The following is a 71,452-nucleotide window of genomic DNA, read 5'->3' as shown; positions in this document are numbered from 1 at the left end:
GATGGTTGCTCGGGATATCTTCAACCGGTTTGGATGGCCATCATGTAATAGGATAGGCAATTAGTTTCCCTACCTTCTTTAGCCAGCCGGTTGTGGCATTTTATTTCTGGCTGTTCTGTGTTTCTAGCCTTCTGCGCTCTGTGTGGGCTGCATTTTCTTTATTTGATTTCGAGACTTTGAAACCTTGTATGCATATTTTGCTGCTTTGATTAATAAGATGGTTGTATGCATCACTCTTGATGCAGAGGCCGGGGTACTCCCCCTTTTCGAAAAAAAAGGAAAAAAAAAGCACCCCAAAGTTGCCCAAGCACAAGAGCGAAAGAGAACGGCTATGGGTTTGGAGAACAAATGAGCGGGGAGGAGCTATGAGCTGGGCAGGTGGATTTGGAGAACAAATGACCATGGGTACACGGTGACCTTGGCTCCCATCTGGGCATAACTGTGAAAGGTAGCATGTTCATCAAGTGTGCTACAGGTAGCCATTGTAATTGATGAGTGATTCAATGCGCCTGGCTTTGTTGCATGTGACTGACTTGCAGGACATATGATTGCCATGTGCTATGGCATAGCTAATACAGAACTATACCACACTGATACGGTGCCAACAAATCAATATACAAGTTTGTTGTATAATAAGTGCACGAATCACGTGGGAGCGAACGGTGTTGTTTTCCACCTCGTGTGGCACTATGTTCACTCGTGATTTATCGCAACAATATATATGTGCATATATACATCGATCTATAGGTCTATAACCCAATGGCCCAACCTCACCAGCTTCCATTCAGATACAAGCCCTTTGATCTACAGTACTTAGCATTGTTGTCGATCCCACGACAAGTTAACCATGGCCCCTCAGCGCAATCCGATGACGCATACAGCGTTCGCACGAGGAACGAGCTGAACTGACGTAGTTCCTTGGCATTTGGGTTTATTTATATGTGCAAAACCAAGCAACCATTCTTCCCCGGTTCGGCTACGGAACATGCATGGTTGTTTTGGCTGCAGTTTAATTCTTGGTCAAATCAAAAAAGCATTCGTGCAGTCACGTGAAACAGATCATCTCGTTAGAGCACTCTTTCTTGATGCATATTTACCATGCCGACTTGATTTACAAAATTTACAAACTGTTCAGTTTTACAACTCTAGAGCAGTTTGGTTCACCAGATGACTAAAGTCCGTAGGGAGGGAGATTTAGGCCAGAAGATGCCATGCAAACTTTAGCTGGCTCTCTTTCATAAACTTGTCATGTTTTCTGCTCCCATGCTAATAATTAATTACCGGGTCGGGTTCTTCTCTTACTGGTATCAAATACAACATCTTGAACCAGGTCTTCTTTATGAAACCTGCTCGATTTAGATCTGAAAAATCGTACAGATTGTATGAAACCATGTGCGACATCCAATCTCTCAAGCCTCAAGGAGCTTAATATATGTTCCCTCCAGTCTCATCTCATATGATTTTTTTTTTTAGGGATATCCCATATGATAGATATGCCAACGGCAACAAACATGGAAGGATCAAGGAAAGGTAAATTATCATGTCAGCATGTATTTTTGTCATCCATTTAAGCCTTCAATTTCTCCTCTCTGAGAGCAGCTTTCCGAAATCCCACGGAGATCCTGAAGTTCGAGATGCTTTGTACGTCTCCTGAACTTTGATAATAGACCTCGATCATTTTCGCAAAAAAAAAGGCCAGAAGATGCTATGCAAAGTTTAGCTGGCTCTCTTTCAGAAACTTGTCATGTTTCTGCTCTCTTGCTAATAATTAATGGCCACATCCAATCGGAATCTCTCAAGCCTCAAGGAGCTGAACTCCATATATTTAGCATAATACATGTTCCCTCCAGTCTCATCTCTAGATTAACATGGAAGGATCAATGACAGGTAAAATATCATGTCAGCATGTATTTGTGTCCTCCATTTGAGTCTTCGATTTCTCCTGAAAGCAGCTTTCGGAACTCCCACAGAGATCCTGAATTTCACTAGCATGTGTGAGCACTAACTTATGAGTAGGAGCTGAGAACTGACTGCTAAATCAGATTGCTTTAGTTGTAAACTCTAACGTTTGGACGAGCTTCCTCATCCAAAGATCTCTCAGCTACATTAAGGATGTCCATTTATTTTTTGAAACATTAAGGATGTCCACTTTCGAATGTGTGTATGTACTATGTATCCGTGAGAATGAATAATAGTCAGCAAATTTGAAAGATTTGTGCATATTTCTAGTTAGTGGAAAGGAAGCTTCAAACATGAGCAAAATTCTTCCCACAAATCTTGTACAGATTTTTTTTTCTTTACTTACTTGTACAGACTTTTTCTCTTCATTTAATTAACACTACCTCTGTCCCAGAGTCAAAAAACGTCTTACATTATACTCCCTCCCTCATTTAAATAATGTACGACGTTTTTCACACTATATTAGTATCAAAAGTTCAAAACGCGTCTTAGATTATGAGACTGGGGAGTAGGACGGAGGGAGTAGAAAATTACAGTGGGGGCTTCCCCTACTGTTCGGGCTTCCCCTACTGACTACTGTTCATGTATCAAAAAAAAAAATCTTCTCACAATCCAAGATCTTTCACTTGTTGTCATTAGAAAAGATAATTAGAGCATATTACTCTTTATTAGGCAATCACAAGTAAAATAAAAAAATTATTTCCGCAAGAAAATGTAAAATAAAAATTGACAAGTAGCAAAGCAGAGTGGTGATGATGAATTGATGATTCAATCCTTCTTCTGCGGCTTCGGCACCGGCGCGTCCAGGGTGACGGCGGCCCAAAACTCGTCGTCCTGCTCGAGCGCCACCATGTTCTCCGGCAGAAGGGTGAGCTCCGCGTCGATGCTGCCACCACCCTCCCGGCCGGGGTACAACGACGTCTTGCCGTCAAACTTGTTGGCCCTGCCGCTGCGCGCCGCCACCGGCCTCCCCCACCCGAAGTCGCAGCCGTACATGTCGAACCGCGGCGAGCTCCCAATCATCGTCCCCGTCGAGTCGAAGAAGCGATGCGTGTAGACCATGGGCTTGGTCGTCCACTCCGCCACGCGCGCCCTGATGGCCGCGTCCGTGTGCGCCGCAACGGCCCGCCCAACGGCCGCCGCCGCCCAGCCGTGCCCGCGCGCCTGGAGGTCACCTGCGCGCGCCGGCTCGGTCCCGATCGCGTAGATTGTGTTGCCGAAGTACTCCTGCGGGAGCTGCGGCCGGAGCCGCGCGCGGTTATTGATGGCCGCGCGGCACATGGTCTCCTTGTCCGGCGCCAGCCGCCGCGCGCGGGTGATGCAGCGCCAGAGGAGCGAGGACAGCGCCTGGAACCGCGTCAGCGCGGCGGCGCCCGCCGCGTCCCCGGCGGCCAGGAGCTCGTCCCGCGCGCGCTCCTTGAGCGCCGCCAGCGAGTCCGCGGAGAAGTGCAGCATTCGCTCGCGCAGCCGCGGCGGCGAGGCGCGCTCAACGAGCTCCGACACGTCGGCGCACGGCAGCACGGCCGGCCCTGCCACGCCGCCGTCGGGCGACCAGCGCTCGAACGAGGGCTTGGGCGTCGAGGGCGCCGGGGCAAGGCCGAGCTTGGCGCGCGCGAGGGACGCCCAGTGGTTGACAAAGTACCAGAACGCCGCACCGTCGGAGAGCGCGTGGTTGTAGGCGAAGCCGATGAAGACGCCGTCCGCGAGGTCGGTGGTCTGGACGGCGAACAGCGGCTGCTCGCCGCCGTCGTAGTTGAGGGCGTCGGTGAGCGGGAAGAACTGCGCCAGCAGGTCGCGTGGCACGTCGGCGTCGGGCGGGGCCACGTCCGCCATGGTCACCCCGTCGGCCGCCGCGTGCAGGACCTCACGCCCTGGCCGTCGCAGTCGACGTGGACGGAGCAGCCCACGACGGCGCCGGTGAGCTCGTCCCTGTGCTGCTCCGTGGCGAAGCGGCCGGCTACGGGGTAGTAGTGGACAAGCGCGTCGCCGAGGGCCGTGGCGAGGTGGTCGACGACGTGCACCGCCGAGGAGGCGGGCTTGTGGAAGAGGAGGCCCTTCTGGATGTAGTTGGCGGAGAGCATGGCGGCGTCCCAGCAGGTGAGCGGGATGCGCTCCCGCGGGCGCGGCGGCGGGGCGACCGTGCGCGTCGAGAGCACGCGCACTACCGACGGCGACGGCATCGATCGAGATTGATTGATTGGGGATCCTACTAGCTGCAGGCAGGAGCAGGACAGCAAATTACTACTCCTAATTGGGGCAGAGATTTATATGGGTGGATAATGCTCGATCATGTGCAAGCGGCGGGGCATGGACTTCCATGCCACAACCACACCGACGGGGCTCTAAAGCTGCTCATAATGGGAGTAACATAGGTAGTAACTTAGATGCCACATAAGCAAAAATGATGAGGTGGCAAGTAGTTAATGAGGAGAGAGGCAAATAGAGTAACATAATATGTTACCATCACATAGCGCTTTCCAATGCAAAATGAGTCTACAAAATAATAAATGAAGACATCTATGTTACCACATATATGTTACTACCCACTATGAAGGTAGTAACATAGACTAGTAACATATGCATGTTACTAGTCTAAGTTACTTTCCACTATGACCAGCCTAAGTAGTACTTGCTCCTGAGCTGTGGCGTGCAATGCGCCAGGAATGGCGTACTTGCCACACCGTCGGAAGATATTCTTCGTCGACGGGGCTAGAATGGATCATGCATTCGTTGTGTAAGACAATAAGTTTTGGGGGAACCGGCACAACCCTCTAGGGGTGGCCTATCACACATATATATATATAATGAGGTGGTATACAACGTTACAGTATACACATGTAAATACAGAAACTATACAGTCTAACACCCTCCCTCAATCTTAGCCACTTCCTAAAGAATCTAGAAGGGTAAAATTGCGCCTGCAAGTCTCAAACTGCGGTAAAGGCAATGGCTTGGTGAAGATGTCAGCAAGTTGATCCTTGGAGGAAATAAACTTGATCTGTAGTTGCTTCTGAGAGACACGTTCACGCACAAAGTGATAGTCAACTTCAATGTGTTTCATTCGGGCATGGAATACCGGATTTGCAGAAAGGTATGTAGCACCGATGTTATCACACCAAAGAACAGGAGGCTGTGATTGGGATATACCCAACTCCCGAAGCAAGGACTGTACCCAGATAATCTCCGAAGTGGCATTGGCCACAGCCTTATACTCAGCCTCAGTACTGCTACGTGAGACAGTAGCCTGTTTCCGAGCACTCCAGGCAATCAGGTTAGAGCCAAAGAATACAGCATACCCCCCCGTGGATCGCCTGTCATCTGGATTGCCAGCCCAGTCTGCATCAGAATATGCTGAAAGACAACCAGAGTCAGCCGGCCGTATGTGCAATCCATGAGCCACCGTGAAACGAATATAGCGCAAAATGCGCTTAACAGCAGACCAATGAGTATCACGGGGTGACTGCAGATACTGGCAGACTCGGTTAACAGCAAAGATATTTGTCCGGTCGCGTGATCGTCAAGTACTGAAGCCCACCAACAATACTCCTGTACTCTGTCGCATCAGAAGAGGAGAGAAGCACACCATCATCAGCAGTGAGCTTATCAGTGGTAGACATGGGTGTAGTCGTCGGTTTGCACTTAAGCATCCCAGCTCGCTGCAACAAATCCAGAGAGTACTTCTTCTGCGTCATAACAAGGCCAGCAGCCCGAGAAGAAACCTCCACACCAAGAAAGTAATGAAGCTTCCCAAGGTCCTTGACCGCAAAATCAGCACCAAGCGAGCGAACAAGCGCAGTAGCAGCCGACTGAGAGGAGCTGACCAAAATGATATCATCTACATAGACCAACAAGTACATAGTAACCTTAGGCCTTTGAAGAAGAAACAGTGAGGAGTCAGCAGTCGATGATGCAAAACCATGAGCACGAAGAGCCATTGCAAGAAGAGCATGCCAAGCACAAGGAGCCTGCTTCAGACCATAAATTGCCTTGGACAGACGACAAAGATGATCAGGGCGATCCGGATCAGAGAAACCCGGAGGCTGGTGCATATAAACCTCCTCCTCCAACACACCATGAAGAAAAGCATTTTGAACATCAAGCTGACGAAGAAACCAACCTCGAGTAACGGCAAGAGAGAGAAGAAGTCTGATGGTAGTAGGCTTGACCACTGGACTGAAGGTGTCTTCATAGTCAAGACCAAAACGCTGTCGAAAACCACGAGCAACCAGACGAGCTTTGTAGCGCTCAATGGACCCATTAGAATGCCTCTTCACTTTGAAAACCCATTTTGAATCAATGACATTAACCCGTGATGGTGGAGGAACAAGAGTCCATGTCTGATTGCGAATAAGCGCTTGATACTCCTGCTCCATGGCCTCTCTCCAATGAGGAATGCGCATAGCAGCTTGATACGTGCGGGGCTTAGAGGATGGATCTGCAAGAGCAGCAGACATGCACGCCGCTAACCAAGCAACTGTTCCATCGTGACACTGCTTAGGCTGAAAAATGCCACTCCGGTTGCGCGTATGTGGACGTAGAGCAGCAGCAGGAGCCGGCGGAGGCGAGGGTGATGGAGACGTCACGGTCGACGGAGATGCAGGCGTCGCCTCGGGAGAGCCCGGGACGGACGGCTCCAGGCTGAATGGCGAAGCCGGGCCCGACGACAGTGGCCCAGAGGCCATGGGCGAACCGAGCGTGGGCAAGGCCAGCTCCGGTGACAACGACCCAGACGGCCTTGGCGAGGCGAGAGCAGGCGAGGCCGGCGAGGCGAGAGCAGGTGAGGCCGGCCCTGGTGACAATGGCCCAGACACCCTGGGCGAGGCGAGGGCAGGCGAGGCCAGGCCTGGTGACGGCTGCCCAGACGCCCTGGGCGATACGGGGACCGGCGAGGCCGGCCCAGTCACCGGGGTCGCAGGGCGCGACGGTGGCGAAGGCAGCCCAGAAGCTAGAGGCGACCGGACCGGGACATCGATCGGCCGTGCATGGGCACGGGAACCAAGGCCATGCAGGGGCGCCATGTGCTCCTCATGCACAACAGAAGGTGCCGACGAGGAAGGCGATGGCGACGAAGAGGACAATGGCGCCTCCAAGATCTCCAAACGAGCCCCACGACCAGTGCATGCACCATGGTTAGGCAACAACAGAGGAGAATATGCAACATCATCAAATTGGTTAGAAGCAATAGAGGATGAATGCATGGTAGGTGGCTCGGTAGTGGACACAAGGAGTTTGGCAAAGGGAAATACATGTTCATCAAACACAACATCCCGAGAGATGTAGACACGATTAGTGGGCACATGAAGACATTTGTATCCTTTATGAAGAGAGCTATAACCAAGAAAAACACACTTCTTGGAACGAAACTCGAGCTTGCGCTTGTTATATGGACGGAGATGGGGCCAGCAAGCACACCCAAACACCTTGAAAAAGGTGTAGTTCGGTTGTTCATTAAGGAGAACTTCAATGGGAGTCTTCATATTCAAAACACGAGTGGGAGTACGATTGATGAGAAAACATGCAGTGGTGAAAGCATCACTCCAAAACCGAAACGGAACAGATGCATGGGCCAAAAAAGTCAGACCAGCTTCAACAATGTGACGATGCTTACATTCTACTGAACCATTCTGCTGATGTGTATGTGGACATGCTAAACGGTGAGCAATCCCAAGCGACTGAAAGAAGGAGTTGAGGTTGCGATACTCGCCACCCCAGTCCGACTGAACATGAACAATTTTGTGCTTGAGAAGGCGTTCAACATGTTTTTGGAACTGAACAAAAATGTCAAACACATTAGATTTACGTTTGATAAGATAAAGCCAGGTAAAGCGGCTGTAAGCATCAACGAAACTGATATAATAATTATGACCACTAACAGAAGTCTGAGCAGGACCCCATACATCTGAAAACACAAGTTCTAAAGGATGTTTCACCTCACGACTGGACTCCGAAAAAGGAAGTTGATGACTCTTCCCCTGCTGACAAGCATCACACACTGCTACATCTTTATTGCTAGACACACTAGGAAGCTCATGACGACGCAAAACATGCCGGACAATAGGTGTGGCCGGGTGACCAAGACGAGCATGCCACTGTGACGGAGATACCCGAACTCCACTGAAGACGCGAGCGACGCCAGGATGCTCCAGACGATAGAGGCCCTGGCAGAGCCACCCACTAAGAAGAATGTCCCTCGTGCCCCGATCCTTAATAAAAAGATCAAAAGGATGAAATTCACAAAGCACATTATTATCACGTGTGAGTTTAGGAATTGAAAGAAGATTACGTGTCACAGATGGAACTCGAAGAACATTGCGAAGTTGAAGACTCCTATTGGCATGTCTAGTGAGAAGTGATGCTTGACCAATATGAGAGATGTGCATACCTGCTCCATTGGCGGTGTGGATCTTGTCGGAGCCATGATAGGGTTCACGAGTGTGAAGCTTCCCCATCTCGCTGGTCAAGTGCTCTGTCGCCCCAGAGTCCATGTACCAGTGGGGATCGATGGAGTAGGACTGAGTGTGTCCCTGTGGCTTCTGCGGCGGCGGACGATCAGCCATGGCGACCTGACGAGCAAAGTTGCGTGTATCCTTGCCGTCATTGCCGAGACCAAGAAAACTCCGCTGGAAGCGCTTGTGACACTTCGAGGCCCAGTGCCCATCGCGACCACAAAGCTGACACACACGCGGACCGCCAGCCCCCGGTAATGTCGCAGTAGGAGGGGGGCCGAGGCGGGCGGTGGTGGCTGCCCCGAAGGAGCCCTGGATGATGAAGAAGAGAGACCACCCTTGGTGGCGGCGTTGGCCGAGAGGGAGCCGTTGCCCCTGGATCGGCGCGTCTCGACTCGTTGCTCAGTAAGAAGGAGGTGTGAAAAGACCTCATGTGCCGGCATGGGTGTGGAGTTGCCCCTCTCATTGATGATCTCGACTAAGGCGTCATACTCCTCATCAAGACCATTGACAATAAACGAGTTGAACTCGGAGTCGCTGAGGGGCTATCCAATGGAGGCCAACGTGTCGGCGAGGCTCTTGACCTTGTTGTAGAACTCAGTGGCGGTGGAGTCAAGCTTCTCACACTCCCCAAGTTGGCGACGGAGCCCAGATACACGAGCATGCGACTGTGCCGCAAACGAGCGCTCAAGAATAGTCCACGCCTCATGGGACGTCTTGGCGAAGACAACAAGCCCAGCAACGGCCGGAGAGAGCGACCCCTGGATGGAGGAGAGGTTTGCCTGGTCCTGCCCGGTCCAAACACGGTGAGCCGGATTATAGACCGGACCGTGCACGCTGTCAACCAGCGCAGGAGGGCAAGGGAGAGAGCCGTCGACGTAGCCAAGCAGGTAGTGACTCCCAAGGAGCGGAAGAACCTGCGCGCGCCAGAAGATGTAGTTGTCCGACGACAACTTGATGGTGATGAGATGGCCGAAGTGAAACGTCGGCGGCGGCTGCGATCCCATGGATGAGACTGGCTGAGGTGCAACCACCGTGGAGACAGTCGGAGAGGCAACCGGCGCGGTGGCAGGGGGCGCGACGGCCACGGTTGATGCCGCGAAGCCCGCCATCACGGCGTCCTCCGCCACCAGCGGCGCGGTTGCCGAGGGCGCGGCGAGCACGGTTGACGGGGCGGCGGCGGTGTGGACCGCAAGCGCCTGGCCAGGCGAGGAGGCAGCCGGTGGTAGCGCGAACAGGGAGCCGACGCTCCTCGTCCCGATCGGCGCCTGAAGGGAGGCGGCGTCCAGCGGCCGCGATAGAAGCGCCGCGAGGGAGGCCGGAAGAAACCCGGCGGCGGTGGAACCGGACGCAGCGGCGGACGACATAGCGGCGATGGCAGCGGTCGGGCATCGGCGGCGGCGGTTGCCGCGGCGGCGGCGGCGGCGGCGGCGGCGGCGGTGGCAGTTTAGGGTTTTAGGCGGAAGCGGACGTAACCTAGCGTGATACCATGTAAGACAATAGGTTTTGGGGGGAACCGGCACAATCCTCTAGAGGTGGCCTATCACATATATATAATGAGGTGGTATACAACGTTACAGTATACACATGTAAATACAGAAACTATACAGTCTAACACGTTGCATCAGATGAGAGAGCAACATCCTGCTATGGCGTTTAGGGCATCTCCAACGCTGGCCTTCAAAACGGACACAGTATACGGACACCGAAATGAAAGTTGGCCGCCCAACCACATCCTCAATGTCCGCCCAGGAATGGCCAACTTCATTTTAAATGCATAACAATATAAGCAATGTAAAGTGTAGTGTCCACAGCGCACGGTCACAACAAAATGAGGCGGTTGTTCATAGTTTTTACATATGGATCCGATCACAGAAGTTCATTCGGGCAGTCCATGCAAAAATAAAAATAAAAATTGCCCTCCCAGATAGGATGTCCGAGCTTCCTCGCTCACTCTGCCGCCAGCTCCCTTCTTCTCCCACGCCACCACATCGGCCACCATACGCTTCAACATTCTAGCAACGATTGCGCACACGATTATCACAACATCATCGTCTAACTCGTCCATCCTCATGGTCAACATCTTGGTATCGCCTGAACGGGTCGCAAGCTCAACCTTTCTCTTTTCGAGCTTGGTCTTCTTCTCTTTGATGTTCATCTACTTCTCGACCGCCACCATTAAGATGTTAAACCTCTCCACCTTCTTTTCCACCGTCACGTCATGGCTCTTTGAAGGTGCAACTAATTACTGGTGTGGTTTTGATAATTCATTACAACAGATGCATCAATAAACTGGTGCCTACGGAAAGAATGAAAGTTCATTTAGGTATTGCAGTGAGATGTGAATGTGTACCCCTCAAAATGCAAATGACAAGCATTGGCAAAAGCTTCAAGACTCTGCATTTCTTATTAAGTGGTCCAAGATCACATTGAGTACATAAGAAAGTCAATACTATTAAAAGGCATGATGTTTCGATCATGGACAATTTGCTCAAGTGCTTAGAGATATTGCTCCAAAATCCTCGGCCACACTCTCACATTCATCTATGTCCAAAGCCCTAAAGCCTATCTTGGTCCCGCCAAAACACATCTGCCTGAACTCACCGAGATACACTTGACATAGCCACTACCTAAATCCTAGCAACTCGGTCTTACCGAGATGGCCCTTCTGTCCCACCGAAGTACACTTGCCAACATTTTGCTCCATGTCGGTTTCACTTTGGTATTTCTGAGTGGTTTCGATCGGTCTCACCAAGGTGTGGAAAGTGATTAGGTCATCACTCATCGGTCTCACCGAGCTGTTCCATCTAGTCTCACCGAAAAGTCTAAAGTTCAAACCTTTTGCAATAGTCGGTCTCACCAAGTGTTCTCACTCGGTCCCACAAAGTTGTGCATAAAGGTATGTAACGGTCAGTTTTTGGTGATGCCCAGATATACCCCACTCATTCCACCAACTCTTAGAGAGCAAACCAGGACAAAACTACCACTTGCCATATCATTTTTCTGAGAGAGAACCACGTACACTTGTGTTGAAATCAAGGAGATTCCACTCCAACCTTTGTTCCTTGATTTCTAGCCCCCTCAAGTTGCTTTCTACTCAAACTGGCGGCACTTGGCGTACATGTTGGCCAGCGCCGTGGCGGTGAGGGACTCCGTGGAGAGCCCCCGCGTGGCGAGCTGCACATGGACGGCGCAGCCGGTCGCAAAGGTCGGTACGCGCCGCACAGAGCTTGAGGAGAGAGGTGAAGGTGCGGATGAGGAGATGGCAGGCGCGGAGGAGGACATGGCGGGGAAGGTCGTGAGTATGCCCGGCAGGTCGAAGCGCGCGGCCACAGACCTCGGACGAGCGTGGTGGTCGGTGCCGGCATGCCCACCAGCGGGAGGAGACGACGATGAGACTGAGCACAACATGTCCTCTTTATTCTTTTTTTTCTCTCGGAGTTATCCCGTCACCACCTCATAGTCGCAGGGAAGCTAAGCATCCGCACAAATCTCCAAGTAATGGAGGGCAAAGATTCATCGAGCAAACCATGTCTATTTTCTGATATAAAATGTTCAGTGTCTCAAATGCTTTTTTTTTCTTTTTCTTCTTTCTTCAATTGCATTGTTGTTGTACCAGTGTTGGAGAATTTTCCGTGGATATATACACGAGTATATAAATTGTGATGGTGAAACTAAATGACTTGCGGAACAATAAAAAAATGAGATCCAGGACTAGCTCTTGGAGGCATATTTTTATAGAAGAAACCCTAACCACCACGGGCCACTCCATGACTCGAGCCTTGGTGGGCTAGATAGCTCCGTGCTATCCTAGCCAACAAGCTGACACCATGTTCTTGGTCGCGAAACAGTAAGAGAACCCTTTGACCAATGTTCATGTTATTTGTGCAAGTCATACAAAACGTTGTTGGTGAGAATATTCATCTCATGTTGATTTTATAAAATGTTTTTTTCATGATCCAATTCAATGAAGAGCAAGAGGACGCCTTTATTTTAAGCTTGGTCCAAACTTATGCTTGTCATTTCAGATTTGAGAGCCAACTCACTTAGTTCTCTGTGTACTTTTCGTGAGTATCTCCACCATGAGAGCTTGTTCTTTTGACAGCTGGGTGTGGGGGTACGTCTTATGGGCAAAGCTTGTGGTGGAAGGTGAAGGCGCAGAGGAAGGTCAAAACATGCGAGGTGGTCAGTGGCAACATGCCCGCTAGTAGGAGGAGACATCAATGAGGCCAAGCAAATCAACCCACCCACCCGCACATTTTTCCTTTGCAAGCGTGTGTCTTCACATTTTAAAACCTTTTTATTTTCCGACAAGTTGTCCGTGTGTGTTTTCTCATGTGGTCTATATGTGTCTATAACATCAATGAAATCAATGTGGCAAGGCAACCCTAAAAAGGCATCTCACAGTTCAATCCCAAGAGAAAATTGCAACGGTAAATAAACGTGCGAACTGCAAAAGGTCCATACTACACGTCTAGAAGTCATTGTACATCTTTTTGCCACAGAGATGTCATTGTTTCCGGCTGCCTGACTTGACAAGGTTCTATGCTGATTCTTGGAGAGTAGAAAATGATCTCGTGCTGGAGCAGCACATGTTGGAGTACGGCATGCTTGATGAGCTCTATGTGTTCCCTTCCTGGTGTCTCCTATTCTCAAGCTACCTATTCTCGTATCATTATTTATTTTCTTCTTTCTTGCATCATTTCTTCTGATGATTGGTGTAGGAGAAGGTTAGTTACGGCGGTGATACTCAACAATGCGAGGAGTTTGAAGAATACACAATCGACAGATGGTTGTGTATATGTATACGTGTACATTAATTGTTAGCCATGTAAAGCATTGTTGGTGAAATTTTTATGTACGTCTTCATCAAAAGTTTCCACTTCCAAGCTATTTTAAGCATTATCTAGACTTATACTGATAGTTTTAATTTGTGGAGCCAACTCATAAATGGAGTTGCTCTAGACACCACTGTCAGGGGCACTAGACACCTAAATGCTCAAAGGAGAGAAAATAGAGATGCCCCTTAGAAGCACTTGCAAAAGTTGGTAGCCCAGAAAGGTGGTTCGGTTCAATAATGCTATCCTAATATGAACTAACTGGGATTGATGAAGCAAAGAACAATATTTTGTGGAACATAAATCGAAGAAGACTAACTAAAAGATCACACTAGCATAGAAGGGGTACCTCTCAAAGACCAAGAGACGACATACTCTTCAAACCAACCACGGATTGCTCACCGAAGAGACTGCCGGCCGGTCCGGAATTCAGTTGGCTCTGTGACAAATATGATGATCTCCGAGACTCAATATTCACAACCAAACCACCACCAATCCAGAGAATGAGAATCAAATGAACGTGATATGTCATTTTATTTATATATGAATGTGATATATTCGTGCTTGTAAGATCCATCTGCGATAAACATAAAGCAGATGGTTGATACATATAACAAACTATGCTCCTTATTTCACGGATGAATATCCACTAAAAGCCGCATGTGATGGAGGTTATTACTAGAGGCTCTTGTAGTGATCCCTTTGACATATTGCTTTCTCGATCAGCTCTTCACCCAACTGTGAATGTCCCTAGGATCAGTGGCGGAGCTTGGTGTAGACCAACAAGGGCAATTGCCCCCCCCCCCCCCCCAGGCCTCGTTTGGCACAAAAAACCCGCAAAACTTCGAGGCCCCATTTGGTACGCGAGGTTTCCTCGGCGCATCCGCTCCGATCCCCTCGTTTCCACGCGATTCAGAACCCTCGCCTCCTACCTCGCGGAAGCACAAGCAGACGCACAAAGCGAGACCGCGCCGCACAGGCACAAAGGGAAACGGCGCCCCTCCTGCCGTCCCTCCTCCATGCTGGCCGGAGACTTCGCCCTCCCATACCACATCGCCCCTTACCGTCCCCTTTTCCCCGCTACACCCATCCACGCCGCCCCCTACCACCCCTCTCTCCCCGGTTTTTTCACATCTGGTTCCTCCAGATGGCGGCCGAAGGCGACATGCCCGGTCCGGAGAAGCTGGATGCCACCGGAGAACCCTTGTCTTCCTACTATCCAGACGACCCCAAAGCTAGACCTAGCTTGTTCCATCTTCTGTCTTTGTTTTGGTTCGATTCCCGGCGAGCCCTAGACTGGATCGATCCATCTCCTTTTAGTTGCTAGTGTTTTTGCTTTTTATTGAATCCTGGTGGTTGAGTACTTGATCCATGGATGGTCTTGATATGTGTCTGGTTGAGTTCTTGATCCATGGGTAGTTGAGTTGTATTTATCTGCCTGACGCGTGTGCATGTTTTGATTGAACAGAATGTAGTCCGGGTGTGCAAGGGATGTAGCTAACTCATCAGTACATGCATGTCGTCTGGGTGTTTTGATTGAACATACTGTCCAAGTTCACTGTGAAATTTACAAATAATACTCATAAAAAAGTTTGGACAAATATGCTTGAACCAGATTGATCTCTTGTTAGTACTAAATATGCTTGAACCAGATGGCTTGGGATTGTTTTTACTAAATATGCTTGAACCAGATTCATCTCTTGTTAATATGCTTGAACCAGATTCATCTCTTGTTAATATGCTTGAACCAGGTTTTGCGCCGTTCATTCTGGAAATTATTTTTACTGAATATATGCTTGAACCAGATTGCGCGGTTATGACGGTTTAGAGGACATTTTATTTTTGTCATGAAATGTGTTATCATATCGTTACCCTACGTTTGATTCATGCTAATTATGTAATACTCACACTCTGCTATAATTTCAATTTGATAGGAAGATGCCCTACAAACAGAATGTTCAACTTGGTTGTAACTCATGTTCTGTAGCAAGTGAAAGAATTCTGTTCATCACGTCCACTGCTAATTTCGCACAGTAAAAATTGCAATTTGCCGTTTCCACTAGCCAGTAGACAGCGGTCTGACACCCATGCAACAAACTGCACCAGACTGCCCAGTTGTATCATCCTACTTCCCCATGTCTCCTAATCTTGAAGCTAGCATTTCTTGTTTGTATCTGTGGTAACATGTAATTTAACTCCTGCTAGCTAGCCAACTCTCTTTTTTGTTTCTTGCTAGTTGGGTAATTGGTAAAGCATATATGAAGACTCATTGCAAAATAAGAAAAGGAAAATAAAGGTGTCAAGTACAATTTGTCAGATGTAGAAAAGTAAATACACAACTTATATTACCAGTCATCAGCTGCATCTTGTTTCCTTTCTCCTGGCCACCCCTCTGGTGGCTTGAAGTTCCTTCTCCCAGCCACGAGCGCACAAACGGTTTATCAGGAGACACGTATTGTAGGCTGAAAAATGAGTGTGCGTCATCTAAAAGCAATTCAAAAACGCATCCTTTTCCAAATAATTATGCTTCTCTGTTCTCTCTTATCTCGAGAGGAAAAAAAGAGGAGGGAAGTGTGATTTTTTCTATATGAGTCTAATATACTGTCTAATAATGTATTTGAATGGTCTGACTAATTACTTTGATCAAGGAAGATGAGACTTTACAGAAGCAATATATATGCTATATCCTTCACTGATCAATTAATGTTATATAAGTTAAACCACCGTTCGTCATAAACAATAAGCTATCTCAAAACCAATCAGCAATATATAAGGTTAAGGTAAACCAATTACTTATGGTTGGACGACCCACAGACACCCACTAGGGTGGGGACGGGTGCGCACCTTGAACTCACTAGTGCAGAACCGGGCTGTATTACCGGTTTGTAAGGCCCTTTAGTGCCGGTTCTGTAACCGGCACTAAAGGGTGGAGACTAAGGGTCTCCCCTTTAGTACTGGTTCAACACGAACCGCCACTAAAGGGCCACCACGTGACACGAGCCAACGTTGGGGGCGGGGAGACCTTTAGTACCGGTTGGTAACACCAACCGGTACTAAAGGTTTTTTTTTTTGAAATAAAGTAAAAACAACCCACCTACTGGGCCGGCACGGTCTGCATACGACTAGAAACCCAACTTCTAGTTGGGCCAGGATGCAGGCCTGTATGGCTCAGTAGGCCCCACAGGGCAGAAGACTTGCAATAGGCCCGCAAAGGCCTGCTTAGAGAGGAGCTTGACACGGTAGCCGCGGCGGGGCTTATAAACCGGTGCGAGCTCCTCTCAACTAGCGAGGTGGGACTAAGCATTGTGCACTGCGGGTGGTAGCGCACCCCTTTAGTACCGGTTGGTGGCACGAACCCGTACTAAGGGGGGGGGTCTTTAGTAGCAGTTGGAGACACCAACCCGTACTAAAGGCCACCACCTTTTTAGTACCGGTTCATGGCACGAACCGGTACTAAAGGTTCGCCACGAACCGGTACTAATGAGCGCCGCCCGCCTAGCCATTGGAATCAGCACCAATGGTCACATTAGGGCCGGTTCAATTATAAACCGGGACTAATGAGCTTCACATTAGGACCTTTTTCTACTAGTGACTACCAATGAGGGTATGGGCGCATTATTAGTTTTGCCGCGTTTGTTAATTGTCAATCGCATAAAATTGAACCTGGTGGTTACAACATTGCTGCCGGAGGGAAGACCGAGGGTTGACGGGTGCAGGTGCGGAATAGTCGCCGATGCCAGAGAAAAGGGAGGGGGGAGGGGGTAGGCACAAAGATTAAATTGTGGGAAACATGTTTTCGAGGCAGCCTCTTCTGGCAGCTATAGTGGTTGTTGTAGCTGCCGCCATAGCGGCAATGGCAATAGCATCAATTTTCCAGGTGGGATTTCTCGAGGTCTTTGCTGATTTTGGAGCCGTTTACATGGATCTGCAGAGAATTTTGCGGCAGCAGCCATAGCACAGCAGCAAGGTTTCAAGGCAGCAAATAGCGTAGCTATCGCAGCTATTTTGGGGGTGATTTAATTCTGCGGGGTAGAGGGATGGCCGATGTGGCAACGACAAGGTAAAGGAGGCGGCTCAGGAAGCGCGACACTAGCGGTGCTGGTGGGAGGGGTCAGTTCTAGAGGTCGGGTTGATGGGGACGGCGGCGGTAAATCGATTAACGTGGATTTATGTTTTCCAGGCAAAGCCAAACCTGTTTTTACTGAGGCGCACGGTTATTTTAATTTTCTCTAACCTTGGATCAAATTGTCCTTCTGAAAACAAAATTGAAATAGAGATACCCAAAGGTGAATCGCCCAAAAGACCATTATACAATAATCAACATATGATCTAATATTACTACCACATATGAACTGCACTCTAAGAGATCCCCGTCTCTAGCTACAACCAAATCAGTACAGATCAACGGATGGGCGCAAACGTGACACATATATGTAAGTATTCGGTCACATACACATTATTATGAGAACCATCGCTGCACGCCATCACTATCCGCCCAGTGCCTCACAGCTTGCTTTTCTCGAAGCACTGTGTGCACACACGCCATCACTATCGCTAGTTATTGTACCCGCTCTTAGCAATCATTAAAAAACACACATTTTTTGCAAAAATACATTATTACCCTCATACAGTTGTACTGTGAGCTCTCATACCAAAATTGTTTTCTTTTGCAGTAACCATACAAACAAATTTAATCTGACCAGTCCATTCTAAACAAGTTGATCGACCTACATAATGAATGATGTCGCTTTCTTGGCCCGTGGATGGGGCAATTCGTATCACAACGACTGACTAATCGAAAACACTACAAATGGTTGGTGGTATCTTAACTATATACAATTTCTTGGAGAACCATATATCTTCAAATACGTAAAGAACGGAAAATGTTGAACACATTTCTACTCGTGTATAAGGAAGCACGCTATAGTGTTTGATCTACCCATCTAAAAGGACTGATATCGTGTTTGATCTCGCCAAAACTGAAAGACCAACTTCCGGCTGAAGAGAAAATGCATGCATGTTTGTATGAGTAAGTTTTATAATATATTTTAATTTACTTTCTGCAATCATTATTTCCTTCAATACTGTTTATAGATATTAATTGCAGCATATGTGTATGATACGTATAGGTCAGCCATCCGTATCCGTTGTTGATTATCCAATTATGTGCAGATGGAGTGGTTGTCTCTTGACGACGATGTTGTACCTCCAGATAGGGACAAAAACTAGGCATATTAATATCGTCGATTTTTCATAGATGACAAATCAATCTAGTGATTACATGAGCATATAGCTATTGACACATTAAAAGGATTTATTTGCTTCTCTGGGCCATAACTGCAAAAAAGAAAAATTGGCCCCTCCATTTTAGACAAGCAGATCGGAGGACACAAATGTAGTGCTGTTTTTTCGGTTGTATTTGATGGATGGATATACTCACTAAACAAAATGTCGTCTGAGAACCAAAATTCAAATCTGATTCCAAGATGTGGTCCTAGAAGAGTTTCTCATCTTTGATTTGTAAAGATTTCAGATTTGTGTGAATTTATTTATTTTTAATTTACGGTTCACTCTGGTGCAGATGCGCACGAGCACCGAAACGTAGCTCTCATCTGGGAGGAAAAAAATATGTTTTTAATATGATGCTTCATCATATCGATTTGCATAGCCAATTAAATAGTTTCGCAAGCTTTAGGTTCTTCATATGTCTACAATTAATTCATCGGTGTTATTAGAAATGGTATGGTGAATAGTTATATAAGTTTGAGTCAATTTCAAATGTGCTAATGCACTTTTTAGCAAAGACATAACAAATTAAAATTTTCTCACAAAACAAGAACTCTTTGGACTTTCCTACGTGATTTCATACACCATGCACGGGACTTCTAATTTTTCTGTATGTAATATAATTTTTGTTTCTGGCCGCATTGTTGCACATAATACTCTTATCTAAAAATAAAATTTTAAGTTGGTTATTTGCATCAAGCATAATCATCAAATATCTACAACTAAGATAGCTACGATGCATCTGATATTTATAGGAACATGATCAAAACCATTTGGGATATATAGAAGTGAATCACTAGGTTTGGTTTCCAACAAAAAGAAAACAACAACGCAACTAGGAAGAGCCACACCAGTAAATAAACTGCACTGTATCTTTATAGGTCCAAGCAAAAAAAAGGTGTTTACCTTCAAGGATGCGTTCTGTTGCAGTAAACAACTCAATATAGCAGTATGGTGCAATATAGTTGTACATCAAGTCATGATCACTATGTGCACCATCTATTTATCTTGGCAGCATACATAATGCATATAGATTAACCAGAAGTGTGGAGTAGTTCATAGCGTCTTCACCGAAAATAGTGTTGTAGCTGTATCATTCAATAGTGAGGAATCAATCTTTTGTTTGTGCATGTTTATTGTTCCTTTTGAGCGGATCATATTCTCACGTTTTGTTTATACTCATCTCACTTGCACGCCCATTTTGTCAGTGACTTGGTTGACCAAGCTAAGAAAAAGCCATGCATTTGTTGTATGCACGTATCGATCTGGATGCATAATCTTTTCTGTAGCTCAGATTAGAATTGCTATATGCTACGTGTACGTCTTCAATGGTTGTGACAAATCTACGTCTGCAGTTCCAAGAGCAGACGCAATGGCCATGATCAGTGAGCGTAATGCGACGCATCTATACTTGCAAGTATTCAATAGGAGTCCGTGACAACATACCGGTAAAACATCTAAACTCATACATACTAAAAAGTGTCATGATGCCGTCCAAGTAGATCTAAATTTTCTCGATGGCGTGCTGTTTTGTGTAGACACATCTCTACTGCTGAGATATCATAATTTTAGACCGATAGGTCTCCACCGTCCTTTTTTATTGGTTTAACAATATAGAATAGATAATAATTTTATTTAGAAGTACATTTAAACCCATTTTATTACAAGTATCTTATTGAAGATTGCGGTGATATGATGGACTACTCTGATCTTGCAACAATGCAATTCAGCAACCGTGTCCATGACATGTACCGCATTCAGACATAGGCAGCTCGTTTAAGAGCTAGCTGTTGTAGGCAGGCTGCTTACTATGGTGTTGAGCCAATCTTCAGCAATGTGGTGGTAAGCTGCCTCCGTCAAGTGGACACCGTCCCAGAATAGATGAGTGGACGGATCCTCGCACGTCATCGCGGCTTCGTCACCACAAGCGACCGAGAGGTTGTAGTGGTACCTCCCACATCCTCCACAGCAAACTCTAAGAACATCGTCTTTTTTAATCCCTGCAACCACCGCATAACTGAACTCATCAACTTCTGCAATGTTCACCACCACTCTATTTTCTAAACCTTACGAATCAAGATTTGCACCAAGATTCATGCTGAACAATGAATTCAAAAAGGTGTGCAATATGTTTGGACAAAACTCCAAGCGAAATGAATCTCAGGGCACTTCCAACAATGAAGAACATATACACAGAATGATACCCACCGAATTTTTCAGGCGACTTGACCATCTCCATAACGTGGTTGAACAGGTCGGTGTGGATGATGGTCACATCGGGGTGCTCCGCCCGCAGCTTCTGGACCGCGTCTCGCAGCAGAGAGTTGTGGAGCTTCACGATCTCGTTGGGCTCCTTGAGACAGCCGGTGGTGGCGTCATATTCCGAAGCATCGGCGTCCTCAAAGGTGACGAGGATCGGTGGCGCGCATCCGGATGGGATCATCCCAGGGACGACTAGAGTCTTCGCCCCGTGCTCGATCACTCTCTTCATGTGCATTAATTTTCATGATGTTAACATGCATGTATAAAGACTCAAAATGGCAGTAGTGACATGAGGAGCAGGATGAGTCGAGTGGTCTTGCCTCGGCACCCATGGCGATGGTCTGAATGAGATCTGGGACGAATGCTCTGATTTCCTGCATGCTCTTCTTCCCGTACGAGTAGTGGTAGTCGTTGATTCCGAATTCACCCACGAAGAAGAGCGATCTCCCAAAGAAATCCTTGAACTCTGCAATGAAGCATTTGGCCTCTTGATTATATGTACGTATATCAAGTGTTTGGTTAATGGTACAACGGTTGGAAGAATATATCATTACCATGTGTACTCAAACTCACAATCCAACTCATTATATTTCAACTTATGTTGACATATTCACCATAGTGATTTATCTTTTTCAAATCAATTTTTTTCTGCACACTTTGTTTACTGTGTATGTTCATCACGTTTGATATTCGTCATCCATAAGATGTTCCATCCTACGCTGGCCTAGGTGAGTGACCATAATCAGCTGACTTAACCGGTACTTCTCCAAACCCAGGTGGCGGCCATTACATATTAATTTATGTGCATTTTCAGTTCAATCCGCTGTGTGAAGCTAAGTAAGTATATATAACCTTGGTCCGTTTGGCACAAGGAAGGCTTGAGCTCCTCAAACCAGCCAAGCTGCACTTCAAGGCTGGTGTTGAGGGGGAACGGGCTGGCGCCGGGAGGGTCACCGGTGTGGAAGAAGCTGGAGTTGAGAGCGGTGGCACCACCGACGGCGAAGTTGGCACCCTGCCGGAAGCTCCCCTTGTGTGACAGGTACGGCGGCACAAGAGGCAAGCCTAAGCCTTGAGCTGAAAAGGATACATCGATGAATTACCGATGATTTATACAAGCAAGGAGGGAGGCTGCTGATGATCGAGAGATTAATTACCGATGAAGTCGATGATGAGGCGGCCGTTGCAGTTGCGGCCAGTGGGGCAGCCACCGAAGGAGGTCATGCCGTAGGGAGGGCGCATCACGACGTCAAAGACGTTGTACCAGCCGAAGACGATGGGGTTGTTGCCTGTGTCCGTGAAGGAGTCGCCAAAGGCGAAGATGGAGTCGAACGGACCACCACCACGGAGGGATGCTGCCTCAGCCGATGGGTGCAAGATGGCGAGCGCCACCGCCACGAAGGCAGCCAACACCAACCTGCCACCACTACCCATCTTGATGCCTCAGCTCGGTGTACGTCCTTAGTGATGATGAGCTACGTATTTATAGGGAAGCCTCCACCAAGCGTGCGCATGCAGAGTCGCATTTGGCACGTTGCACGAGCAGGTTCACATCTTTGTCGCGCCATCCCATTCATTGTTGGCTTTGCATCGCTTTCAATCGCGCAAAGCTATCAATTTCTTCAATGCACCGAGAGCGACATGCTCATACAATCTGTAGATCAATTGTTGTGTCATATATAAGGAACCTAACATGTACTATATTAGTAGCATGTCTAGTTTTTTGTCCCTATCTATATGGGACACAACGTCATCGTCAAGATAATTGCACCATCAACAATGGATTGGGACAAATTTGATAGGATGGCTGGCCTATACATATCATACACATATTACTACAATTGATTAATATCAACAAAGATTATTTTTTAAGGAAAATAATGGCAGCTAAAAATAAATTTGAATTTATTATAAAGCATACTGTGAGACATTCGGGCATATTACCTTTACAACTAAAAGTTCAGCAGGAAGTTGGCTCCTTATTTTTTACAAGAACAAACTTGGTATCCGTCCTTTTTGAGAGGGGAAGATCCAACCTTCCTTATACATTGGGTAGAGATGTGCTTAAAGCTTTCCGTTCTATCACATACTTACTTGAATATATACCACGTCAGAAATTTTGGGTATATACCACCATTTAGCTATGCAATTTAGGATATGTATCATTTCAATGTATAAGGATGAAATGCCATCCATTTGCAGCAATTTCTACAGATCGATCATTGTGATAAGATTTGCTTGATCCTCGCCAGGCCGCGAGTCCAAGAAAGAGATCAACATTTATTCTGTCTGACAATTAACTCGTTTACAACAGCCAAGTCAACTTAAATTTATTGGTATGATAGCACACGGTAGCACAGATCCGGCAACAAGAGCTCCACGCTGACGGTAATAGCAGGCAACAAGAGTTTCATGTTGACGATAAGAGCAGGCGCAATAACTGGCGGCAAGAGTTTCATGCTGACGATACGGCATACAAGTGAAAGTGCACCAAATAGTCACGTGCGCACAGTTCTTCGAGGAAAAGTAATTTGTGAGGCTGTGGGTGGATAGTAGTGATGTGTAGAGATGGATTGATGGTTCTGGTAATGATTGATGGATTGTTGGTGCCTAAATCCATACATGTCAGGTTGTGTTGGAGTATACTGTTACATGAGAGGGATTGAAGAAGATGGGAGGGGCAAAATGGTATTTGTTTCTATTGCATCCATTAACAAGTGATGAACTTGGTCTGTCCAAGTGTTTTCTCAGTTGTTTGCAGTGTCTTGTACCTGGTGTTAGATGATATTGATTCATGTCCTCGTGTACGCCTTGGCTAGAGTCCTGGTCCTGTTGTTTCTGTATGATGCAATTTTTTGGCTCATGGACAGCAATGAGCATTTGAAAGTTAAATTCAGTAAAAACATTTGTTAAATAGCGGAGAATTGGCAAGCATCAATATGTCAAAAAAATGTGAAAGATTGATATAAAATCACAGTTACCTCCAGCCATTGGATCAATGTGGAAGCATTCTCATCTTCGTCTCACCATATTTTTAGCCAAAGCATATACCATGTTACTTGAGAACCACAAAGCTAAGATCAAAGGGAGCCACAAGATAAAGTGTAGATATGATCATAGAAACGAAAGAAATCTGCTAAATTTTGCATGCCCACAGAGTGAATCAAATTGGACATCACAAGAAGTTGAATGGGAATAATGATGGGGCATCACAGGCAAAATTTACAAGTTTCGTGGGTTCCCATAGATAAGTCCAAACATAACTACTAGGAGAATCTGTGAAGTTAATATTTTTAACATTGTCTGTCACCCAAGAGGCTGAAGACGGTTCACGATCTCCATTTGCAACTCATTGTCCAATTCCTTCAAGCAGGCCTAATTGACCAAAAGACCAGAAATACTTAGTAAAAAGGGAATAATGTTAATTTTAGATAATATCAAAAAAATATGTATGATGGGAAAGAAACATGAAAGTAGGGAAGTAGATGAAATACGAGTGTTGGTGGTCCTTGGCAAATGGCAAGCAAGCCACAGTGAATATGTATAGAAAGTTACCTGGTAACCTAACGTTTTTCCCTCAGATATGACACATTCATGGTACCAATACTCAAATGTAGACATGATTTAGTTGAACAAATGCAATTTTGTCATTCTTTTAAACTGCCGACATAACAAGGTGTGTACTAGACTAGTGCTGCTTTTGAGGTAAGCCAAGAGTTTGCCATTCCTTAAGAACTGTGGAAAAAACTGCCGCCCAGATGTACAGATCCACATGCAAAAGTGGAGCACACAGTTCAAATGCCTATATATCAGGGAGGGAAAGATAAGCAGAATCTTGCACCGCTCCCACCCAAAAAAAAAATACAATTCCTTAATGTCTGGCATGTAATCAACTAATTTGGCAGATATAGAAATTTGGCAAGCTTTTTTCCCATGTTCACAAATCACAACTAACTGCAGGGCAGGAAACAGAGTTAAGTTGCGGTTGAATAGATGGTAATAAAACACAAGTTTCACAATTATTTCAGCCATGTGAACTACCACGCAGCAAAAGATGCTTACAAATAAACTTTTTAAAATACTCAATTCAAATTTCCAACTAATATTGACAATAATATGAACAATTTACCTGCTCTAAGTATCTCATTCTCACACCCTCATCAGTCATTATTCATAATATGAACTTTGTCTGAAAATGTGGACCTGCATCATGTACATAAGAGAGGGTCCATTATTAGCAGTGTTACACATGGTTAGACATAACAGAGGCTGCATTTCATAATATGTTCCCAGTTGTTAGTCCTTCAGTGAATTGTTTCCTATTCATGTATAATCACAAGGAGGCTCCAAGGGAACATGTATTTGTAAGCATTATTGAGTCTGCTTAGAATGAAGGAATATCGCATCAGGATGTTGTTGTATAGTAATGCTTCCAGCAAAAAACATGTTAGTTTGCCATTCTGATTAATTAGACATTCTTTGCAACTTTCACATTCCTTCGGAAGTAAAACTGTGGCTCCACTCAACAATTTTAAATCTACTCCCTCCGTCCCACAACGTAATGGACCACAGAGGACCAATGCATAATGTCTATAGTTATTACATGACCATAACAAGATTTCCCCATAAATTAACTCAATCAACTGTTTTAGGTGTACAATAGTGTGGAACATTCATGATAATGGCATCAGCAAACCACCAAACGAAGAAAGCTTCGAGATAATCCTAACACGCCATTTGGAACGCAATTCTTTAGAAATTTGTATAAAATGCACATCCATTCTCATTGGACACAGCATTCCATAGATATACAAAGTTCCAGACAAGGGAATGCACCATATTGAGGGAATGCAACATGTTAAAATCTCACCTTGAACCTTGTCTGGTGGATGCGCTCGAACACCAGGCAGTCACCATCGACCAGCTTGTGGTTGATGGCGAACGCCTTCCACTGGGCGCTGAGGCCCCACTTGCGCACAAGGTAGTACGAATCGGACTCGGCACCCTTTTCATCCACCAGAGTGATCCACTCATCGCGCTTTGGGAGATGCTTGGTGCAGAACTGCTTGGGGAGGCCCTGCGAGTAATCCATCCAAACCCGCACCCGACGATCATCGTCAGTTTCGATCAGGGAGTGAACTGAATGCAAGTATGCAGCAGTGGAAGCCTTTTGCTTACTAGCCAGAAGCCTCCGGTGACGTGAGACTGGGTCATGGGCTTGACAAAACTGGGGTGGCTGGGGTCCAGCTTGGCCTGCAGCTGTTCGGCCTTGTCGGTGGCATGGGTTCTGGCTTCTTCGGTCGCGTAGACTCGATCAATCAAGTCAGTCCTTGTGCTGTGCGTCCTGCTTCCCCTGCTCGATCCAAAACAACCAAGAAACAGAGATCCAAAAGAACAAAGAAACAGAGTTAATGTACTAGTACGAATCAAATGCTCGCTGGAAAGGAAGAATCGAGCGAGACATGATTACCCCCACCTGATACTCTTCTTAATGTCAGCATAGGTATCCTACACAAGCAAATACACAAAAGAAAGATACATTCTTCGGTTAGTATCTGATCTGAATCTGAATGAAGGCAAAAAACAAAAATAAAAATAAAAATCGAAACCCTTAGCTTGGGGAGGTACCACGTTCGTACCTCGAACCGGTAGTTGGGCTGCTCCGGGAGGCTGGCTACGCGGCCGGAGCGCCGGGGCGGGGCATCCGCCGGCGGCGGCCCTCGAGGCTTCCGCTTGGCAGATTTGGCCTGCGACACGGACGGAAACCCGGCGATTCAATCAATCAAGCAAACAAACAGACGAACGACCTGCAGACGAATCGATGAGGGAGGAGGCCAGGGGAGCGGGACGGTGAGCGGTCTGACCGGCGAGGGCCTGGGGGCGGCGGCGGCGTCCCTAAGGGCGGCGGAGAGGTGGTGCAGCTTGAGCTGGTCGAGCTTGCGCCTGTTCTCCTCCACCTGCCGCCGGCGCTGCTCCTCGTACGCGACCGCTCCGGCCATCTTTTCTCCGGCAATCTCCGGATTTCTCCCTCTCTCTCTGCGCTGGGGGGATGAGATGGGAATGGGGAGGAGGCCAGAAAGGAAAGCTGCGGCGGCCAATAAATTAGACTGGCGATGGGCAGTAAGGAGGACCCCGGACCCGGTCCATGGACCGCAAACATCTGGACCGTCTGCGCGAGGTGCTTGTGCTTGCTGGACGTGATCGGTGCATGCGCCGGGTTCTGGGACGCTGGGCGTGCCAGGCCGAGAGCCGCGAGATTCAAATTTTCGAAATCTTTTCCGCTTTCTGAGGGAGGGATTCTACTCACGGGGGTCGTGCACTCCCATAGGATTCATTTTGGTTTTTGGAAAAAACGGTTCTTCGCGGCGCCAGCATAGTCACCCGTGGCGAGGTCGGCGAAATCTTTAGGAGTCCAAGTCATGGAACTAGTCGAGTTCGTGGAACCGAGGCGAGCAGTCGCGTCGTCGAGGCGCTCTCCAAAAATTAAACCCCTTCGCCTGGTGCAGGGTGGCGAAGGGCGCAGTTTGGGGGCCTACTTGCCGCAAGGAGGGATTCTAGGGAGCATGGCCTCCTTGTATCTAATTTGCAAAATATAAGTGATATGTCATACAAAATATATTATTGCGTTTGTTTGTAGTCGAACCATACCATTTTTCCTACATATAACCCATATTTTTTATTCCATAAACGAACGGTGGAACTTTAATTGAAAATGTGAGGGCACTTAATAAACCGAGACGGAGGAAGCAATTTGATGATTCTAGTGGCCTCATGTTGTTAGTCTGGGTAGCGGTGCCGACGATGCACCAGAAATAAATAACTATGCCCTCGTCCCCGTCGTGGGCGACACTTGTTCTAAGGTCACCACAGGGCACGTGGGGGGAGGATTATCAACTACAATGGCCCTGTTTGGATACTCTAACACAGTTAGAGTTAGAGTTATTTTCTAACACACTCTAACCCAAATAAGCACCTCTCCATCGGGATAGTTGGGTTAGATGGAACTAACCCACTCTAACCCTCCCTGTTTGGATACTTTTGGGTTATTTGAGCCCCCAACTAACCCAAACTAGCTCTAACCCCATGATCCAAACAGGGCCAATGATTTCCCGATTTTGCGATGGCGCCGAGAGTCTTGTCAATTGATCCCGCCACAACACACTCACCGTCGATTTGGGGTTGGGTCTCCTTGCCCGGAGTTCGCCTTCTCCGACTGGGCAGTTCGTGCCTCGGATTATTGGAGTTGCATCTCCTGGCAACGTTGAAAATGTAAGCATCTAATCTGGGTTGAGTTTGGCAAGAGGGTCATTAATGATCATCAGCTTTACCATGTAATCTTTTTTTTTCTCTAGAAAAAGCCATCATGGCTAGCTTTATTGATCATCAAATAAAGACTGTCGTGAAGGTATGGCACTAGCGGCAGATCTTCACATAAACCAGTTTGTGATTGCCTCGGATGCACAAGAAGTGCTGAGAGCGATCGCCAAGGGCAGCTTATGGTAGTGACATGACTTTGATGAGCGATGAGTATGATAGTGATTTGGATTCCATGGCTGATGAGCGTCATATCTCTCACCCCATGGTAATTAATAAATAACATCGTGTTGTAGTTGTTATTAAGATGCAGAAGAGGGTTAACACTTACCCACTTGAGCATCATCTTAAACTCAGGCTAAGACAAAGTTCTCGTATTAGAATGTCATGCAATGTTCAATGATGATGGCATTCCGAAGTGACAATTGATTGTTTCACAAGTAGTTTTACAAGGATTGCCATGTGCTCGTTATTGCCCGAGCTCTAGCAAGATTCCAACTGCCTAAACTTGCATAGCTAAAGGCCAGGTTTTATCCACACCTAATGTTAGCTCCTTTTTCTTTTTGCAATGATTGATCTTGTTTGATGTGACATTGCAAACCTCTCCTAGTTGGCGAGGTGCTGGTCTATTTATGTTCTGAAAAATCTCAGTATATATGTCTGTGGGCATGCATAGTCCTACCAAGTCGGGGAGCGTTTCACAAAGCTTACGAGAATTTAGTTTATATACCACTCCCTCCGTTCACTATTATAAGACGCTTTGGATATTTCAATATGGACTACATACAGATTGAAATGAGTGAACAAACACATTAAAACGCATCTATATATATATATATATATCTGATTCAGAAGAAGTTAGAACATCTTATAATAGTGACCGATGGGAGTAGTTGCTGAAGCGAAAGTATTTCCGGTTGCACTTGTGTTGGTCAGCTAGATATACAGTCCAGTCGTCTACTTTAAAGGGTTGAGAGGTTGATTTGATTACGGTTGGATCCAAATTCAAGGGCATGTACTGCTAGGGATGGGTGAGAAATATTCAGGAGTTGACTACTCTCTATAATTCAGTTGAAGTGTGAGAGGCCACAAATACTGTTGTTCTACATTTGGACACTAATAATGCAAAAATAATTAGGCCATGTTTGACAGCAACTCTGCTCCAGGTTTGAGTTGTGCTATGTGCTGGAAGTAAACCAGATCACAAATATGCAAACAATCGGAAAAAACATCAAGTATATCTCATGCTGTTTGCAAGTACATCGAACAAAAACAATGTACCGAAGGTCACGTCAATGTCCGAGTGTCACTGCCAGTCGATTATTTCAGCTGCTTACTGAAATCTGGGAGATCAATGAGTTGGATCCTTGGTATGTCCCCTGCTTCTTCCCTCTCTTTCTGTGTGTTGTATCCCCATTTCACTGCCCAAAACGGCATCCAGCAACATCAGCTACATAGGTTAGTTTTTCGACTACGAGTTAACCACTGGGTTTAGCTAGCTAGAACCATGACTTACCCAGGTAGAGGTTCCATTTGTCCAGCGCTGGTTCTTTCATCACGTTCTTCAGAGTCGCTAGTCGGTCCTCGATGAAACTGTTAAAGCGCAACAAAGAAAAAAAAAGACACAATTGTCATTCCTTATTTTTCTTGAGCTTGAAGGTACTATTATCCATTGCATAATTTGTATATCGAACAATGATTCAGATGAGCTAACTTTTGATCCATGATATAAGAAGTCTTAGAATCAAAATAGAGACATAGTAAGTGACCCCCATAATTTACAAAGAATTGCTTCGTTTGATTATTGTGCTTATTGTAAACATAGGTTACCAAGTAGACAGAAAGAAATAAAAACAATATTATATGGTATTAAATTCAATCATACAAATGATGGACTTACTGAAGTGTTAGACCTTGGTGCTGTGGCATTTCCTGCAACTGCTGGAGAACTTTTACCTTTGGACTGAATAATGAAATCAGAGTCAGTAAGAAAATCCTTGATAAGTGAAGGAACGGCAAGAAAAAGGGCCTACTAACCCAGTGCCAAGGCCATATATCCTTTCAGAGGGAAAATCTACTCCAGCCAATTCTTTGAGTAGCGCTCCAGTAAATCTACTCTGAAAGACAATAAAAAGGTGATCAGTAGAAGATCAGCATTCTGCGTTACCTACATGGCAGCTGTGAATTAACTAAAAGCTAAACCATCACTATAAAAAAAGTCAACAAAATGATAAAAGTCTAAAGATGGTTGTTAGAACCATTTGTTGAAACAAAATGCTTGGTTGTTCATAAAACAGAAACTGAAAGTCTGAAACCATGAACCTATGACATTGAAGATCATGATAAGTTAGGTTGCACAGAAGAAAAATGTAGGAGATAGACCTGTTTTGTTGTGACTATGTAAAGTTCAGAGCTTGAAAGCTTTAAAGCATCAGCCGTCCCAGGATAAAACCTGCAGCCACACATTGGTTTGTCCATGAGTTGCACAATATCCTTTGTTCGATACGTATAATAAACATGAGACACTTCAGAGACACCACGCCATTTCAACTTTTTCGGACATGTACTAGCTATAAAACTGAAAAGAGAGTGGGAAAATTGCAGATACTGCCCACTCGGAAGTGACATACAGAATTCTGATTTGTCAAGTGAAACAAAACTTTTACGTGGAGCAATAAAATCAACTTAAAATTGTAAGGCAGAATCATAGACACACGCAATATTAACACACAACAAAGCACATACGTTCTCATGGAGACACACATGCACATAAAGGGCTAGGGTGCAGACGTGGAGCCAATAATCAAGAACTATAAATGATCAATATTCTTTCCAACATATTTGAAAACCACTAATCAACATATCACATCGAGTAACACAAATTAGAAAGTCATTTACAAGTTAGTCCCATTTAGATGCAATGAGTCTTCTGCTACTATTTCTTAAACTATATTTGCATCTCTGTCTAGGAGAAATAAGGAATAGAAATACACGCTCTGTATTGCATCCATGTGGTCATGGGCCTGAGAGTGCTTTCGGAAGTTTTGAAGTATAGATCTCAACTGAGGATAAAGCACCAACCGTCAATAGTGAAAAAACAAAATGTTTAGTTAAATGCAACTCCATTTCTCTGAGTATATTGGTCAGACCAGCAAGAAAATATACACCAATTATTCCATAGATCAGTCACCTGTTAGCACCTATCCAGCCAGACAAATCATTTTCAAGCCAGTCATCCCTTACACGGCCAAAGAGATCTACAAGAGATTCCCTATCTTCTTGCCACTCATCCATGAGAGTGGGCAACAGTTTTGACCAGTTCTCCAATATATCTTGGATGCTAAGGCCATCTGCAACCTTGCAAATACCACCTTGATATAAAAATCCGATCAAGCTAGATGCCTAAAATCATTTTCTTATTCTTTTACCACCTTTGACAGGACTGATGTTATCTGGTCATGAATACAATACAGATGAAGCACTACAGAACTTACTGATGATTTTCGAACAGAGGGTATCTTGATCTCAACAAGCAACCTTACAAGCAACAGGTTCTCATATCCTGTTTCTATCACTGGACGAAGCTGAAATAGAACAAAACATCCGAAGTAATGAACTGTAAACAGTAAAATTATAAGAGGGATACTATGTTATTCGTCATGGAGCCAATATGAGAACATAGTCCTATTATGCTTCATCAGGACGAGCAGCTCAATTTATTCATAGCACCATTCTTTAAAAGCCTTATTTGAAAAAAAGAAAAAAGGTTAATTATCACTGGTGTTCTACTATCCACAGTAGTACCAGATATTTGTAGCATGTGGATTGCTCATATGTTTAGGCAACTGTGGACAAACAAGTACTCCCTGCGTTCCGATTTACTCGTCGTGGTTTTAGTTCAAATTTGAACTAAAACCACGACGAGTAAATCGGAACGGAGGGAGTACATAATAATACATTTGTAGTAGTATATATGGGTTACTTCATATAGTGGATATAGGAATCAAGGGGGCAATATTCACATTGTTTGCTTGGTCAGAAACCTAGGATGCAGTATAGTTTTCAACTTTCGTGTTCTCTGGGAAAGACAAAGTGATGAAGATTTGACACTACATTATTCTGTACCATCATCCTCTCAGGTGTGACCACCTGCTTACAACAACAACAACACAACAACAACAACAACAAAGCCTTTAGTCCCAAACAAGTTGGGGTAGGCTAGAGGTGAAACCCATAAGATCTCGCAACCAACTCATGGCTCCGGCACATGGATAGCAAGCTTCCACGCACCCCTGTCCATAGCTAGCTCTTTGTCGATACTCCAATCCTTCAGGTCTCTCTTAACGGACTCCTCCCATGTCAAATTCGGTCGACCCCGCCCTCTCTTGACATTCTCCGCACGCTTTAGCCGTCCGCTATGCACTGGAGCTTCTGGAGGCCTGCGCTGAATATGCCCAAACCATCTCAGACGATGTTGGACAAGCTTCTCCTCAATTGGTGCTACCCCAACTCTATCTCGTATATCATCATTCCGGACTCGATCCTTCCTCGTGTGGCCACACATCCATCTCAACATACGCATCTCCGCCACACCTAACTGTTGAACATGTCGCCTTTTAGTCGGCCAACACTCCACGCCATACAACATTGCGGGTCGAACCGCCGTCCTGTAGAACTTGCCTTTTAGCTTTTGTGGCACTCTCTTGTCACAGAGAATGCCAGAAGCTTGGCGCCACTTCATCCATCCGGCTTTGATTCGATGGTTCACATCTTCATCAATACCCCCATCCTCCTGCAACATTGATCCCAAATACCGAAAGGTGTCCTTCCGAGGTACCACCTGGCCATCAAGGCTAACCTCCTCCTCCTCACACCTAGTAGTACTGAAACCGCACATCATGTACTCGGTTTTAGTTCTACTAAGCCTAAACCCTTTCGATTCCAAGGTTTGTCTCCATAACTCTAACTTCCTATTTACCCCCGTCCGACCACCTGCTTACAACAACCTTAAAATTTGTTTAGATACCAACACTGTACTTCAATGCCAGGGCTCTTAGTTACCAAAAAAATGCACCTAAATTGAACCCACTTCCGGATTTGTATCTGCACCTTGAGGAGCAGAGGACTGCACTGAAGTTACTGTAAAGCTTCCGAATAACTATGGCGGCAGGCTGATGCGCAGTGGGGATTTCACTACTAAGGATGGATGGCGATGATGATTGGCGAGGACCATTGGGGAATTAGATTCTTGGTTGAATTTGCAAGCCCGAGGCAACAATAAGCTAAGTTAAACTAAGGGGCACAGTAGTTCAGGTCAGGGCACCAAAAGACGTCACAAAACCAGCAACATGAGCAAGCCGCACAGTGCTTACCGCTCCAACCCACTAACCTCAATTATCCATCACATTTTTCAGGGTAAGTGCTAGCTATTCGTTATTCGGAAGATTTATTAGTCCCCACATCTCCATAAAAGATGCCTCCAAGTAATCAACGAATTCAATTCCACAAAACCACAGCATATCTAAATGGAGCTTTGACATGCCAGTGTTAGCCAAGAACCTGTACATAGGACTGAATATATACAGACTAACTGACATACTGTACATAGGCAGCAGCTAAGTACAGTAGTGGGGAGGGGAGCAAGAGCAAAGGAGGGGCATACGGTGTGCATCTGCTCCACAATCCACTCCTCCAAGGCGGCGTCGACCTGCTCAAACACCCACGGCCACCTCACCTTGGCGGCCTGCCACGGCGCACCGGGTCAACCACATCCACGTTTAGTCAACGCAAGAAACACGGCGGAGGACGGAGTTAGGAGCGGACCTTGACGGCGGAGAGGGAGCTCTCCCCGCAGCTGTCGCAGAAGACGCCGTCGAAGTCGAGGGCGTACAGGTCGCCGCCGCCCATCGCGGCGCGCGGGGGCCTCGCCGCCCTTGCCCCGCCCCTCCCCGCTCCTCCGGGCGGCGGAACGGACCGAAGGGAGCGCGGGCGGGCGCGCCAGCCCCAGCTACCCGCGGCCGGTGAAGCCCCCGCCTGTCTCGCCGGGCCGCCGGGCGCCGGAGCTGGACACACGCCGAGAAGACCAACGGCGGCCATTGCGTCCGAGGCTGAGCAAGAAGAGGCAGTCTGGATGAGAGAGTTGGGGCTATATGGGCTTTCTGCTAGGTGGGCCAAGAAGGAACGAGGGGGAGGAAAGGAATGATGAAAAGCCCGGCGCATAGAAAAAAATATATCAGTCAGCCCTTCAGGATTCGGGCAATTCCCGAAATCACTAGTTGATAAATACTCGTTGCAAAGATCACTCTAATTCTCTTGGTCGCGACAAGTGGCGCACATGCAGCGCGCCACTTGTCGCAACGTGAGAGTTTTCTCTTTTTTCGTAGATCTGTTTATTTAAAATGTTTTATCTCTCAAACCGTGCGTCCAAATCTCGAACCGCTTTCACCGTTGGATTCCTCGCGTCGAGATCTTCAAAACTAGATCCGATGTTGATAGGTTTTGACGAACTTTTTTTAACGAAAAAAACCGGATGGAAAAAAGGGCGAAAAACCCGGACCAGGAGCACGGGTTTTTCCCTTTTCGAAAGAGGTACGCCCGTGCCTCTCACGAAATCACAACCGTGCCTCTTACAGAAGTAAAACCATAACTCCCGCGAAAGGAAAATAAAAAGAGAAAATGTGTTTTTTTTTCATTTCCGAGGAGGCACGGCCGTGACTCTCGCGAAAGCACAACCGCGCCTCTCACGAAAGCAAAACCGTGACTCTCGCGAAAGAAAAAAAACAAAAACGCGTTTTTTTCCGTTTTCGAGAGGCACGGCCGTGACTCTCGCGAAAGCACAACCGTGCCTCTCGCGGAAGCAAAACCGTGACTCTCGCAAAAGAAAAAAACACAAAACGCATTTTTTTCCGTTTTCGAGAGGCACGGCCCTGACTCTCGCTAAAGCACAACCGTGCCTCTCACGAAAACAAAACCGTGACTCTCGTAAAGGAAGAAAAAAATAAAAAACGCGTTTTTTTCCGTTTTCGAGAGGCACGGCCGTGTCTCTCGCGAAGCACACCCGTGCCTCTCGCGGAAGCAAAACCGTGACTCTCACAAAAGAAAAAAAATACAAAACACATTTTTTTCTGTTTCCGAGAGGCACGGCCGTGACTCTCGCGAAAACAAAACCGTGACTCCCGCGGAAGCAAAACCGCGACTCTCGCGAAAGGGAAAAAAAGAAAACACGTTTTTTCTGAAAAAAATTATGTTTTTTCAAAAAAAATATATCGAAAAGCTAAAAAATACCGGTGGAAAACCAAAACATCGAAAAAACCCGTTTAAAAAGCAGAAAACGCTTGTGGAAAAATAAATAAAAAACAAAATCCGGAGGGAGCGCCCAGAGCACGACACGTGCCAAATGACTGAAAGCGTGTCAAATGACACTGATCGTTGCGAGGCTTCCGAAGGAGCGCTCGTTAACTAGTTGCTCTCGGCAATTCCTATTTAATGCTACAAGCGTCGGTTTCTTCTGTTTTTTCGCAAACAGGCGCCTACAGCAGGTTTCACGCGCACCTAGATGGGCCAGCCCATTTTTCTTTCTTTCCTGCTAAGAAAAGATCAGCGCCAACCAGTAGACCACCTTCACGCTAGTGGCAAATATTATCTTTTTCCCTTTCTATACCGTTTCAGGTTCGCTGTGAATCAAGATTTCATTTTTCTTTTCTTTTTCCTTTCCCTCTTTCTTGTTTGTATTTTTGATTTTCCCTTCTTTCTCTGTTTCTTTTCTGTTTATTTTATCTTTTTCCAAAATGCACAATGTTTTAAAATCAACAAACTTTTTCTTCAAACGATGAACTATTTTTATGAATTTGATGATTTTTTTCAGATTCAATTAACTATTTTCATATTCTATGGACTATTTTTTGAAATTCTATGATTTTTTTTAAATTCGATGAACTTATCTTCAAATTTAATGAACGCATTTCAATTTTGATGAACTTTTTTCAAATCGATGAACTTTTCTTCAGATTCAATGAACTCTTTTTTCAAATTTGATGAACGCTTCTCAATTTCGATGAACTTTTTTTAAATCGATGAACATTTCTTCAATTTGATGAACTTTTTTTCAAATTCTATGAATTGTTTTTCAAATTCGATGAACTTTTTTCATATTTGATGAACTTTTTTTAGAATCGACGATTTTTTTTCAAATGTGATGTTTTTTTTCAAATTTGATGACCTTTTTTCAGATTTGATGAACTTTGTTTTCAAAGTTGATGAACTTTTTTCAAATTCGATGAACTTTTTTGAGATGCGATGTTTTTTTAATTCGATGAACTTTTTTGAGATGCGATGTTTTTTTTAGTTCGATTAACTTTTTTCAAATCCGATGAATGGTTTTGAAAAAGGTGGATGAACTTTTTTGAAATAGATGAACTTTCCTTTCAAATTCGATGAACATTTTTTTAATTCACCAAAGTTTTTCTAAACATAAATGAACTATTTTTTTAAAATTTGCAAACTTGTTTCAAAATTTTATGAACTGTTTTTCATAAAAAAAAACAACTTTTCCAGATTGTTTTTGAATAATTCGCAAATCTCGTAAATAGCGCGGATATATTGGTTCTTAAGGATTCCGCGCTCCATGTAGTCACTGGCCCTTTCCTGCTGTAGTGGTTAGCAAAGCAGTGCCTTTGTTGTAGCGGCCGGGTGCGAGTCCCAGGATTCATGCGAGGTTTACTAGCCAAGGGCTAGTTGTCTCAAAAAAAAAAAACCTAGCCAAGGGCTAGTTTTTACACGGTCACTACAGGTTTTTCATTTTAAATGCATGTAATCTTATTCCACAGGAGAACCTATAGGTACCATGCTTTGGATAAAGATCTAAATAAATCACAAAATAACTCGTAAAACTAATAAATACAGCGAAAAATCTCTCCGATGCATCTTTTCTCTGGTAAATTTTTGTGAAGTCCAAATTCTCCCAAGGCTCCAACAAAGACATTGCAATTAGACCAGAGTAGCAACACCGACAATCATACTGTATGAACTTGAATAATAGTAAAAGATTTCAGGAATACTCCGCAAAAAATGTTTTAGAGAGCAACCGAACCATTCCCCCCCCTCACAACATCAAAACAAAGGATGGAGGCAACGGGAACCAAGTAGATTTCATCAGTGGCTGCGCTGCTTCCATCTTCGGCAAATGCTAACTTGTTTCCTTAGACCAATTTTTACAATCAAGACTTGTTAGGTGTGGGAGTTAGTCGCGGCCGCCACCAAGAGCTCCTATTTGTTGATTATGTAAGTGTTGAATAGCGAGCAAAACACTCACACATGGGCCAATATGGCCCGGTCCAATATAACTCGCTCGATTAGGTGTCGTTTGCAAGTAAAAAAAATCATGCAATAAATAGTTGCTCGCATCGGGCATGCTTTCTTGGCAGATAAAAAATAGTAAAAATCAACGAACAAATTTTCATGACTTGAAAAATGCATGTGAAGGGTGTTTTGACACCATCAAGTTTGTGTGTGCTTTGTTGCATACAACATGCAACATGTTGTAGTGACTCTGGCTGTCTACTTCAGATGTTGGTTCATGTTGCAGTAGTTTTTTGGGCTGCTAGAAGCACCGATCTCCATGTTGCGTACTTGAGATGTGTTTCCCCATTGATTTTGTATCAACTAGTACGAATATGTTGCATGCAATAGTTTTTTTTGTTACATGGACGTTTCAAAATGTTGCGACACTATTAGCATGTTTCTTGGTCCACATGTGAGAATGCTGCAACAATGTTCCAAACACAAAAATGCTTCTTGTGCATATGATTTATTTTGGTTGCGGCAATTGGTTCTCTCAAATATAGACTTAATTCATAACTAATGGCTAGGGAGGTGGCCGATCTGGGGCTTGGCCCGTCCAGCCGACGGCTAGCACTTCTGATAAAATAAACAAGAAAAGTAAATGGTGAACGCTCTGTTTCTAGACACATGAACCCGAAGGATGAGGCCCATCCCCGACAACCAACCGCGCAAGCTCTATGTTGTGATTATGCTCGCCGCTATTATGTTGAAGTTATCTCCTTGAGTTACTTGCTACAAACAATTATTATTTTTTACCTACCTCACACGTCGTGCATGTATCGATGAGTGCTAACTCCTAACTATGTCCATGCCGATTCTTTTTGCCACCGTTCTTACTAAGAAAAATAGAGCTCGCTTTGGTGGCTAACTCTCCTCTACCCCTTTCTTGTACTATAAAATATACACCACGCTATTTAACCATTAGTTTTATTATTTTTACTATGACAAAAAGGTTAGTATTTTTTAGTTAAAATTTTGTTATAATTACCAGGATATGTGTGTTATAGTTATACCAACATTGTTAATGTGAACTTACCAGGCTACTCATGCCAAATTCACCAGGCTACTCACGCTGAAGTTACCATGCTACTCATGCTATAGTTATCAGACTGCTAGTGCTGAAGTTACCGTGCTTCTTGTAGTACTGGGTGATAACTTTCAACCTAAAACACCATCCAAATGTTGCAAAAAGTTCACTTTTTCATGCCCCGGAAACTTCTGTGTAAACAATATTCTAACTTAATTATGCATCGCAGGCGTGGTAATTTACGTAGCCCGAACGTAGTAAGTTTGAACCCCAAAAAGTCATTGGAGCACACCAGCATGGGATGTAGTTTCAAAGATCTCGTTGCAATAGATTTAATGATGAAAACATATTTTGAATCGGACTAACGGTTTGAACTAAAAATATTTTGAATTTCCATAATGGGCGAGATTTTGTCCTCTAAAAATATTCTGAATTTCCATAATGGGCGAGAATCTAATATAACATTGGATTTCTTCCTCTAATGCATGCATGCGTGTGCATGTGGGAGAAGATTAGAAGAACCATTTTTTATGTCCCGGTGACTTCTACGTAGACACTAATGTAAGTTATCACACACGTCATAACTTACATAGCACATGCGTGATAACTTTGGACCCTAAAATAATAGTCAGAATATACCAAAATGGGATCTAGTTTCAAAGATTTTGTCGTGGTGGATTTAATGGTGAAAATGAATTTTAAATCTAACTGACGATTTGAGCTACAAATTGTATTTTCTTGAAATTGAAAAGAATCTAAGCAGACATCATCAATTTTGTCTTTTCAACATGGGGCGGGAGAGGAAGTGTCCGCACATTTCTCTAAAAAAGGGAACAGTAGCCTGTTGGTACGGTCCTAGAATAAACAGGGAATAAAATAAAGCTATAAAATGGTGAAGAGAAAGAAATATGCTAGTCAGCCATGTCTATTAGTTACAAACTTTTATTAATGTAGACATATATTTCATTGATATTTTACAAATCTTCTATTAATATTGTTTGCAAAGTGTCCCTCATGCTACAGATCATCTATTAATTACGAGACAACATCTTTCTCTCTCAAGTTTTACTTTGCCACACGTCATGAATACTTACTTGTTATCTCTTATAGATAGCAGATGTTGCACATGCACATTCACATTGCCCAATAATCGCCGAATAGGGTATAGACACTCAAGCATGCAAGAGGTATACTGCCCAAATTTGTGTTACCTATAGTGACCGGTAACTAGGAACATATTTTTTTCCTCAAAACCAACTTTATAGGAAGGCGTTGACACGATGATACTCTCCGTTCAGAAAATCCCTACAAAATATGATGCCTTACTCTGCCAATGCAAGGTCAGTAAGGTTAGTAGAAATATAGATTGGTGATGTACCACCATCATACATTTTCTCTGGGAATAACTAGATTACATGAAATATGAAACAAATAATATTTTTTGGAGCATGAAAGTATACCTTTTTGACATTTTTTAGAAGAAACTTTGGTGAGATGCGGTGAGATCTTAATCTAGTTGGAAGTGGAATCACACATATTTCATCTATAGAATGACCTACTAGCACCAATGAACTCTTATACTAGTTGCAGCGGATCATTTTAAAATTGACTTAATAAGGAAAGGACCATATACATGGTCACACCCTAAGAAGGATTAATGCGAAACATATAACCCCAAGACCAATTTGGGGGTTGGGTGAGGGGGTGGGTATTGTCGCATTCCATCTTTATTTGGTATATCACTCTAGCTCATTACGTGTAGCTTAAAATGTGAGGCACATCTTCAACCTTGAGAGGCTTTATAATGCAATCCCCTGCTCCTCCATCCAAGCACCTAAATACAAAAAAATCCTATATTAATTTGAGGATTGTTATAAAAAAACATTTAACTAGCACGATGCTTGATAGTTTTCATTTACTCACTTGATGATTCTTTCAGGGATGACATCTGTGCATATAATGACCACTGGAATGTTCTTAAGTCTAGGTGATTCCCGAGTGCAGAAAATAGAGTTGGTTACTTATTATTAATGTTACATAGTATAGGCATCAGAGTAAATAGAACAACAACACCGTAAATTATGATCTGACAAAGACTATAATTCCCTAAAAAGGACGTACCTTCACTACCTTAACAAAATCATAACCAGACATATCTGGCATGCTGTAGTTCGTGAAAATTAAGTCCACATCATGTTCCTTTACCCGAAGTTCTTGATATGCAATATGTCAAGTATAGTAAAGCACACACACAATGACTTAAACGAAGTGCATATATGCTAGTAAACAATATTGGCGTACCTCATCCAAGTATTTCAAGGCCTGCATGGCTCCTTCCAAAATAGCCACTAAAGGTGATAGAACATCAACACACTTAGGGACATGTAAACAAAGATGGAGCGTAGGAAAAAACATGGCATTCATATGATATTATCTCTTCTATATGAAGTTGTTCAGTAACATGTAAATTTTCCTATTTACTTCATAGTTCAAGCTGCTCCTAATAGGCATCCAAACAAAATTGATGCTTTCGTATCCAAGGTAATGTTGTATCAAACATTCTCAATTGGCAAAAAAATGTATATATTAAACTATAGGTACGGAAATATATTGTTAATTGTGCAATGATTCTGAAAATTCATAATAACCAAAATACCTCGAATGTTGAACTAGATTAGGACCGTTGCTGCAATAATTAAGGCGATCAGTATGGGATCATCCACGACGAGAACATGGGGACTTTTTATGGCCATGACCCCAACCACACAAGTCTTTGTGTTACTAAACTTTGATATAGTGTGGTTTTGGATGATTGAAGGCGGAATGGACTTGTTTATATAGCAATTTCTAGCCAACTAACTTGATCCAAAAGATAGGGAACTAGCAATGTCCTTAAGACAGAGAGCCATTAGCAATAGCTAGATATGGCAATCATATCTTACAACAGAACAAGAAAAATATATCAGCGATTACTATCCAAATCTTCGTGTCATATCTTGCATGCGACAAGTGAATATAGCTATCATTTTTTTCATGTATCACATCCAATTTTAAGAATCTCCTCTTTGTTGGCCAGTGCAACATAGTAACTCGCAAATTGTGGCCCATGGTATGGACAAATGTCCACGAGGGGCTCACAACAATGTAGACATGTTTATATAGCAATTCGTGGTTGCCTAATGGTTTCCTTTAAGGTAGATATCAATGTAGACATGTTTTATGTCTTTGTGCCTCTACTTCCAGGAATTTTGGAATGCATGAGAATAAAAATAAACAGGCCTAGATTATTAATATTAATGTTTCAAAGTACTTAGAGGCATGACAATAAATATTAAATAACAATTGTGCAAGGACAAATTAAGTAATATCCTCAAAGTGATACATCTTCACTTCCCTAAGAAAATCATTGACAATCATATGCAACATGTGGTAAAAAGTTAAAAATCAAATCGATGTCATGTCCCTATAACTAAAGTTCATGATATGAAATATGTAAAATATAGTAAACAACCACAATAACTTAATGAAGTGCAGCTGTTCTAATAAACGATATTCACACACCTCATCTAATAATTTTAGGGCTTGCATGGGACCTTCCACACTAGTACTAAAGATGACAAAGGTACATACTTAGGCAATGTAAAGAAATTTGGATCATAGAAAAATAACATGACATGCGTCTGATTATCTCATCTATATAAATTTGTTAAATAATATTTTAATATTTCCTACTTACTAGATAGTTCAAGGTGCTGCAGGTATACATAAGAGCATATTGTTTCTATCATTTGCAAGGTACTATCGTATAAACATCCTACATTGGCAAAAAAAAAACAGATCCTAGGAACAATAAGTTAACAGAATGTTTTTGGAAATTCGTAATAACCACAATACCTCAAATATTGAAATAGTTTAGGACCTTCACTGCAACAAGACGATCAAGACGGGGGTCATCCATGACTAGAGCATGGGGAATTTAAATGGTCATAACACTAAATATGAAAAAGCATCAGCACAATTAGGGGCATTTAAATAATTTTGGAGCATATGAAAATAACATAACTTCATATGCAATTATGAATTCTATATATAGCTAGTTAATAACATGTTCCTATTACTATATAGCTCACGGTGCTCCGAGAATGGCGTTTTGGCTCCTGGGAGCGCGCACTCCACGTGGATAGTAAACAAAAATATATATAGTAAATGTTTTAAAAAAATCTGAAATTTTTGGAGATGTTCGTGTTAGTGTCACAATCATCCTTGAAAATTTTCATGCGAAACGGAGCAGCGGTGTATCGCTGGTGGAAAAAAAATTAGGGTGACATATTGTGGGTAACATTTGGTGTTTTTTTGCACATGCCAAAATGTTTAATCTTTTTGCCTAAAAATTTGTCTGTGACAAAGAACACATAGCATTTTTGTTGGATTTTTTTTGACATTTCAAAAAACATTTTCACGTGCAAGAGCGCACGCTCCCGGGAGCACCAACGGATTTCCGACGGTGCTCCTGGTTACCATAAGAATATAAGTGTTGGTATCATCTCTGAGGTACAATTGTATCAACATTGTATATTGTTGAATGTACGTTGTCTACTGTACATGTATAGGACTAGGGTCTTGTATTTATACCGTTTATCTCCTCTCCCCCTCCTGTATATTTGCATATCTTGGGAGACAAGTAGAGGCCGGTCCAGCCTGTACCTATATATGTGCATCATGCACACGATCAATGAATTATCGATGCATGCAGTCCTTTCTTTCCAAGTAACATATATTGGTAAGAAAATTGTATATATCAAACAGTCATAGCAAATTGCACAATGATTCTCACAACTCATAATAACGACACTAGCTCGAACCCTTGAAATAGTTTACGACTGTCGTTGCAACTAGGACGTTAGCACCAGAATCATCCATGACTAGAACGTGGAGACTTCCAATGCCCATGACGCAAACCGCACAAGTCATCCATGTTTCTACACTTTGATACAGGGTGGTTTCTATGACACTATTGGACCGCTGAGAGCTACAAAAGGCTATTGCTTATATAGCAATCTGCGGCTAGCTAATGGCATCCCTAAGGTAGAGAGCTAGCGGCATCATTAAGGTAGAGAACTAGAAAAGAATAACAGGATACTACTGTCATGGTTTACAAAGACGACAAGCAATATAATAGTGAGCAGTAGCCATATCTTCATGTAATATTTGGCATGCGATGAGAGAAAATATATTGTATGTGACATGCGAGTATATCTTGCGTATTGGCACCTATTAAATTTGAACATACAATTCACCTCTTTCTTGTCAGTGTATTATAGCAGCCGACATATTGTGGCCCTTGGTAGAGAACTAAAGCTGGACATAGATGTCATGTCAAGCAAATATATCAGTGAGAAGTAGTCACATCTTCATGTCGTAACTTGCATATGGCAAGCAGATATATCTTGCATATTGGCACGCATCTAGTCTGAATTCCCCTCTCTGGGACTAGGCAACATATCAACTCCCAATTTTGGGCCCATGATATAGACCAATGCCAACGACGAACTTATGCTATAGACACAAGTCAAATCTAAGTTTTATAACACTAGTCAAATCTGACCATTGTATTTCACATCACAAGAAATGTTCAGATCTTAAAAAGGGCATTATCACAGCTAGACCTCCAACTGTGACTCACACTACGGACACTTAAACCAACAATTTTATTCAACGAGTCTATACCTCTATATCTATTACCTAATAATAAAAGGAGGAAGATTTCTTAGTTCTCCATCCGTCACCCCATTATATCAGTTAATTTTTATGTCAACATAAAGATTAACCAGTGAGATTTAAAAGGAACGCTTCATCCAATTTTTCTCCACGTCCCGCGCATCACCCATGAGGCGGCCCCTCTACCTCTAGATTGCGTTGCTTCGCTCGCACCCAAAGTTGGATGACTCGCGGCCCCGATATGCCACCCTAGCCATCGGCCATCGCACCAACGCCGGCCGGCCCGTCGCATCGCTTCCTCATGTCCCCGTGCCGGTAGGATCCTCTATTCCTCTTACCTTCACCCCCTCCTCCCCAGGTGCGGCAAGCTCGGCAACCCAAGCCGTGACGGCGATATGGTGCCAGCGCTGGCTAACGAGCCTGTAGCTCGCACCCGGCGTGCTGCTGCCGACCTAATGGACAGCGTGCACCGCGGCCTCACTCTCCTTACTGAACTGGTATGTTGTTTAACTGAAACTCTCGAACAGAAGTGCAGCTATCTTCAGGTAGTTTAACCTATCCTCAACGCGTACGACGTGGCCTTATTCGCCTCTTGCCAGCGTACGACGTCGCCTTATTCTCCTATTGCCGGATCGGCAAGGCTCACAAAGGATAGGTTGCACCCCATCCCGCCTTTAAGGTGCCCATCCGGCCTCCCCTAGCTCCGCCACTCCGGCTGTCCCTCTTGAGCCGCCGCCTGGAGCAGAGCTTCGCCGCCGACCTGCCAGGTAGCTCCTTCTTCTCTCTACTCCCCCCCCTCCATCCGTCATCTTCCTTTTCTCTCTCCCGGATTCCCCTCCTGTGCATGGCCGGCGGCAGAATCAATGAGCACGTACAAAGGATAAACCGTCGGTGTCGCATTTTTCTGCTCATCGTCGTTCAAGGGTTCATGGTAAGATGGGGCACCGTGTCTTCTCTAACTCCTTCTGATCTGCTGATCTCAAGAGAATAAGAGGGGCAGAGATCTAAAGGTGTCATGCTTCGATTTGATTTCTTACACGAGGAAGGGAATGCCGTCGTTGATGCACGTGTTTGCACATTTTAAATGGATTGCTAGGTTAAATCGTATAGCATTGAAAGATCATAGTTTTTCTTTTTCTTTTTGAAAAGGAAGAAGACCACCGGCCTCTGCATCTGTACGATGCATGTAGCCACTTTATTAATTATGCACAAAAAACCCTACAAAATAATACAACAGTAAGACTAAAGCCATCGTCTAGGCAACATATGTCGCTACTCCTATCCAGTTGATGAAGAGATGCTGATAGTCTCGGCCGAACACTACTAGAGAAAACCCGTAGTAGCGCTTGAAATGTGCATAGCAGTAGCGCTGGGTCCAGCGCTACTGCTAGCGCGCTACAGCTAAGTTGTAGTAGTAGCGCTTTTATAGGCAGCGCTACTGGTAAATATTGTTGGCAGTAGCGCTTCCAGGACCAGCGCTACTGATAAACCTTTGTAGCGCTTGTCCACATGAAGCGCTGCTGCTAAGCCAGCGCTACTGCTAGGTTCTCTCCTGCGCTACTGCTAATGTTCCTGCTTTCAAAGATTTGCACCCTCTACGTATTTGTGATGTATTTATACAGGCTCTATACAATAGTTTCATCAGATCATACTAAACATACACTATTCTCATCATATCATAGACATACAGTAGTCTCGTCATACCATCATCATCACCATCATTCAACACAAATATCATCACATCTCGAAAATAGCGATACACAAGTGCGATCATGTCATGTCTCGAAGAAATGCAACTGCATGGTCATGGCGCGCACACAAGTTTCATCATCTCTATCTAAACCATGATGTAGACGAGAAGAGCGATCAGCATGACCAAGAGCGCGACTATGTAGTACTGGCGGTCCCGCCCCTGCTCATGCTGTAGTGTCCACCTCAAGTAACTACTTTCCGCTTCGGCTCTGCTGTCGAACCCTCTGTGGCTAGCACCCGGGTACCTGTGCACCTGGGCCTGAGCGGCTGGCCAGTGGTCGTAGACTCCTGGAACCCTCCCAACCTACACGGCGTAGTAGTCCTTCGCCATCTCTGATCTATGTACCTGCATCGTGAGTTGATGAATTGAACGATAATATGCAACATAATGTACTTAAGAAAACAAGGAGGCATAATTAGAAAAATACAAGCAACCAATAGTAAACATAAATTACGAAGTTCCTCATACCCAAACTAATTAACTAGAGCAATCTACGCTAGTTCAGGACCACGGTTTAGTTATTACATCACATAGTTTCGCCGTGCATAAATTCAAAGTTTTGCCATAGAAAGACAGTAGTGACACATTGTCATCAACAATCAGTCCTCCATGTCGGCGGTCCAATCTTCATAGTCAGGGAGGAAGCACCCGAGCTTCTTGAAAGGCTTCAGGTCCAGACGCTGAGCGAGTAGCAGTGCTCGGACATCTTCCCGCGTGATTGGCCCATGGTAGAACATCCATGTTGGTTCCAGGACCTGCTTCATGATCACTTGGGCAAGTTCACACTATACGTGATAAAACTCAACTCTGATTCGATGATCAGGAGTCGTTCCTATGCTTGTGGCCCAGCTGACAATCTCGGCATCGTTGGCAGTAGGTGACATGCAAAGGCGTTGATTATCCCTTCTGTACTCGAGCAGGTGATGCATGAGGTAGAATCCGTCAGCCATACTGGTGTGTGGTTGCTGGATGCAGCAGAAGTCGGTCTTATGACCGAAAGCCGGCCCGCGATTACTGTACTTTTTCACCTTGATATATCCACCAGACAGGCTGAAGGTTAACAGGGCACTATCGAGAACACTCTTTATGTGCTTGTAATCCTTTTTCCTGAGGTTCTTCGATGAGTCCAAGTACATCGCATGGGAGTATTCCGGGGACAAATCGATGAGGACGCCCCCCCCCCCCCGCTGCACAAATTAAGTACACGTCAAATTAGCCTCCATGCTTACTTACAAAGGAATGATTAACACTTACGAAAGGATATGTGCGGATGACTTACGTGGGATAATAAGGCAAGAGAATCACTTCCTTGTCCTTATTAGCAATCATGAATTCGTCGAGGTACTTGCTCGCATAGTCACGGTGCTCTTTGCAAACTGCCAAGAAGCTCTCGTGCATATAGAACGGGTCCGCGACGCAGATATATTTGATGTTCTCGACCCTGATGAAGTAGTTCAGATACAACGCATACATGCGGATGAACTAGAAATCCATCTTGGTCAAGTGGAACATGTCGTAGATGTAGTCAAATCGCAGGATGAACTTAGTTGCGGGCCATCTCTCGACGTACAACTTCCCACCTGGCACCTGAGCCGCGTAAAGCGGGTATCTTGGTCTTCCCGCGACCAGAAGGCTTTTCTCTCTGGCCAGCACATCTTCATGCAGTCTCCTTAGATCATTGTTCAGTAGGTGCTGTAGCACTTCGACAGGTAGGATCGGCTCGCCGGCGATATGGAAGCACTTCGCACCTTGGATAGGTATTCTGTCTACCACCTGGGGCTTCAGAGGTGGCTGGCTGCTTGAAGCAGCTCTGGCGCCTTTAGGGCCTTTCTTGTCCGGTCTCCTCCTTTGCTTCTTGGTGGGTGGCGGTAGTGATCCCACCATACCTTCCCTAACCACCACCCCCAGTGTGGTTGGGCTAATCAGTGGATGATACGCCTCCAACGTATCTATAATTTTTGATTGTTCCATGCTATTATATTATGTGTTTTGGATGATTATGGGCTTTATTATACACTTTTATATTACTTTTGGGACTAACCTATTAACCGGAGGCCCAGCCCATATTGCTGTTTTATTGCCTATTTCAGTATTTCGAGGAAAAGGAATATCAAACGGAGTCCAAACGGAATGAAACCTTCGGCAACGTGATTTTTTGGAAGATTATCATCCTGGAGACTTGGAGTTTATGTTAGAAGATACTCGAGGAGCCCAGGATATAGGGGGGGGGGCGCCCCCCTACTGGGCGCGCCCCCTGTCTCGTGGACCCCTCGAGCACCCCCCGACCGACTTCTTTCGCCTATATATTCCCTCGTACCCTAAAAACGTCGAATATCAAGATAGATCGGGAGTTTCGCCGCCGCAAGCCTCTGTAGCCACCAAAAACCTCTCGGGAACCCGTTCTGGCACCCTGCCGGAGGGGGAACCCATCACCGGTGGCCATCTTCATCATCCCGGCGCTCTCCATGACGAGGAGGGAGTAGTTCACCCTCGGGGCTGAGGGTATGTACCAGTAGCTATGTGTTTGATCTCTCTCTCTCTCTCTCTCTCTCTCTCTCTCTCGTGTTCTCTCTCGTGTTCCCTCTATGGCACGATCTTGATGTATCCCGAGCTTTGCTATTGTAGTTGGATCTTATGATGTTTCTCCCCCTCTACTCTCTTGTGATGAATTGAGTTTCCCCTTTGAAGTTATCTTATCGGGTTGAGTCTTTTATGAGAACACTTGATGTATGTCTTGCCGTGCTTATCTGTGGTGACAATGGGATATCATGTGCCACTTGATGTATGTTTTGGTGACCAACTTCTGGGTTCCGCCCATGAACCTATGCATAGGGGTTGGCACACGTTCTTGACTCTCCGGTAGAAAACTTTGGGGCACTCTTTGAGGTACTTTTATGTTGGTTGGATGAAACTGAGATTGTGTGATGCATATCGTATAATCATGCCCATGGAAACTTGAGGTGACATTGGAGTATCTAGGTGACATTAGGGTTTTGGTTGATTTGTGTCTTAAGGTGTTATTCTAGTACGAACTCTTTAATAGATCGATCCGAAAGAATAACTTTGAGGTGGTTTCGTACCCTACCATAATCTCTACGTTTGTTCTCGCTATTAGTGGCTTTGGAGTGACTCTTTGTTGCATGTTGAGGGCTTGTTATATGATCTATCTATGTTATTATTGTTGAGAGAACTTGCACTATTGAAAGTATGAACCCTAGGCCTTGTTTCCTATCATTGCAATACCGTTTACGCTCACTTTTACCACTTGTTACCTTGCTGTTTTTATATTTTCAGATTACAAAAACCTATATCTACCATCCATATTGCACTTGTATCACCATCTCTTCGCCGAACTAGTGCACCTATACAATTTGCCATTGTATTGGGTGTGTTGGGGACACAAGAGACTTTTTGTTATTTGGTTGCAGGGTTGTTTAAGAGAGACCATCTTCATCCTACGCCTCCTATGGATTGATAAATCTTAGGTCATCCACTTGAGGGAAATTTTCTACTATCCTACAAACCTGTGCACTTGCAGGCCCAACAACGTCTACAAGAAAAAGGTTGTGTAGTAGACATCAAGCAGTTTCTGGCGCCGTTGCCGGGGAGGTGAGTTCTTTAAGGTATATCTTTAGATCTTGCAATCAAATCTTTTTGTTTCTTGTTTTATCACTAGTTTAGTTTATAAAAGAAAACTACAAAAAATGGAGTTAAGTTTGTCTCATACGCTTCGTCTTTTTAATATCTTTCGTGAGAATGATGGAAAGGAAAATTGTGCTCAAGTGCTAGAAGAAGAATGCATTAAAATGCTTGGTACTAAATCTTTGAATGATGAGCATGATTGCAATGTTGTTAGTATGAATTCCTTGAATATCCATGATGCTAATGATATGCAAAGCCACAAGCTTGGGGAAGCTATGTTTGATGAATATGATATGTTTAGTCCCCCAAGCTTTGATGAGCAAATTTATTTTGATGATAGCATGCCTCCTATTTATGATGATTATATTGATGAAAGTGGGTTTGGAAGAGTGTCAACTTTAGGAAGTAGTGATCCCACTATTTTGGAAGATGTTGAATCTTATTGTGATGATCATGAAAGTGGATTTGGAAGAGTGTCAACTTTATTTAGTGATGAATCCACTATTTCGGAAGAGGTTCCAATTGATTATGAGAACAAAGTTGCTATCTATGATGATTATTGTGATGACTTGTATGCTATTAGGAATAAGGATAACCATGAAACGTGTCATTATGATTTTAGTTTTCAATTGGATTATGCCTCACATGATAATTATTTTGTTGAGTTTGCTCCCACTATTATTCATGAGAAGAAATTTGCTTATGTGGAGAGTAGTAAAAATTCTATGCTTGTAGATCATGAAAAGAATGCTTTATGTGCTGGTTATATTGTTGAATTCATTCATGATTGTCGGTGTCAAAACCGGCGGATCTCGGGTAGGGGTTCCGAACTGTGCATCTAGGCGGATGGTAACAGGAGACAAGGGACACGATGTTTTTACCCAGGTTCGGGCCCTCTCGATGGAGGTAAAACCCTACTCCTGCATGATTAATATTGATGATATGGGTAGTACAAGAGTAGGTCTACCACAAGATCAGAGAGGCTAAACCCTAGAAGCTAGCCTATGGTATGATTGTTGTTCGTCCTACAGACTAAAACCCTTTGGTTGATATAGACACCGAATAGGGTTAGGGTTTCACAGAGTCGGTTACAATGGTAGGAGATGTACATATCCGTATCGCCAAGCTTGCCTTCCACGCCAAGTAAAGTCCTATCCGAACACGGGACGGAGTCTTCAATCTTGTATCTTCATAGTCCAGGAGTCCGGCCAAAGATGATAGTTCGGCTATCCGGACACCCCCTAGTCCAGGACTCCCTCAGTAGCCCCTGAACCAGGCTTCAATGACGACGAGTCCGGCGTGCATATTGTCTTCAGCATTGCAAGGCGGGTTCCTCCTCCGAATACTTCATAGAAGGTTTTGAACACAAGGATAGTGTCCGGCTCTGCAAAACAAGTTCCACATACCACCGTAGAGAGAATAACTTTTACACAGATCTGCTGACGTATTCCGCAGCGTGACATCACACCACGGCCAGATCTTCATTCGAATCGTTTTTCACTGTTCCACCTCAGCGCGTTTAGCGAGGCGGTTTCCTTGGCATGTCTTCTCAAAGCGGAGATCGTGCCCTTTTATTCCAGGATTCTCATCAATACGGGCGTGGGTAACCCAACCGCGCCCGTTGGCGCGCCCCCTCTATCGAGGGCGAGTCCCAAACGGTCACGGGGAGGGCTCTTGGTATTCAACCTCTTTATAATGAGACCAAGGCCCGCTCCTTTCTTTCAGTCTCAATCAAATCCGCCTCTCGCCTCGAGTTCCAACACCCAAAGCTCCAGATTCAGGCGCTTCGGACCTTCGACGATGTCCGGCTCCGACCTGCACGGCCGGTGGATGCCTTCTTCCATCACGGAAGAAGATGTGCTAAAGCTGCGAGATGCCAGGTATCTAACCGGCAAAATTTCGCATAGGCTACCTGCCGCAGGGCAGGTTATTCCAACTCCCGAGCCCGGCGAGAGCGTGGTGTTCGTATCTCACTTCCTTCGGGGTTCAGGCTTCCCGACGGATCCCTTTGTGCGGGGGCTCATGTTTTATTACGGGCTGGAATTCCATGACTTGAATCCGGAGTCCATCCTCCACATCTCGTCATGCATTGTCGTATGCGAAGCCTTCCTCCGCATTACCCCTCACTTCGGATTGTGGCTCAAGACCTTCAAGGTGGAGCCGAAGATGATGAAGGGGCAGCAGGCAGAATGCGGAGGGGCTGCTATAAGCAAGTGCGCTGACGCTCCATGGCCCGAGGGCTCTTTTCAGGAGGAGCTTGGTTTGTGGCAACAGGAGTGGTTTAATATCACCGCTCCCAGGGGCACCAAATGGGTGGTGCCACCTGCCTTCCGCTCGGGTCCACCACAGCGGTTGGCGTCATGGGTCAACAAAGGGCTCGACTGGGGGCCGTCCAACGACGTTCCCCTGTTGCAGGGCCGTATTCGAGACCTCCAAGAAAGAGAGATCAATCTGGTCGTAGTGGCGCAGGTCATGCTGATTCGACGCCTTCTGCCCTGCAAACGTCGCCCCCTCCGTCTGTGGGAATTTAATCCAGAGGGACCACGAGCTCTCCAACATTTTATGGGTGCGACGCTCGTGGAGATGTATAAATTGTTCTTCGGATCACAAGAGAAGTGTCCGGACTTGACTGAGGATGCAGATCTAAGCTGCAATCGCCCGGATACTCAAGTAAGTAGTCCTGTGCCCGGACAGGTTATCCGTTCATTTATCATAAACTTGCCCTTAAAGGAGCTATCTCTTGAACAGGAGTGGATAGCGAAAGCAAAATTGATAAGGTGTCCGGCCCCCCTCCCAGAGACCACGCCGGATCCCGTGCTGACCAAGATGCTGAAGGCCGCGCCTTTTGAAGAAGGCGAAGGGGGGAACAGGGAAGCAACTGCCTCCGTGGAGGAGGCTATCAATAAAGGGGAGACCAAGAATCCCTCCCCTCAGGGGGAGAAAAGGACCGTTTCTGAAAATCCGGAGGCCAAGGCCTCAAAGCGGGGGAAGAAATCTTCGCCAGAGGGTCCTGCGCCGGGAGAAGCCCCAGCCGCACTATTTCCCCAAGGGAATCAGCCCTCCAGTGAGCCGTAAGCAGAAAAAGGGGAGTTTTGTATTGAGGGATATCCCTGTTTTTATTTCTGAAGATAAGCGAAATTTTGCCTGGAAGTTCGGATCTCAGCCCTTCTCAGCAGAGCTCGTCTTCGGGGGATCTTCGTCCGGAGATGATGGAGAGCGAAACGCCTCCACCTTCCGCACCGTCATGTGAGGCGGACGACCCTGAGGTGTCGTCACGGAGGGTTTCCCCGAGTCCGGCGGGGCTGAGAGGTCCGGCGCCAACTGGTGTGCGGTCGGAGGAGCTGAAGGATCTGCTCGGGCGAGCGTCTATCTCAGAAGATCACCGTGCGTTAATTGGTACGGTGATTGAAAGGATTTCATCTGCTGAAAGCGGATTGCATGGAGCCGTCAGAAGTTTACTGACGGGATTTGAGCTACGCGAGAATGATGTACCTTCTAACAGTTTTGCATATAGAATGCGCCCTATATAGATAGTAGCCCATGAGACTCGGTATGTTGTCAAAAGTGACAGTGTGCCGAGGATCATAATCTCAGTTATAACATGCCGCCTTTCCTATGTAGGTGGCGGGGCGTCCGGTGGCCAGCCGGACTGATAAATTTGCCAAACTGAAGCGGCAACTTGACGTGGCGGATGCGGACATCACGCTTGTCAATAAGCGGCTTGACGAGTCACAAGGTATGCAACTTCTCCGCGGACACCTAGTAAGGGAGCGTGACGCCCATGCCTTACAACATGTATGCTTGATGCAGATGGTGCCGCTGCTGTGGAGAACCTTCGGGCGGAGCTCGCCCGAGTCAAGGAGCAAGCCAGGAAAAGTGATGCGGCTGCCTTGAAGGCGGCCGAAGAGCTAAGAGCCGAACAGGCTGCTCATTGCCAAAGTAGGAAGGAAATGGCCGAGATGGCCGTGAAATTGAAGGATGCTACCGATCGCTGCGAGTTACTTGAAAAAGAACGCCGAGCGGAGCCAGAGGACCTGAAAAAGGCCACCGCCGAAGCCAAGGATGCTCGCTCCGCGATGAGAGCTATAAAGGAGGAGCTGCGTCAGGCCGGGGATATTGCAGCTGGGAAGCCCTTTCTGCTTCGGAGGAAGTTCACGGACCCAAAGTGCGCTCAGTTGGACCGGCTGTGGGGTGCGAAGGATGCTTATCTGGACTTAGCGACGAGTGCCGCGGACGCGGTCGAGCACTTCCGAGGCCAAAAGGGTCATAGAAGGGAAGAGCTATTTTGGTCGCAGTTCCATAGTCCGGAGCGTCCACTTCCGCTAACCGATCGGTTGGCAGAATGGGCGGAGCTGAATAGGTTGTCCGGACTTGCCATGAAGCATGTCATGACTCATTTGTGGCCGAAAGGGCCTGAGCCGAAGAGTTATTTTGGCTTGGTGCAGCAGTTCCTTGCTGCGGTGCCGCGTATCAACGTAATGAAGCGGTCGGCGTTCATAGAGGGTGCATGGATGGCTCTTGCCCGTGTCAAGGCATACTGGGCGGAGATGAAGGCCACCGACATTGCATCCCCTGATTCGGACGGAAGCCGAGTACCAGTCGAGCGCTATTTTGAGGAAGTTCTTCAGGGCGCTCGTTTAATAGAGACGCAGTGCTCGAAGGATGTTATGTTCGAATGACATGTATGATTTGTGAAACAACGTTTCAATGGAATATAAGAGCTTTTTATACTTGTGCGTTCAAGTAGTAAACTACCTCCTGTGCGGCCGTTAATGTATATGTGTATATAACCTGAAAGATAGCAGTCTTCGGCTTCAGCCCCCACGCACATAGTGCGGGGCTGTTTGCAAAAAGGCACATTTCCACACTTAATCCAACGTCTTGGTCCTGTAAAGGAGGTGATAGCGTAGCAAACTAGGCAACCGGACTATAATGCTTTATCACTTTCACTTAGCCATAGGAGTTCGATGGTGGGGCTACTATATAGCCCCTGGGAGCACCGCGCTCTCCCGAATTCGGGGTGCGTATGTGCCTGACCGGAAAACGGTCCTTTGTCAAGGCGGAGGAATTCTAAACATTCCGATGGGTCATCGAGTGGTTGACCAGTCTCCCGCTATATCATGACAGTCAGTTTTCGGCTTTCTCTACTGAGGTGCTCGCCTGGCCGAACCGGGGCACAATCACAGTAGTTCTCCTGGTGCCGCGTTAGCCGATAGAACGGAACGTAAGGCAGCAAAACACAGGAGCCGGTCAAACCCAACATTTGACCAAAGACATGATTCGAAGCTGATGCATATAAGGCCTAACTCGAGACACCGAACACTCCCCAAGGTATTCGGTCTTTTGTGAAAGCGAGCCGAACAAAGCCCTTGGTAACAAGCCCCTGGTGTCCAGGTACGTGCAGCATTCTGACGCGGCCGATGCCAAAACACCAGCCTCCTCCTCGGTTATAACAAGAGACCGGGGGATGTGTAACAATAAGAGACAGTAAAAAAGGTTTACGCAGGGTCTTAATCTGAAAAGAATCCTTGCAACGGGTCCCTGCTGCACGTCTGTGCCTGTGTCTCCGTTGTGCCATATCCTGGACGGGTATAGCACGTCGTTCATCTGTAAAAGAGAGGAACTTAGTTTAAAAATATCATGCGAAAGATGTATGTTGAGATAAACAGAGTACGATTCAAAAAATGAATAAAATTGAGCTTTATTGTCTCTTGTTTGTACATGCGTGGAGCCCCTTGTGAGGGGGTACGCGGCTAGTAAGCCCTTTGTTTATTTTTGCCGGACTCGCCTAACCGTGTCCGGGGTCTGAACGACCTGCTTAGATGCTTTGACCAGCAAAGCCGGATTAGTGTGAGGCTGTCAAGGCAGTCTCACATTCTTCCGTACTCGAGGGACACTCAAAGTTTCCCTTTAATGAAATGATGCCTCGTGGACCGGGCATTTTAAGTGTAAGAGATGCGTAATGTGGTATTGCGTTAAAGCGGGCGAAAGCTTTGCGTCCCAATAGTGCTTGATGGCTACTTTTAAATGGGGCGATGTGGAAGACTAACTTTTCGCGACGGAAGTTGTCGGATGAGCCGAACATAACTTCTAATGTTAGGGAGCCCGTACAATGGGCATATGTGCCTGGCATTATTCCTTGAAAGGAAGTGTTGCTATGGCTAATTTTGGTTGGGTCTATCCCCATACTGCGGATTGTGTCCTGATATAGCAGGTTTAGATCACTGCCGCCGTCCATTAGGACTTGTGTAAATTGGAGTTCGTCGATTATAGGATCTAATATCAAGGCAGTCCATCCTGCGTTCCGGATACTTTCGAAGTAGTCCTGATGGTCGAAGGTGATTGGTTTTGACAACCAGTGTTGGGACTCCGCTGGGGTAGACTGTGCGGCGCGTATTTCAATGGGCGCCGCTCTGTTTTTCCCTTTTGTTACTTGAAGTGAGTTTACTGTTTTGACCTCTTGTGGGAAATTCTTTTGTTTTCCGGTGCTCTGCTTGTGGGGTTCGTCATCATCCTCACTTGGTGTGTCGAGCCCCTTGTGTTCGGTGTTAAGTCGGCTGGACTGCTTGAAGACCCAACAATCTCTATGGTTTGCATGCTTCCCGGGAGTACTGTAGATTTGGCATATCGTGTCCAAGATTTTGTTTAAGTTGGATAGCTCGTCGCTATTATCCTTAAGGGTCAGTTTTTTTGTTATTCTGCCCAGAGCTTTTGAATCCGGCGTTGACTACCGTGCTCTTCGGACTGTTTCCCCTGGTCCGGCGCTGGTCCTTGTTGCGTCGTGGTTTCCCATTTCCATCCCTGACCTCAGATGTACTTGGGTCGCTGGTGCTGCATCTTGCTAGCCAGCTATCCTCTCCCGCGCAAAAGCGGGTCATGAGGCTTGTTAGTGCAACCATTGTTCTCGGCTTTTCTTGGCCAAGGTGTTTGGCAAGCCATTCGTCTCGGATGTTGTGTTTGAAAGCTGCTAAGGCTTCGGCGTCCGGACAGTCGACTATTTGGTTCTTTTTGGTGAGGAACCTATTCCAAAATTTACGGGCCGACTCTTCGGGCTATTGAGTTATGTGACTTAGATCGTCTGCATCCGGAGGGCGGACATAAGTCCCCTGAAAATTTTCCCGAAACGCATCCTCGAGCTCTACCCAACTTCCAATGGTGTTTTCGGGGAGGCTTTTAAGCCAATGCCGGCCCGGCCCTTTGAGCTTGAGGGGTAAGTATTTTATGGCGTGGAGGTCATCTCCTCTGGCCATGTGTATGTGCAAGATGTAATCCTCAATCCAGACTCCAGGGTCTGTTATTCTGTCGTATGCCTCTATGTTTACGGGCTTGAATCCCGCTGGAAATTCATGATCCAGCACCTCATCGGTGAAACATAGGGGGTGTGCGGCGCCCCTGTATTTGGGTGTGCCGTGATGTTCAGATACTCGACGCTTTGTGTTGCTTTCTGGAGCTTGCTTTCGTGGCCCATAGATAGACCTGAGTGGGCCATCCTTTTGGTGCGATTCCTTATGCGGATCGCATGCTGGCTTGTGTGCGGCGCCGCTTGCCGCTCTATGTTTGCCATGTGGTCGTCTATCCGACTGGGCGGCCTCTTTGTTCTTTGATCGTGGGGGCTCTACGGCCTCCTCGTCGAATTCGGGTAGTAGTTTGTGCTTTGGGTAGCTCTTTGTTTGGCGGCTATCGCCATATTTATCTGCGGTGTTGAGTACTTTGCTCCATCTTATTCGGAGTGCGTCTTCCACTGTTTTGAGCTTCCGTTTCTGCTTTTTCAGGCTACGTGCAGTAGCGACGAGCTCTTTGTGGAGGTTCTTCTGCTCCGATGATGTGTCCGGCGTGAGATTGTCCGGACTGTTATCTTCGCCGGGGGCGGATTGTTTATCCAAGTTATCCTGTTCGGGATGGTTGCCCGATGGCATGTTCGTCGTTGACCGGTTCGCCCTGCTCTATGGATGGGTCTGTATGGGCGCTGTCTTTGTCGAGGTGGGGCTTTGAGCGGCGCTTGCGTCGCCGTTTTGACTGCTTTTCGAGGGAATTATCCTTCGCAGCGTCCCGTTGTTCCTCGTTATCGCTTCTTTTAGGTGTGTCCACCATGTATACATCGTGAGTTGAGGTGGCCTTCCAGTGCCCTGTAGGCGCTGGTTCTTGGTCGTCTCTGACATCATCGTCCATACCGTCGATGTCTTCGGAGTCAAAGTTTAGCATGTCGGTTAAATCGTCGACAGTGGCTACAAGGTGGGTGGTGGGTGGGCGTTGAATTTCTTCGTCGTCCGTATCCCAACCTTCCTGACCATAGTTCGGCCAGGGCTCTCCTGATAAGGTGAGAGACTAGTGAGTTCAGGATATCGCCGAAGGGCGAGTGCTGAAAGATGTCCGCGGCGGTGAACTCCATGACCGGCGCCCAATCAGATTCGACTGGCAGGGGTGCGGAACGTTCGGAGTCCGGAGAGGAGTCCGGCACCTTGGAGTCACGTGCTTCGCAAAGGACAGGGATAGTGTTCGGCTCGATCGCCATGGAGATCTCAGCCCCCGAGGTGGCATCCAACCACCCATCCTCGATCGACGAAGTCGGCTCCGAACTAAGGGTCGGAGCGGACACTGGTGCGGCCTCCAGGGCACTGTTCGGCGGCAGAGCTAAATCATGCCCATCAAGATAGTGCGGCGCGCTCGGCTGTGGCTCGAATCTGTCGAAGATCAAGTCTCCGCGGATGTCAGCGGTGTAGTTCAAACTCCCGAATCTGACCTGATGGTCAGGGGCGTAGCTTTCGATCTGCTCTAGATGGCCTAGCAAATTGGCCCGCAGTGCAAAGCCGCCGAATACGAAGATCTGTCCGGGGAGAAAAGTCTCACCCTGGACTGCATCGTTGTTGATGATTGAAGGAGCCATCGAGCCTAAAGGTGACGACATAGAGGAACTCTCAATGAAAGCACCAATGTCAGTGTCAAAACCGGCGGATCTCGGGTAGGGGGTCCCGAACTGTGCGTCTAGGCGGATGGTAACAGGAGACAAGGGACACGATGTTTTTACCCAGGTTCGGGCCCTCTCGATGGAGGTAAAACCCTACTCCTGCTTGATTAATATTGATGATATCGGTAGTACAAGAGTAGATCTACCACGAGAACAGAGAGGCTAAGCCCTAGAAGCTAGCCTATGGTATGATTGTTGTTCGTCCTACGGACTAAAACCCTTCGGTTTATATAGACACCGAATAGGGTTAGGGTTACACAGAGTCGGTTACAATGGTAAGAGATCTACATATCCGTATCGCCAAGCTTGCCTTCCACGCCAAGGAAAGTCCTATCCGGACACGGGACGGAGTCTTCAATCTTGTATCTTCATAGTCCAGGAGTCCGGCCAAAGATGATAGTTTGGCTATCCGGACACCCCCTAGTCCAGGACTCCCTCAATGATGCTACTGAAAATTATTATGAGGGAGGAACATATGCTTGTAGGAATTGCAATAATATCAAGTTTCCTCTCTATGTGCTTAAATTTTTGAAGTTATGCTTGTTTTGTCTTCCTATGCTTGTTGATTATTGTTCCCATAAGTTGTTTGCTCACAAAATCCCTATGCATAGGAAGTGGGTTAGACTTAAATGTGCTAGTCATATTCTTCATGATTCTCTCTTTATGTTTCAATTCTTATCTCTTATGTGAGCATCATTGAAACCATTATGCCTAGCTAGGGGCTTTAAACATTAGCGCTTGTTGGGAGGCAACCCAATTTTATTTTAGTTTCTTAATTTTTGGTTCTGTTTAGGAATAAACAATCCATCTAGCTTCTGTTTAGATGTGGTTTTATGTTTTAATTAGTGTTTGTGCCAAGTAGAACCTTTGGGAAGACTTGGGTGAAGTCTTTATGATCATGCTGTAAAAAACAGAAACTTTAGCGCTCACGAGATTAGCTTCAACTTTTTACTGGAGAGCGCTATTTAGTTGATTCTTTTTGCAGATGATTACTAGACAAATTCCTCAGGTCCACCTATTTATTTTAGAATTTTTGGAGTTCCAGAAGATTGCGTTAGTTACAGATTACTACAGACTGTTCTGTTTTTGACAGATTCTGTTTTCATTGTGTTGTTTGCTTATTTTGATGAATCTATGGCTAGTAAAATAGTTTATAAACCATAGAGAAGTTGTAATACAGTAGGTTTTACACCAATATAAATAAAGAATGAGTTCATTACAGTACCTTGAAGTGGTGTTTTGTTTTCTTTCGCTAACGGAGCTCACGAGTTTTCTGTTAAGTTTTGTGTTGTGAAGTTTTCAAGTTTTGGGTAAAGATTCGATGGACTATGGAATAAGGAGTGGCAAGAGCCTAAGCTTGGGGATGCCCAAGGCACCCCAAGATATTCAAGAATAGCCAAAATCCTAAGCTTGGGGATGCCCCGGATGGCATCCCCTCTTTCATCTTCGTTCATCGGTAACTTTACTTGGAGCTATATTTTTATTCACCACATGGTATGTGTTTTGCTTGGAGCGTCATGTCATTTTCTTTAGCTTTGCTTGCTGTTTGAATAAAATACCAAGATCTGAAATTATTAAATGGGAGAGTCTTCACATAGTTGTACAATTATTCGACTACTCATTGATCTTCACTATATCTTTCGGAGTAGTTTGTCATTTGCTCTAGTACTTCACTTATATCTTTTAGAGCACGGTGGTGGTTTTATTTTGAAGAAATAGATGAACTCTCATGCTTCACTTATATTATTTTGAGAGTCTTAAATAGCATGGTAATTTTCTTAAATAATCTTAATATGCTAGGTATCCAAAAATAGTAAAAACTTTCTTATGAGTGTGTTGAATACTATGAGAAGTTTGATGCTTGATGATTGTTTTGAGATATGGAAGTAGTGATATTAGAGTCATGCTAGTTGAGTAGTTGTGAATTTGAGAGATACTTGTGTTAAAGTTTGTGATTCCCGTAGCATGCACGTATGGTGAACCATTATGTGATGAAGTCGGAGTATGATTTATTTATTGATTGTCTTCCTTATGAGTGGCGGTCGGGGACGAGCGATGGTCTTTCCCTACCAATCTATCCCCCTAGGAGCATGCGTGTAATACATTGCTTTGATAACTTGTAGATTTTTGCAATAAGTATATGAGTTCTATATGACTAATGTTGAGTCCATGGATTATACGCACTCTCACCCTTCCACCATTGCTAGCCTCTCTAATACCGCGCACCTTTCGCCGGTATCATACACCCACCATATATCTTCCTCAAAACAGCCACCACACCTACCTATCATGGCATTTCCATAGCCATTCTGAGATATATTGCCATGCAACTTTCCACTGTTCCATTTATTATGACACGTTCCATCATTGTCATATTGCTTTGCATGATCATGTAGTTGACATCGTATTTGTGGCAAAGCCACCGTTCATAATTATTTCATACATGTCACTCTTGATTCATTGCATATCCCGGTACACCGCCGGAGGCATTCATATAGAGTAATATTTTGTTCTAAGTATCGAGTTGTAATTGTTGAGTTGTAAGAAAATACAAGTGTGATGATCATCATTTTTAGAGCATTGTCCCAGTGAGGAAAGGATGATGGAGACTATGATTCCCCCATAAGTCGGGATGAGACTCCGGACGAAAAAAAAGAAAAAAAGAGGCCATAAAAAGAGAAAAGGCCCAAATAAAAAAACAAAAAAAATGAGAGAAAAAGAGAGAAGGGACAATGCTACTATCTCTTTTTCCACACTTGTGCTTCAAAATAGCACCATGATCTTCATGTTAGAGAGTCTCATATGTTGTTACTTTCATATACTAGTGGGAATTTTTCATTATAGAACTTGGCTTGTATATTCCAATGATGGGCTTCCTCAAAATGCCCTAGGTCTTCATGAGCAAGCGAGTTGGATGCACACCCACTTAGTTTCTTTTGTTGAGCTTTCATATACTTATAGCTCTAGTGCATCCATTGCATGGCAATCCCTACTCACTCACATTGATATCTATTGATGGGCATCTCCATAGCCCGTTGATACGCCTAGTTGATGTGAGACTATCTTCTCCCTTTTTGTCTTCTCCACAACCACCCTTCTATCCCACCCATAGTGCTATATCCATGGCTCACGCTCATGTATTGCGTGAAGATTGAAAAAGTTTGAGAATGTCAAAAGTATGAAAAAATTGCTTGGCTTGTCATCAGGGTTGTGCATGATTTAAATACTTTGTGTGGTGAAGATAGAGCATAGCCAGACTATATGATTTTGTAGGGATAACTTTCTTTGGCCATGTTATTTTGAGAAGACATGATTGCTTTGTTAGTATGCTTGAAGTATTATTATTTTTATGTCAATATTAAACTTTTGTCTTGAATCTTTTGGATCTGAATATTCATACCACAATTAAGAAGAGTTACATTGAAACTATGCCAAGTAGCACTCCACATCAAAAATTATCTTTTTATCATTTACCTACTCGAGGACGAGCAGGAATTAAGCTTGGGGATGCTGATACGTCTCCAACGTATCTATAATTTTTGATTATTCCATGCTATTATATTATGTGTTTTGGATGATTACGGGCTTTATTATACACTTTTATATTACTTTTGGGACTAACCTATTAACCGGAGGCCCAGCCCATATTGCTGTTTTATTGCCTGTTTCAGTATTTCGAGGAAAAGGAATATCATCTTGGAGACTTGGAGTTTACATCAGAAAAAACTCGAGGAGCCCAGGAGATAGGGGGCGCCCCCCTACTGGGTGCGCCCCCCTGTCTCATGGACCCTTCGAGCACCCCCCGACCGACTTCTTTCGCCTATATATTCCCTCGTACCCTAAAAACGTCGAATATCAAGATAGATCGGGAGTTCCGCCGCTGCAAGCCTCTGTAGCCACCAAAAACCTCTCGGGAGCCCGTTCCGGCACCCTGCCGGAGGGGGAACCCATCACCGGTGGCCATCATCCCAGTGCTCTCCATGACGAGGAGGGAGTAGTTCACCATCGGGGCTGAGGATATGTACCAGTAGCTATGTGTTTGACCTCTCTCTCTCTCTCTCTCGTGTTCTCTCTCGTGTTCCCTCTATGGCACGATCTTGATGCATCACGAGCTTTGCTATTGTAGTTGTATCTTATGATGTTTCTCCCCCTCTACTCTCTTGTGATGAATTGAGTTTCCCCCTTGAAGTTATCTTATCGGATTGAGTCTTTTATGAGAACACTTGATGTATGTCTTGCCGTGCTTATCTGTGGTGAAAATGGGATATCATGTGCCACTTGATGTATGTTTTGGTGACCAACTTGCGGGTTCCGCCCATGAACCTATGCATAGGGGTTGGCACACGTTCTTGACTCTCCGGTAGAAAACTTTGGGGCACTCTTTGAAGTAATCTTATGTTGGTTGGATGAATATGAGATTGTGTGATGCATATCGTATAATCATGCCCACGGATACTTGAGGTGACATTGGAGTATCTAGGTGACATTAGGGTTTTGGTTGATTTGTGTCTTAAGGTGTTATTCTAGTACGAACTCTTTAATAGATCGATCCGAAAGAATAACTTTGAGGTGGTTTCGTACCCTACCATAATCTCTACGTTTGTTCTCCGCTATTAGTGGCTTTGGAGTGACTCTTTGTTGCATGTTAAGGGCTTGTTATATGATTTATCTATGTTATTATTGTTGAGAGAACTTGCACTAGTGAAAGTATGAACCCTAGGCCTTGTTTCCTATCATTGCAATACCGTTTACGCTCACTTTTACCACTTGTTACCTTTCTGTTTTTATATTTTCAGATTACAAAAACCTATATCTACCATCCATATTGCACTTGTATCACCATCTCTTCGCCGAACTAGTGCACCTATACAATTTGCCATTGAGTGCGGTTTTGTGTAGCTCGAGCTACGTGGTACCCTTTATCTTAGCCATCCATTTTTGCATCAGGATTCGTGCAGAAACATTTGTCATTTTTGTTTCTCTCAAACGAAACAAGTATAAACTTCAAACTTCGCAGGACAATAAAACATTCTAATTACTATGTGGGAAAAAACTTTCAGATTTTTTCATGCATTTTAAATGCTAAAAGTTATTTTTTTAATCAAGAAAATTCTCATTTTGTATATTTATGTCGGTCCAAAAAATCTGAAAGTTTTTTCACACATTGAAGTTGTAAAGTTTGTTTGATCTGGAAAGTTTGAAGTCTATATGTTATTTCATTTGAGAGAAACAAAAAAAAGAGAAATCTTCTTGCTGCAAGTTAATTGGAGAGTACGGATCTCAAAGCAATGTTGGAGGGCTGAAGATAAGAGGTTCCATGTAGCTCGACCTACAGAGAAACTTTACCTTTGCCATTGTATTGGGTGTGTTGGGGACACAAGAGACTTTTTGTTATTTAGTTGCAGGGTTGTTTAAGAGAGACCATCTTCATCCTACGCCTCCTACGGATTGATAAACCTTAGGTCATCCACTTGAGGGAAATTTTCTACTATCCTACAATCCTGTGCACTTACAGGCCCAACAACGTCTGCAAGAAGAAGGTTGTGTAGTAGACATCAGTGGACGGGCCTCGGGGGGTTGATGGGTACAGGCAGCATCTGGAGGCGTCTCCTGCGAGGATTGCTTGAAGAGAGACTTTTTGCATTCCACCTTAGGACGTTCCGGCTCCGGCAAATCAGGCAGCATCAAGTCATCATCTCCACGCTCATAACCCGAGTCTTCGCCATCCTGAGCCATCAATCCTCCATCATCATAGGTAGTATTGAAATACTTGTCTGGGTCATCATCATCATCCTCCATGTCATCATCAACATTTGCTTCTTTAACAGCGGGGGCTACATCATTTGGCACTAATGGAGGCTCTCCCTCGTGTCATCTGCTATCACTCGCCACGATAGGTGCAGGTAATGTGGTAGGTGGGGTGGTGTTCATACCTTCTTGAGAAGGTGGCGTTGGCGTGATACTTGGCGCCTCAAGACGAAGAAGAGACTTCGGCCAAGGCAAGAACCAGCTCTTGCATGTGCCAATCATCTTAGGGGTCTCGTCGTCATCGACTTGTACCGGAGGAGGCAAATCCTTGAAGCCCGCTAAGACACTGGCCACGTTAACCTTGAAGACGCCATCGGGCATCTCTCGGTTGTGGAACATGCCCTTCGGCTTCACGATCGTTGCCTTTCCCATGGCCACCTTCTGGCCCTTGATGTTGTAGAGTAGGGTGCACGGGGTGTCGTCGGCCTACGAAGGAGACATGTCTGCGACGTCAAACATCCGAAAGGCAACTGAAACGGAAGACTATAGACATGCTGGTGAAAAGGGTATGACGCGTAATTACCATGAGGGCGTCGAGCTCAACCAGCGATGAAGGCCCACCGAGCATGCAAGAGACGGAGGTCGGGCTGCTATGAACATGAGCGGGACCTTTTGCGGTTGCTTGAGAAGGTGCTGGTGTTGTGGTGTTTGCTGAATTGCTCCCGACAAATCTGGGAACGGGAAAGTCCTTCGGCCGTGCATTTGGATTGTTCTTCATGAAATCGAAAAGTGTCGGAATCATGCTGACCACCGCGTCAGTGACCGCTGCACTAACGGCCCCGAGCAACTCTTCTTTGGTCTCAGTTTTAGTCTTATTGACCACAATCACGACCTTCTCGTCGATGCTTTGCTGAGTGAAGACCGACCGTCTCTTCCTTCTTTCCTCTGGCTCCTCGTGGTAGCACGGCTTCCACGAGGCGCCGTCTCCGACGCCGTGCACACGTCCATAGGACGGCGGCTCGTCCACCAGGACCTTTTTCAGTATGTTCAGGGCCCGGTTGAATGGGGTGTCCCACTTGGGCCTCGCCGATGACTGTGACGACTCGTCGCTTTCGGCTGCCTTTTGGTGCTGCTCTTTCTGCAAAAGGAACGTGGATGGTTTACTAATGTGACAAAACTTGCAGTCGAATTGATTGAAAGCTAATATGATAATGTGGTAATATAACAATTACCAGAAGTCTCATGAACTCCCTCGTGTTTGGGTCCGTGTAAAAGATCTTGTTTTCTTTGTCCCACTTGTACTGGGCCCTGATCCAGTCATGCTCCAGCGGGTTGGTGAACTCCGCCAAGGGGTCTGGGATTCCGTGACTTTCACGTTCGGCGTCCTCCTTGGCCCATACGTGCCACTTCCCCTCGTAACCACGGCTTCCGAGGCGATGGGGAGGTGTGTTCCTGGCCTGGAGCGCCTTCATTTTCTCTGACTTTGCCTTGACACTTTCTTTACCGCAATTCTCCTTGAATTTTGCAAAGTCCTCTTCCGTTATTGACGGATTATCAGCATGAATCTTGGACGACGGTTCATTCTTCGCAATCGTTTTTTTCACCCGAACTTTCCAGGTGGACAAGTCGTTGGTGAACGTCACCATCGCCTTGTCGTTTATCTTTGTCATGGCGATGTCTTCCCACAGATCTTTATATTTTTCTTCATTCCAGCCGGGGAACAAGAACCTATTGTGCACCTTCTTTAGGAGCATGTTCTCCATATGTGGTATGATCCTCAACCTCTCGTCGTTTTCCTGAGGATGCATCCAAGTTTATTGCCCCAGCACTTGCGCGCTTCCTCCGGCGCTGTTGGCTCTAACTTCTTGGGGTGCATCTCCGTGACCACAATTTTTCCGATGCCAAGCTCGTTTTGTCTTCGTGTCCTCTTCTTCTTCGGTGCTTTACCGGCTAAGACAGCATCGTTGCCGGTCTCGGGGGTGGTGTCGGTGCCGGTGCTAGTGCTGGTGCCGATGTCGGCGTCGGTGTTGGGGTTGGTGCCACTGCCGCCACCATGCAACCCCATCTGGTGTTCGTCCAGGTAATCGAAATAGTGATTTGCTGCCTCGATGGGGTCTTCGAGGCGAGTAGAACCACCCGCGACTTCGGCATCGGTAGACATGTTTCCTATTCAACAATTGTAAATAAAAGATCTAATGAAGAGAAAAAAGGGCCTATATTTGGTCGGAATGTTGATTCATTCCCCTTCCGGCAAATCCCGAGTACTCCATATGTCCTAGTTTCTAGCACAAGTTATGCCGAAAATCACAGGAATTTTTGGCATGACCTTTGCTAAAAAGTGGACATATGGAGCGCCTGAAATTTGCATGAACGGAAATGAATCAACATTCCAGCAAAACATAGGCCACTCGGATATTCTTCGACATTCAACCAACATTGCAAAATCATATAACATCAATGACATATGAGCATCACAGGAGCACATAGTGAAATGACCTCACTAAACATTGCAAAATAGTGGTCTTTTCAAAAACCAAAAACCTTTGCAAAATTATCTCACTAAACATTTGCTACTGTTATTTATTTATAGGATGGGAGCTACTGTTTTTTGCTATTGTTTTAAATTTATAGCTATTTTATATACCTACGAAAAATGCCTAGCTAATTTTAATTTATAGCTCTACAAAATTTGCTATTGTTTTTTCTAGCTAATTTTTTTCATTTATAGCTATAATGCTACTTGTTTTTATTAATAGCTATTTTTTGCTAATTTACCTAAATTAGCTACTGCCCTAAACATATTTGCTACTGCCCTAATTAAACTAATTTGCTACTGCCCTAAACTAACTAGGGTTCATCTCCTACGTTTCATCTAACTAGGGTTCTAATTCCAGCAAAACATAGAGAGAGCAGAGAGCAGAGAGAGGGGGAGGTGGGGGGAGGGTGTACCTGAAGGGTAGAGAGGTGGCCGGAGCGGCGGCGGCGCGGACGAGGAGGCTGGAGCGGCGGCGGTGCGGACGAGGAGGCCGGAGTGGTGTTGGCGCAGACGAGGAGGAGGTCGGAGCGGTGAGCACGGGCGACGACAGCGGGCAGGGGCCGAGGTGCGACGACGGCGGGCAGGGGCGACGGCGGAGAGAGGGAAAGGGGGGGGGGGATGGGACTTGGTGAAATTTTTGAGCCCGACCACGTGGCGGCGGGTGGGGGGGGGGGGTTAACTCAAAATAGCGGTAGCACTGGTTTAGAAACAACCGCTATAGCTAACTTAGCTATAACCCTTGTCCTAAACAAGCGCTACCGCTAACTGTTCCAATTTGTATTTTTTTAATTCTAAAATACTTAGCTTAAGCGCTGTGTAGTAGTAGCGCTGGCTCAGGATCCAGCGCTATAGCTAACTTAGCTATATCGCTGGTCCACGATCTAGCGCTACTCCTAACTATTCCAATTTTTTTATTTTCCTTTTCAAGTTTTTAGTTTTCTTTTCTTTTATTATTTTCCTTTTCTTTTCTGTTTACTTTTCCTTTTCTTTTGTACTGCTTTCTCCCTTTTCTTTTTAGTTTTCTTTTCTTTTATTATTTTCCTTTTTTTTCTTTTCCCACTGCGCGAATATCACCGGAACCATGCATGTGGTGGTAACATATCAGTTGACCGATAATGGTTACTTAAGTGCGTACACAAAATAGATATATATATATATATATATATATATATATATATATATATATATATATATATATATAAATGTAGGTTTCTGATCAGCTGCGTCAACGACGTTTCACATTGAGCTTCTTCCCTTTGTTGTTGTTGCCGAGTAATTGAGCCCCTCCTTGTGACTTTTCCGGAGCCATGGAGTATGATCTTTCTTAGGTAATGTAGTATTGATTCTTCTTTTCACGTATGCTTCATCGTCATCGTCATCTTCCCTCATCGGGTTGCCGTATTGGTCGTAGTCTTCCTCGTTGGTTACTCCATCCATTCCGACGATGCTCCTTTTGGATCTCCTCACGACAACACGACTGGGATTGGGCTGGTCAGTTATGAAGAAGCATTGTGTCACGTGCTGAGTGTGTACCCATGGCTCATTTTTGGCGATGACGTTAATGTTCACGGGAGTGCTCTTCGCGTCGGGTATAGACATGGTGGTGAAATACTTGTTTTCTCTTACGACGTCCTTGGCCCATCTGACACGGAACATCGTCGCATCATGCATTCCGGCATAGTCAAGCTCCCAGATCTCTTCGACCCTTCCGTAGAATCTTTCAGTTGTGCCGTTGGCGTCGGTCACGCATTGAATTGTCACCCCGGAGTTCTGGTAATCACTGTCCATGTCTTTGGCCTCCGTGTAGAACATGTACTCATTGATATCGTTGGACTGATAGGTCGCGAGTTTGGGTGCGGGGCCATGTGCTAAGGCGTGTATGAGCAATTCGTCCGAACTGCCCTCTTCCGGGGGATTTTCAAGAACTTCTTGTTTAAACCAGCGCAAGAAAGTGGCGTTGTGCTCTACAGTAACTTCGTCAACCGTCTTGAGCATCCCCTTATCACGGTACTTCTTTGCGATGGTTTCTTTGTGCTGTGCCACATAATCATCTACCACATCTAGGTGTTGTAGCACTAGTAAGTTAGCCCTGTCAAAGTTGTTCCGTCGATCCGAGTAGTCCACGTGCAATTCCCTCCGGCCGTTGTTGTGACCATCTCCTTCGAGCTTCCCATCGTGCTTCTTGACGGGCAAACCAACAACAGGGTCTCCGATGCTTATATAATTCTTGCAAAAGGAGGCGCACTCACGCGTCAGATACCCCTGGATGATGCTCCCTTCGGGACGGGACATGTTATGAATGAATCCTTTGATGACCCCATTCATCCTCCCGAACGGCATCATGCTGTGAAGGAATGTCGGCCCGAGGTCGATGATGTCATCCACGATGTGGACACATAGATTCACCATGACGTCAAAGAATGCGGGCGGGAAGTACATCCCAAGCTCACATAGTATGACAACGATCTCTTCCTGTAGCCTTCGGAGTTGCTTCACACTTATGGACTTTCGAGATATAACGTCGAAGAAGTTGCAGAGACCAGTAAGCGTGTCACGGACGTGCTTATCCATTATCCCTCTAATGGCAACCGGGAGTATCTGCATCATCATCACATGACAGTCATGAGACTTCATCCCGCTGAACCTTTTCTTCTTGGGGTCTAGAAATCCGCTTATCTTCCCACAGTAACCAGAACGGACTTTGATTCCCATAAGGAACTTGATGAATTGATCGATCTCCTTTGCACTTAAGGTGAAGCAAGAAGGGGGGCAATAATTCTCCTCCTTCTTGTTGACTTTTCTGCCCCTTTCCCCCTCCTCTGTCTCCGTCTCCATCTCCTCCATCAACTTTTTACGGTGGAGATCTTTCCTGATCTTCAAATCTTCCAAGTCTTTCCTTGCCTTCGGCCCATCCTTGGTCTTCTCCAGCATGTTCATCAGTGTTCCAAGCAAGCTCTCGAGGACATTCTTCGTGATATGCATTGGATCAAGGCAATGAGGCGTGTCATGATTGGGCCAGTACTCCAAGTCCCAGAAAACAAACCTCGTTTTCCATACCTTCAGCAGCGGCTCCGAATCCTTTTTGATCTTTCCTGGCGCGGGGCATTGTTCCCAGTTTCTCAATAGCTCGTTGATTTCAGCGCCGCTCCTCTTACGTGGAGGTCCTCGAAGCTCAACCAACCCATTGAATAGATCTCCACGCTTTCTCCACGGGTCATCCTTCTCGAGCCATCTAGAATGCCCCATGTACACGATTTTTCCGAACCCGCCATCTTTCGTTGATGTAAGCTGCTGAGACGTTGTATCATCCATGCACCTCGTGCATCCGTAGTATCTGTGGCACACTTGGCCTGAGGTGTACCCGTAATCGAGATAATCGTGCACCGTTGTCATCAGCGCGGCTCTCATATGGAAATATTCTCCTTTGTTGGCGTCCCATGTCCATGCCGATGTTTTCCATAATGTGTCTAGCTCCTCTTGCAGAAGCCCCATATACAGGTAAATACTATTTCCCGGTTGTTTCGGCCCTTGAATCAGCATGCTCATGTGTATGTACTCTGTCTTCATGCACTTCCATGGGGGGAGGTTGTTGTTGGGGAACGTAGTAATTTCAAAAATTTCCTAGGCACATGCAAGATCATGGTGATGCATAGCAACGAGAGGGGAGAGTGTGTCTACGTACCCTCGTAGACCGAAAGCGGAAGCGTTATGACAACGCGGTTGATGTAGTTGTACGTCTTCATGATCTGACCGATCCATGTACCGAACATACGGCACCTCCGAGTTCAGCACATGTTCAGCTCGATGACGTCCCACGAACTTCGATCCAGCAGAGCATTGCGGGAGAGTTCCGTCATCACGATGGCGTGATGACGGTGTTGTTGAAGCTACCGACGCAGGGCTTCGCCTAAGCACCACTACGATATTACCGAGGTGGAATATGGTGGAAGGGGGCACCGCACACGGCTAAGAGATCAATGATCAATTGTTGTGTCTATGGGGTGCCCCCTGGCCATGTATATAAAGGAGTGGAGGAGGGGGGAGAGCGGACCTAGCTATGGCGCGCCCTGGAGGAGTCCTACTCCCACCGGGAGTAGGATTCCCCCCTTCCATGTAGTAGGAGTAGGAGTCAAGGAAAGGGAAAAGAGAAGAGAAGGAAGGAGGGGGCGCCGCCCCTCCCCCTAGTCAAATTCGGACTAGTCCTTGTGGGGGGGGGGGGGCAAAGCCTCCCATCTCTCTTTCACCTAAAGCCCAATAAGGCCCATATACTCCCCGGCGAATTCCCGTAACTCTCCGGTACTCCGATAAATACCCGAATCACTCGGAACCTTTCCGATGTCCGAATATAGTCGTCCAATATATCGATCTTTATGTCTCGACCATTTCGAGACTCCTCGTCATGTCCCCGATCTCATCCGGGACTCCGAACTACCTTCGGTACATCAAAACACATAAACTCATAATACCGATCGTCACCGAACATTAAGCGTGCGGACCCTACGGGTTCGAGAACTATGTAGACATGACCGAGACACGTCTCTGGTCAATAACCAATATCGGAACCTGGATGCTCATATTGGATCCTACATATTCTACGAAGATCTTTGTCGGTCAAACCGCAT

At 45.5% G+C, this 71,452-nt stretch overlaps 3 protein-coding genes and 2 pseudogenes across 4 annotated transcripts; all 5 read right to left on the bottom strand.

Moving 5' to 3' along the window:
- Positions 1-2,568: 2,568 nt before the first annotated feature.
- Positions 2,569-4,277, bottom strand: LOC123088229 (uncharacterized acetyltransferase At3g50280-like; annotated as a pseudogene).
- A 15,903-nt stretch (positions 4,278-20,180) lies between these two features.
- On the bottom strand, positions 20,181-22,255 carry LOC123088228 (GDSL esterase/lipase At5g45910). The gene is made up of 5 exons (XM_044510423.1): positions 21,946-22,255; positions 21,644-21,865; positions 21,112-21,257; positions 20,738-21,014; positions 20,181-20,529 (listed from the first exon to the last, which is right to left on the bottom strand). Exons 1-5 carry the CDS (start codon positions 22,220-22,222, stop codon positions 20,306-20,308), a joined length of 1,146 nt encoding a protein of 381 aa, XP_044366358.1. The 5' UTR covers positions 22,223-22,255; the 3' UTR covers positions 20,181-20,305.
- Positions 22,256-23,883: 1,628 nt separating this feature from the next.
- Positions 23,884-26,872, bottom strand: LOC123088227 (B3 domain-containing protein Os06g0194400). Its single transcript, XM_044510422.1, has 7 exons — positions 26,653-26,872; positions 26,428-26,535; positions 26,265-26,296; positions 25,967-26,141; positions 25,659-25,865; positions 24,918-24,991; positions 23,884-24,163 (listed from the first exon to the last, which is right to left on the bottom strand). Exons 1-6 carry the CDS (start codon positions 26,785-26,787, stop codon positions 24,956-24,958), a joined length of 693 nt encoding a protein of 230 aa, XP_044366357.1. The 5' UTR covers positions 26,788-26,872; the 3' UTR covers positions 23,884-24,163; positions 24,918-24,955.
- Positions 26,873-29,225: 2,353 nt separating this feature from the next.
- Positions 29,226-34,237, bottom strand: LOC123088226 (uncharacterized). 2 transcript variants are annotated; one of them, XM_044510419.1, is made up of 9 exons: positions 33,926-34,235; positions 33,765-33,845; positions 31,597-31,686; positions 31,293-31,459; positions 30,485-30,554; positions 30,140-30,219; positions 30,003-30,065; positions 29,619-29,695; positions 29,226-29,523 (listed from the first exon to the last, which is right to left on the bottom strand). In XM_044510419.1, the coding sequence occupies exons 1-9, from the start codon at positions 34,196-34,198 to the stop codon at positions 29,423-29,425; spliced, it is 1,002 nt and encodes a 333-aa protein (XP_044366354.1). In that variant the 5' UTR covers positions 34,199-34,235; the 3' UTR covers positions 29,226-29,422. The 2 variants fall into 2 exon arrangements, with proteins under 2 accessions (XP_044366354.1, XP_044366355.1); XM_044510420.1 differs by lacking the exon at positions 33,765-33,845 and having other exon boundaries at positions 33,926-34,237.
- Positions 34,238-40,220: 5,983 nt separating this feature from the next.
- On the bottom strand, positions 40,221-41,221 carry LOC123084328 (two-component response regulator ORR12-like; annotated as a pseudogene).
- Between the last annotated feature and the right edge of the window lie 30,231 nt (positions 41,222-71,452).

The sequence above is a fragment of the Triticum aestivum genome, chromosome 4A, assembly GCF_018294505.1.
Source record: "Triticum aestivum cultivar Chinese Spring chromosome 4A, IWGSC CS RefSeq v2.1, whole genome shotgun sequence".
Taxonomy (NCBI): domain Eukaryota; kingdom Viridiplantae; phylum Streptophyta; class Magnoliopsida; order Poales; family Poaceae; genus Triticum; species Triticum aestivum.
Note: the sequence above shows the minus strand (reverse complement) of the source record. Positions and strands in the feature narration are given on the sequence as shown.

Excerpts from the sequence above, each read along its gene's own strand:
- LOC123088228 (XM_044510423.1), bottom strand. The coding sequence starts at position 22,222 with ATGGGTAGTGGTGGCAGGTTGGTGTTGGCTGCCTTCGTGGCGGTGGCG. Across the intron at positions 21,258-21,643 it reads CTTGTGCCAAACGGACCAAG|AGTTCAAGGATTTCTTTGGG; the intron begins GTTATATATACT and ends GCTTCATTGCAG. Across the intron at positions 21,015-21,111 it reads CCATCGCCATGGGTGCCGAG|AGAGTGATCGAGCACGGGGC; the intron begins GCAAGACCACTC and ends ATGCACATGAAG.
- LOC123088227 (XM_044510422.1), bottom strand. The coding sequence starts at position 26,787 with ATGGCCGGAGCGGTCGCGTACGAGGAGCAGCGCCGGCGGCAGGTGGAG. Across the intron at positions 26,536-26,652 it reads CCGCCCCCAGGCCCTCGCCG|GCCAAATCTGCCAAGCGGAA; the intron begins GTCAGACCGCTC and ends TCCGTGTCGCAG. Across the intron at positions 24,992-25,658 it reads TCCACCAGACAAGGTTCAAG|GTCCACATTTTCAGACAAAG; the intron begins GTGAGATTTTAA and ends TACATGATGCAG.
- LOC123088226 (XM_044510419.1), bottom strand. The coding sequence starts at position 34,198 with ATGGCCGCCGTTGGTCTTCTCGGCGTGTGTCCAGCTCCGGCGCCCGGC. Across the intron at positions 31,687-33,764 it reads TTGTGGAGCAGATGCACACC|CTTCGTCCAGTGATAGAAAC; the intron begins GTATGCCCCTCC and ends GTTCTATTTCAG. Across the intron at positions 30,066-30,139 it reads ATATATGGCCTTGGCACTGG|TCCAAAGGTAAAAGTTCTCC; the intron begins GTTAGTAGGCCC and ends TTCATTATTCAG.